The sequence below is a fragment of the Meles meles genome, chromosome 2 (genome assembly GCF_922984935.1).
Source record: "Meles meles chromosome 2, mMelMel3.1 paternal haplotype, whole genome shotgun sequence".
NCBI classification, from domain to species: Eukaryota; Metazoa; Chordata; class Mammalia; order Carnivora; family Mustelidae; genus Meles; species Meles meles.
Genome location: NC_060067.1, coordinates 125,098,426 through 125,170,514, shown reverse-complemented (window position 1 = coordinate 125,170,514; position 72,089 = coordinate 125,098,426). Strand labels below are relative to the sequence as shown.

General features: G+C 38.9%; 1 non-coding gene across 1 annotated transcript; it reads left to right on the top strand.

Annotated features, from left to right (window-relative positions):
• The first annotated feature begins 54,048 nt into the window (after positions 1–54,048).
• Positions 54,049–54,152, top strand: LOC123937779. Its single transcript, XR_006817574.1, has one exon. It is a non-coding gene; the product is annotated as a U6 spliceosomal RNA (small nuclear RNA).
• Positions 54,153–72,089: the final 17,937 nt, after the last annotated feature.

The window sequence follows — 72,089 nt, the reverse complement described above, 5'->3', positions numbered from 1 at the left end:
GCAACAGTATTGTATGGAGACAGATGAGCATAACATAACATATAGACTTCTCAGATTCCTATGTTGTACATCTGACATTAATGTAACATTGTGTGTCAACTGTACTTCAAAAGGACAAAATAAATCAACCAACCTAGTATGAAATCCTAGGTGAAGAGTCTTTTTGTTTTATTTTGTTTTAAGAGAGGGAGGCGTAAACGGGGCAGAGGGAGAGGGAGAGAGTGAATCTTCAATGCAGGGCTTGATCTCACAACCCTGAAATCATGACCTGAGCTGAAATCAAGAATCAGACACTCAACCGACTGATCCACGCAGGTGCCCCTCTCAGGTGAAGAGTTTTTAAACAGAGTAATTCGTACTGAAGTAAAAATGGAGTTTCTGGGTTCCAACCTGTCCCAGCCCCCTTCCAGTGTGTGTTTTCAAAGCACGTTCTTGTATTTATTACCCTTGCATTAACAGATCCACTTTGAGGAACTTACCATGACCAGGAAATGGATGCTGACTAAAATTGGAGGAGGGAGGACCAGCAGACATAAAAAGGATTTTATGTTCTTTTTTAGGAGTCATGAAAGTGGTGTAAAAGGAAAAAAAGACCTTAAAAGACCAAAGTAGTGTTTAGATAAGACTCAGAGGATGTTTTCTATAGACAGGTGGAAAATACACGGGCTATCCAGTCTTGCCTGAGGTAAAACCTGGGAACAGTTAAGGTCAGGAGATCTGTCAGTCAGGTCTCAGGTGGATATAAGAGAAACCACTCCAGCTATTAGAAGCAGAGGAGATGTAACATAGGGAATAAATGTGTTTATAGAATTGTTGCAAGGACTGCAGGAGCAGGTGCAGGCTGGCTCTCCAGGAGCCATTACCGAAAGGACAACCCAAACTGGCCTGGCTAAGGAACTACTGACTTCAGCAGTCAGGAATCTGGGGATTCAGGAAGCCTCTGGGCCCACTGTTGGATCCAGAGTCACATGACCGCAACTGTGAGACTGGGTCTGGAAACCACTGCCCGCACTGTTGGTTCAGAAACATACCACCTGGACCAGTGATTAGGGGTCAGGAGGCTGGCTTTGTTATTGTTGCCTCCAGAGCCAAGGTCTTCTGTTAAATGTGCACAGGCAGAATGATTATCTCCCTCCTTCTGTAGGTCAGGTTTGAACCCAGGTCTTGCCCCCAAAGCATGTTCAAACGAGTCAGGGAAACGAAGTTATCTTTCCAGCTTCTGCAGTGTAGGAAGGCATTCACCTTATCTTGATCCTATGACTAATTTCACCGAACCCTGACACAGAACCTGAAGTATTTGGAATCCAGCACTTTGCTAATACAGGAAAACACTTAGAGAGAGAAGGCAATTTAAATATCATTGGAAAAAGCAGCCCCTGTCCTTGGAAACTGTCTAAAAGACTCACACCCATTAAAATCCCATTAAGAAATAGATAACATCTCAAATTCTCACACACAGAAAGGCATATTTAATAATGATGAATTTTAAAGGAGCTGTTTATTTTGTAATACACTTGGGAAACCATTGCTTCTCCATGGCCATGGTCAAATAAGTGCCCACATCACTTCTCTTCAGACTCTTTGGTCATTCCTGGATACTTGGATCATAGTCAACTCTCTTCTTTAAGAAGAGCACCATGGGTATTCATCCTTTCAGATGACTGGGTAATATTCCATTGTATATATGGACCACATCTTCTTTATCCATTTGTCTGTTTTTGTATCAGCATTGATGGGACTGGAGGAGATTACGCTAAGTGAAATAAGTCAAGCAGAGAAAATCAATTATCATATGGTTTCACTTATTTTTGGAACATAAGGAATAGCATGGAGGACATTAGGAGAAGGAAGGGAAAAATGAATGGGGGGGAAATCAGAGGGGAAGATGAACCATGAGAGACTATGGACTCTGAGAAACAAACAGGGTTTTAGAGGGGAAGGGGGTAGAAGGATGGGTTAGTCCAGTGATGGGTATTCAAGAGGGCATGTATTGCATGGAGCATTGGGAGTTATATGTAAGCAATAAGTCATGGAATACTATGTGAAAAACGAATGATATACTGTATGGTGACTAATATGGCATAATAAAAAAAAAGAAAAAGAAGAGCACTGTGGAACAGTAGTGCTTAAAGCCTAATTGATGAATACAGTGTAATCTGTAATATCCATGTGATCTTTGAGATCAAGGACCATGTGTTTTAACCTTCTTGTCATTCCCCTCCTACTGCCATTAATGCTATTTCCCTAATACTACAGATGTAATAAGTATACAACAAATATTTTTTGACCATGTCTTAACTAAATAATAGAATGCATGAATAATTGCTAAATCACATCTTGATTTTTAATGGTGGCAAAGCACTTGAAAACATAATAAGAATTTCCTGATTTGTGAAAAGTGTTTTTGATTTCACTTTTGAGGCTCCCCCTTTTATTTTTTTTACAAGAATACTTATGAAAATAATCCATAGATGTCTTGGACAATTTCTTCTCCCTCAATCTTTTATTTTATTTTATTATGTTTTAAAGATTTTATTTATTTATTTGTCACAGAGAGAGAGAGAGAGTGAGCACAAACAGGAGGAGTGGGAGAAGCAGGCTCCCTGTTGAGCAAGAGCCCGATATGGGAATCAATTCCAGGGTTCTGGATTCAGGACCTGCGTCGAAGGCAGCCGCTTAACCATCTGAACCACCCAGCTGTTCCTCCCTCAAGCTTTTATTCAGAATAGACAATATTAAGTGAAATTCATAAGTGATTTCTAATTTAGGCTTTTCAAGTCACTTAGAAGATGTAGCTGTGTATACAAGACAAGGAACATATTCTCCCAGTAGCATCCTTACTCTAGCCTTCTTTTTCGGTACTTAACATGCTTCTCATGTTTTCCTAGATTTCATAATTCAATCCAGAATATCTGTTTCCTCAGGATATCTTACCTCTCCTGAACCCTGATCAATGCTGTCCTTTTTGACCTTTGCAAAGAGCAGTAGGCCAAGTAAACTTTTCTTCTGTAGATAAACTGCAAATTATTGTCCCCAGTAAGCTTGTGATGAATGACTCAGAGTAGTGTTCCACAACAGACATTTCCAAGCTGCATTATCACTATAAAGTCAAATACTTTTCTTCTGTATGGGACTTTTGATAGGAGCAAAGACATGAGTTCCAAGTCAAGTCATCTCTTCTCATCATGGTGCTTTATTTGTGCACCTGCAGGAAGGTGATCAATTAATTACTAGGTAAAAAGGTCAGAGATCATTTTATCATTTAACCTTTCTGAAAAATTTTTGGAGTACTCGCTTTATTCCAGGCATGGTTTCAGTTGCTGGAAATACAGCAGAGAATGAAACAGACACAATCCCTGCTTTCAAAGAACTTACATTTTAGTAAGGAGACCTACTAAGCAAATGTACACATGTATCATAAATATGATGTCATTTGGTGGTCTTTGGAATGAAGAAAAATAAAACGGCTAAGTTGAATGTAATCAGGGCTGACATTTAAGCCAATAAAGATGTAAAGGGAAAGAATGTTCCAGTCAGGAGACAATAAGTCCAAAGGCCCTACTGTGAAATGAGCAGGAAGGCAGGTGATCTGATGATGGAAAGTCTTGTAGGTCCTCATAAGGAGTTTGGATTTTATTTTGGGTACAAAGGGAAGCCATGAAGAGCAAAAGAGCAACATGATACAACTTATGTTTTGAGATCAGTCTTCTGCTATATGGAGAATGTTTTGTAGAGGGGTAACAGGGACAGTAGGCCAACAATTAGGATTTGCAGCTTTTTGGGTGGTTTGGATTAATGTATTGGCAGCAAGCGTGTTGGGAAGTGATTACAGAACTGTATTGAATAAAATCTGGGCTTTTAATAAGAATGATAGCAACCTAGGTTTCAGTCCTACTGTGCCAAGGACATTATAGCAGGAAATGTGCTCAGGTGCAAGTGGAGAATTTAAGAGAAGGAAAGAGTGGTGAGGACAAATTTTGAATTAGTTGGATGGAGATAATGTGGTATATATCTTTCTTGAAGATACTGTAGAAAAGGGGAGTATTTAGGATGTGAAGGAAGAAGATATTTCAAGGAAAAGTGACCATACATTCTTCAGGGTTGAATCAAATCTCAGCCACAATGAAGCATGTTCTGTTCAGACACTTTCTCCTCCCCTAGGCTCTTCTTTTCATCTCTTTTTCTTCTGATTACTTGAACATGAGATTAGATTTCTTAAAGTGCATGATCAAAACTTTGTCAAGGGCAAGAGGGAGGAGAGGTTTACATACATGTCTAAGAAAGTTGGAAAGATAGTCTAATTGACTTACTGAAGAATTACATAAGATTTTGAAATAGAAAAGATTTTAGAGAAAGCTGAACCTTTAAGGACAATACCTGTAGAAAGTTTCATAAAAGTAAGGTCAGAATTACTAAAGCAGGAAATGAGGTGTAACTTCCCAAAATGAAATAGAACATTTTTTTTTTTACCTTATAAGAAGCAAGAAGAGTAAAGCAGAGTGTTGTCCTTTAATTAGATAGGAAAGACAGAGACTCAGTGATGACATCAAAAGGCCACAGGGCATTTGATATCTTTTTTAAAAAACCTTTCTGCATGATCAAGTGAATGGGGCTCTGGGAATAGGTAATGCATGCTTTAGGAGAGTGAAAAGGTTTGAAAAGAAGGCTTGGAGGAAGATAATTTAAGTAAGTGAGATCTGTATCTCAATGTGTAGGCGTGGGTGATTTGCATCCAAGGGTATAAGATAATTGGCTGAATATGAGTGGACTATATTGAATATGAGTCAGCAATTTGTAATGCTATTATTTAAAAGGGGAACGTGATTGATAGCTGTATTAATAGAAGTATGACATGAAGAGGGCAAGGATACACTTGGCATTGATCAATCAGTATTTAGGATATAATTATCAATTTTGGTTGCTGTACATTAAGAGAGGAGTAGATTCAAGGAAAGCAGCACAAAATGATAAATGGAGTAAGAAATGTGGGAAAGACCAATGGTGGGAGTAAAAGGTTAAATTCTTCACTCCTACATCATCTTAGTTAAGGACTTGCAGATCACACCACTTGGGAAACCTAGGCTTTGCATCTTAAGTGATCTGTATCTCAGTAGCCGTATCTCTGGTTAAAGGAATTGGGTTGTTTGTTTAGAAAAGAGGCAGATAATGTGGAAGAAGGATTATTTTGAAAACCATTCTGGCTAATTGTTCTTCATATTTTCCAGAGGAGAGTAGGAGGGGGGTGGTAATTTTGCTATTAAGAGAGTTAGACCAACACAGAACTAAAATAACAGTGATTAAATACCAAAAGGCAGGGCTTGTTTTCCCACACATTGGCACAGTAATTCAGGGTCTTTAAGTATGTATACTATTTTCCTGTGTTGTCATAGAACCTTCTGTGCCTTGGTTCGGTGAAAGAGTAATGTTCTGAAAACGCTAAATGATAAACAGTACCCATCTCAATGGGAATTCTGGTTAATGATGCCAAAATTACTTAAGTGGCAAGACTGGTTTCTTATTTCTCCTAATTACTCTTTAATCATCTCTTTTTTCCATGGACACATCCCAGAACCTCTCTTCCCCGGATGCCCTTGCTTCTCTGGGGCAGTTCAGTGCCTCCTAGCCCACTTTGATATTTTCCTTTGAATTGCTTTCTCTGTAAGGGCTCTTCAAGTCTTAGGACACCCCTCCCACCAGACCCCTCCCCCACTTGTCAAAATGTACCTTTCCTCTGTCCCATTCTTAGATCTTTTCCTTGGCTTTCCAAATTGACAGTTAATTAATTCTGATAAACTCTTTCAAAGGAGTTAATGGCGGTTCCTCACTGTCTCTTAGTGAATGGCACCATGCTCCTGGTATGATGGGGAACATTGTAGAGGGAACGTGAACATGGCATTACATTACATTGAATCACAGAACATTGTAGAGGGCACGTGCACATGGCATTACATTACGTTGAATTACGTAATCATGTAACTGGAAATTATTCCCCTTTCAATTTCTTTTCAAATCTGATTCGGTAGAGGAGAAAGTTTCATTTTGATGCTGGTGTGTTTTCATCCTTTAACAGCGGTTAATCTCCCTTTTTAAAAAAGTAAGAAAGTAAATGTAGGCTCAAAGCCTTGGGAGCTAGAGTTATTTCCTGGACTTTTTGTACAGAAGTATAATACACACTCCTAAAAGGAGGCATAAATAAAAATGGACCCCTTGATTAATTATATTAGCAAAATTAATTTTAAAAAATATCATTGCATTTATTTTTGCAGTTCCCTTGCATATATGCCAATAATATTGGTTTTGAAAGCAGTGGGAAAAAAAAGTTGTTTTCTTAATTTATTAAGTAAAAAAAGTGAATTGACTTAAAGAAAAAACATACTACTCTATACCACAGACTCTAAATTCTAAATTCTAATTCTAAAGATTCACTTTTTGTCCTGATAGTTTAATAACTCTAAATTCATGGTGCATCATGCAATTGGTGCCATTTATAAAGCATAGTGATATGATCTTTGACTGTGGTCAAATCAAGAAAGATCAATCTCAGGGCATTTTGGATTCAATGGAATATGTTGAGTAAATTGTAATACTACAGGTAGTACTCTGATATGGAAAAAGTGATGATATGGTGCACAGAAGGCTGAAGTTTGGGAAACAGTTGTGTAGTGATGTATTCTTTCCATCCTATTCCTTTGTATTTTAATAAAATCTCTCTAGAGATGCAAAGACAGCCCCAAAGAGTGATAGCAGTAGTAGCAATTTCAGATTTGTGGCTGGGTTGTAGTGGGTGTCAGGGAATCCTGGGGAGTTTATGGGCTTTATTTTACACCCCCTTAGTGTTCTGTGCTTATCAACCCTGTGCCTGCCCCTGAGGGTTGCCTGGCTCTTCGTCACATAATGTTATCCTTGCTCAGAAATTTCTAGGCACTACATCAGGTACTACAGCTGGCTGCAGACTTACAGAGTTGTTGAGAAAAGTTGTTGAGCTAGCGTGGAAACTGTGGAAAGTGTATGTGGAAAAAAACCAGCTTTCAGATGCAGAATCTTGTTACACTAGAAATAGGTACCCCTGAACATCAGGTATTGCCCTTAGACTTGACCCCAACACCATGATGACCCAACATGGTGCCTTCTGCATAGGAGCCTTTTCGTACATATTAAAATAATGAAGAGGGAAGCTTAGCAGACTCTAGGTGTGGCAAGTACCATATGGCCTAAGCAGCTAGGGGCCAGCAGCAGCCCATAGTTGGCTCCCCAGTCCTCTCTGAGTCTCCTGAGGCAATGATTGAGCATTTGTATGGCACACCATTTGCATACTCTAACGAGATGGGCTATAATTGGCCTTCATTGATTTTGTTTTCATTGAGCTAAAATAGAGTCAGAGCTTCTTAGGCTAGAAGAACTGATTGATTTGTGGTAGAATTCAGGACTATTCAGTTGAAGAAATAATTAATTATGTTCTTATTTAGTAATCATCAGGGTTCAGCCTGTTTTTTATCAAGAGAATGTGGTCAGCAGAATTGGACTTTGCTAAGGCAGGGATGCTTTAATATAGATTCTTTAGCTGGGCAAATGGATATTACATATAATAATAACAATTATTATTATTATCATTATTTTTAAAGAAAGCTTTGTGCAGATTGGGGACAATAGTGTGTATACATATATGTAGGGAACAAGAGACATACATCATATCTTCCTGTTCCTCATTTTTTTCCTTTCATGAGCATATTATCTATTCATCTGTCTCTGTCTATCCATGCATTTATTTATCCTCTTACCTGTCACACATCCTTGAATCTATCCACTCATCTTTTGATGTTTTATAGGTTCTCCATGAGCCAATTTGGCCTAAATGAAGGATGTTTCCACTTCTCAGGCTTGGGAGTTGGTGCAGATTGGCACCCCAACCCTGAAGTAACAGACAATAATTTCAGTCTGATTTGATTACCCTGAATTTTGGGAACTAAGCAAGTAGAGGTGCTCGACAGGCCGTTCTGTGTAGATAGGATAGTTTAAAATTTTGAAATGATTATGATTAAAATTATTCTAAATGGTTTAGTCCCATGTTAAGCTCTCCCCTTCAAAAATTTCTTTTAAAAATATTGTGCATAATTTTGGGGGTATTAGCCCTTATTAAAATAAGTTTTAGTCTCTAAATTGAGACCTTAAGTCCTTTGAAGAATAAGGTATAGTTACAAATAAACACATCTTTTAGACATTTATTGAGAAGCTCAATATTTAAGATATTATAAGTGTTGTAAGAAGTGCAAGAATAAATAAAAGAGTATAGCTACTCTGAATCATCTTACTAATATAGAAATACTTGTCAGAAATTATTTTGTAAGTTCCAGTTATTTGAAACTATGTAGATAACATTATATATGGTCCACAGCTTAGACTATAAAAATCTATTAAAATATTGGGCTGAACTGTATAAAATCACCATTACTGTATAAACTTATAAAATCATCATTTTTACCTTACAAAAGCAGCAAATTCATATGGTTTAACATATATACACATAAAGCAGTGTACCTCACTTAAATATAAAACCAAGAGTAACTGATTACGATGAGTTGTAATGGTTGTGGGGGAAAATATGTCCAGAAACCTATCTCCTTCTGTTAAGGGCCTAGGAGTGAAACAAGGGACCCCTTCATGAATGTTCCCACAAATACTTTGGGGGGAGACAGTTGAAGTAGGGGTATGTCTTGTTGTTTGCCTTGAGCAAGAATCCTAACAAGGTTGGTGAAATCTTGGGAACATGGAAGGGTATAGGGAGGAGGCAAGGAAACTGGTTCAGTGAGAGAGGGTGGGAACTCCTCCAAGAACAGCTGGTGATGAAGCCCAGTGACTGAGTTGTCCTTTCTGCTATCTCTTATACCAGAACCATGTTTTTTCTGCTATGATTCACATGGCAAAATTGATACTCAGTCCCTTTCTCTTAAGTCCCACAAAGCTAGTGACAAGACCTCTGCTAATGCAGCTGTGGAAAAAAAATCAAATCTAATAACACCAGCCCATGATAATGCAAATATGAATATAATGTGATTGGCTGCTGTTTGAGAATGGGAGTAGGCTAAAGACCTCAATTCTCTCTTGGAACAAGGGAGAATGAGGGAAGGCGATGACCAGGTAGAGAAATCCAAGTAATCCTAGCTCGTGCTAGTGGGAGGGTCCCTGAATCTTTAGTATTCTTCCCAACTCAACCTCTGGATGGAGCTGACAAAGATGCATACAAATTAATTGGGAAATTTCTGGAATTGCTCTCACTGTCTTGGAATTATCATTGATATTAAAGATGGAGAAACAGTTGCCACTGTGACATCAAGCCTGAGCTGGGACACAATAAATTTTAGTTGTGTGGCTGGAACCTCAGAACTTCCCAGCTGGCTAGCTGTGTGGGCTTGATCTAGTCATAACATTAATCTCATAATAATACCAGCCTGAATTTTCTCTGATTAAAAATTTTCCACCCATTTTTCACATTATGGGGCATTTTGCTGAACCTCCCTGGTGTGCTAATCTGCAGAAAGAGTGGAAATGGCAGAAGAAAGCAATAGCATTGCCCCTACCACTTCCACTCTCCAGATACTGCACAAGTTCTTTGGATGGGTTAAACCAACATAGCATCTAGAACTCCAGTTGATTATGAGCTGTGATTTTGTGGCTTTTCAGGCTTTGGAGTCAGGAGGATATACCAGGAGGAGGGTAGATTGGATATTGAGTGCCTATCCATCATATTACTGTAGAGCTATTTCAGTTTTATAAAGATTTTTAATCCCAGCAACAAAGAGAAATAGAGGTTACCAACTCTTACCCATGACTCTGACCCTTATCAGTCCTTTCATTGTTCATTTCCAGTAAGAAAAGGCAGCAGATAAAGGAGCTGATGATGAGTTTCAGATCCATGAAACAACTGAAGATTAATTTATACCTCAGTGAAAAAATCCAGACTCAGTGAGTCTCCTAAGCACTTTGTCCCTCCACATAAAACAAGGTGGTGACTCTGGGAAGTGATATGGGAAATAGATAAGGACTTGGCTTGACTCCAGTGCTGGGCGGAGGTAGGAAGTCTTAGGTTAGGTTTTTCCTTTCTCTCTCCTTCCTCCGGCCACATCAGTCCCAAGTTGGCCCTGCCATGATGTGAGGAGGAGGATTCAGGCTGCAATGAGCCTGAGCTTGTTTCCTATTTGTTGTGCAGCACTGGAAAGTTTTGCATATCTCACTAGGATAAGAATTATAAACAGAATAACTATGTGGTTAGGATGACACTTCATCCATGCTGTTTTGGTTGTGCTGTTTCTCTGCTCCCCCCCCCTTTTTTTTTTAACCATGATTTGTTTGTTCTTTGCACAGCTTTGCATCACCTGTCAGACAAAAATTTTAATCTTCCTCAGTTTTTGACTGTGGTAACTGATGATTTTAGGAGAATGGGGGGAAAAAAAGTGCTCCTTTATTTTCCCATAGCAATTTCTTGGTAACTAGGCCTCATCTCTGCCTTTCACTATTTACTATGGATTATGGTGAAGAGCCCAGAACATAATTATAAACTATTGGTTAATCCTGAGTCCTTTCTTCAACTTGGAATCATACTGATTTGGAATCTTAACTGATTTTTAGATCAGAGTTTTTCTGTAGACCCTTCCAGATGAAATATAGCCTGTTCACAGAATTCATAAATTTATAAAAATTGGGAGAATGTAGACAGTAGGTTTTGTTCTATTGGGAAAGTTCACACATTCTATGAAACTTCTTTTACCCTCTTCTCTCAGACAGGTTGACCTCCTTCTTCTGCATCCTTTTTCCCACTGAGCCTGGTCATTTTGTTCTTAGGCATTAGTTGGATACATTATTACATTATTGATCTTATTGTCTTATAAGTCTGTCTCCTGGGACACCTGGTTGGCTCAGTTGGTTAAGCAGTTCCCTTCAGCTCAGGTCATGATCCCAGGGTCCTGGGATTGAGTCCCACAAAGGAGCCCTTGCTCGGTGGGGAGCCTGCTTCTCCCTCTGCCTACTGTGCCCCCTGCTTGTGCTCTCTCTCTCTCTAGCAAATAAGTAAATAAAATCTTTTTAAAAGAAGGTGCTGAAAAGATTAAAAAAAAATAAGCCTGTCTCTTTTTACTATCCTTTAGCTCAGAGATTTTATCTTACTCATTTTTGTTAGATACGGAATGTATAACAAAATTTCCTGCATATAGTAGATGCTTAAGAATGATTTTTTTTTGAATGATTGAGTATGTGATAGCCTTGTTAGGAAGGTATTAAAAAATCATTTCTTTTGTAAAAATGTTCATCATTAAATTCCAGAAAAATGAAATATGCACAATAAAATCAATAGATAATACAAATTCCATCATGCAGGAATGATTGTTGTTAAAATTGGTGATGTCTCCATTTCTAGAGGTCAGGAAAAAAGAATTACTGGCTTATATAATAACAATGTCAAGATTAGGTAGGAGTAAATAAAACTGTAGGCTTACTACAGACTCAGAAATAACTTAGGGACGGACACCAGGGTGGCTCAATTCATTAAGCATCTGCCTTTGGCTCAGGTCATGATCCAGGGTCCTGTGATTGAGTTCTGCAGTGGGCGCCCGACTCGGAGTAGGAGAGTCTACTTCTTCCTCTGTCTCACCTCCCTCCCCCTTCCTCATGCTTTCGTTCACTCTCTCAAATAATAAATAAAATCTTAAAAAAAAAAGAAAAATTCTTAGAATATTTAGGCAGAATACTATATAAAACTCTCATAATTTCTGTAATATGAACTTTTAATTTAAAAAAATCAGTGAATGAACCAAGAATAAGGATAATATATTTTTCTTAGATGTTGGAATTGTTCATATACTTATAGTAATTCTGCATTAACAACCATGTGTTTAAGCTCATCTAGATGCTAAATTTCTTTTTTCTTTTTTTTTTTTGAATTTATTTATTTGACAGACAGAGATCACAAGCAGGCAGAGAGGCAGGCAGAGAGAGAGGAAGGGGGACAGTCTGCCCGCTGAGCAGAAAGCCCAGTGCGGGGCTTGATCCCAGGATCCTGGGATCATGATCCAAACCGAAAGCAGAGGCCTCAACCCACTGAGCCACCCAGGCACCCCAATGCTAAATTTTTTAATATTGAAGAATTTTAAAGTTAAAAAACTCAATTTGCCCTTTAAAAATCCTGATCATTTTTCATTTTAGAAGGAATACTAGTAGGCTGTTATAAAGGATGGTATTTGTGTGATTCATTCATTCATTAATTCAACTCAACTCATAGTAAACATTGTTGTAGTTGATACACTTGCAAATAAATTTTAGACTGTTTAAATTTTTTTCTCTCATTCTAAGATCTATAGGAAGCTTACATGATTTTACTTTGAAGTATTTTATTGAGAAGGGAAATTATAAAGCTAATAATGCTAACCACCTCTTATCATAGAGGTGACAAAATATCCTGGATTGACAGGAACAAGACCAGGTTACTTCATTGTTACCACCAGAGGTTGAATCTCATTTGTTATATTTGTGAATATGACTAGATCACATAGAAATTTATACCTTACAGTTTTGACCAAGTTTGGCCCAAGATTTCATTGAAGGTCATTACACTCTAATTTAGTAATTTTCCCTGCCGCTATTTCTTGAAACCTTAGAATGCCATCTACCCGCTAAGATGAGATGTAGCATGATGTTGGAGAAAGAGTTTGGTCAGGAATCAGAAGATCTGGCCTCACAAAAGCAGATTCCAGTAACGTATCTTAATATCACATAGTAGGCAAGGGATTCAGAACATCTACTTTTACTACTTTTAAAAATCCTTACAGTAAGCCAGCAATGTAGGTTTCGCCTTATCATTTTACTGATGGATTTAGTGGTTCAGTGTGTAGTCTCTGAGTTTTGAATCCTTGTTCTATCATTTATTAACTTTGAGACTGTGAGGAAGTTTCCAATCTCTCTCTTTCTTAGTTCCTTAGTTTGACAACAGTATGACCTATCTTACGGGGTTTAGGGGAAGACCAGACAAATTTGTGTGTGAAAATACCTAGAGTGTTGTCTGACACAGGGTAAGCACTCAGTAAATATGAGCTATTTTTATCCATGATCAGCTATTTTCAGGTGGTACTCACTAGCTCTATGACCTTGGGCAAATTATTAGCATTTCTGGATCTATAGCATCATATTTAAAAAGGCTCCTAGCATTGTTGGAAGGCTGAAAGAGATTAATCTGTGAAATTGGACAGTGATTCATTATATAAATATATAGGATTCATTTTAAATTGTTTATTACACAGTATATCATTGTTATTAATCCCAGTTTTCTTGAAAGTGTTATCTAGACTTACTGGCCAAGGAGATAGGGTAGGGTCTGAAGAACTCACTCAGTTGTTTCTATTTTAAATCTTCCAAATTTCTATTTGCTATGGCCTCCAAAAAAGTACCATTTCATATTTTTGATCTTTCATACATGTTACAGATTTTGGTCAAGGAGTAGGAAATGCTTTATGAGTAGATAAGAAATGCAATTACCATTTTCTATAACAAACAAGTTCAGTAGTTTCTTGGGATGTATTACAATAACAACCCATGTCTGACTATTAGCATACTTTTAAAATAGTTTCCCTTTCTTTCACAACAACCTTTTAAGGCATGTGGGACGTGGGTTATCATCCTCATTTTAGAGATAAGAAAAATGGGGCTCTTAAAGTTTAGGAAACTGCCTAAGGTTTCATCTGGGAAATTAATGTCAGAATTGTTTTCTTATCTCATAATCCATAACACCATGTGTATCATTGTTTAGGATAAGAACGTCAATTTCTGGACCCATTGTATTGCTCAGATTTCCTTGTCATCATTGGAGAATACATTTAAGCAGCTGTACACAACTGATCTCATGCTAAAACTCTATGCATGATGTAGGCCTACAGGATTTTATTTTGCTGTGCTTGGAGCAGCCACTACCATGCTCCAAGAAGTTCTTCAGGGGTCAGTTAATTGGCTATATGTTGACCTTTAATATCTCCTGAGATGTAATATTCTGAGAGCATTTTTGTCTTTTCTACCTAGAAGAGGGTACTTGAAAGTTGAAAACCTCAATTCTGGAATTTCCTCTAGAATTCCAATACACCAGTTCTTCTGCAGGATCACACATGCACATCCTTCCACCCCCAAACACACTCAGAAGAATGCTGGAATTATAGCCTTCAGCCAAATCGTGGGTTGTTGGATGAACCTGTAGTGTCTTCCCAGTGTCCGTGTCCCTTTCTGTAGTGATGGTGCCATCAGGGAAAACCGTTCTTCTCCCAGAGAGAGCCTTCCTACTTTGTAACATAACTGATAACGAAGGGTATTTCTTTTTTTTTTTTTTAAGATTTTATTTATTTATTTGAGAGAAGAGAGAGAGAACATGAGTTGGGGGAGGAGCAGAGGGAAAGGGAGAAGCAGACTCGCTGCTGAGCAGGAAGCCATAAGGGGCTCTATCCCAGGACCCCAGATCACAACCTGAGTGGAAGGCAGATGCTTAACCCATGGAGTCCCAGAGACTATTTCTATCCTGGATTTTTCCTGGTGCAAAACGGAGAGTATCCTAAGTCCTTTAAGTCTGATTCTCAAAGTGTACCTTTGAGTGCTCTTTGGAAACTTCCCTTGGGGTCATAGCTAAAATAATACTTGTAATACTACAATGCAGTTCTAATGCCAACCACCCAGAGTTAGTGCAGACGCTAGAAGTTAAGGGCACGGTACCCAACAACACTGTACTTACTTCAGGTGGCAGCCAAGGTTTGGAGTCCCCAGGCCAATGTACTTCTGACCAGCTGGCTATAATTTGGGGTTTTCCATGACCCTTCATGTTTGATAGTTCACTATTTTTATAAAGGATACACATAGGGTGGTCTGGGAGGGTTCCAAAGAGAACTTTCATGTCCTTGACACACAGAATCAAGACACATCACTCTCTTAGCACATTAGCGTGTTCACTAACCAGGAAGTTCACCTAAGCTTAGTGATTAGATTTTTTTATTGGAGTGTCACTGATTGAATTATCCCTTATGTGGTTGAACTCAATCTCCAACCCTCTTTTTCTCTGTGGATGATGGGCTGATTATCACTTACCTCAAAGCCCCAACCCTCTAGTCACTTGCTTGGTCTTTCTAGCCTGGCCAGTCCATATCCTGAATCATTTCTTCAACATAAATGCAGGTGTGGTTTAAGGACCCACCATGAATAACAAAGACACTCCTATCACTCAGGAAATTCTGAGGGTTTAAGAGCTCTTGACAAATTATTATAACAACACTTCTTACGGGTCAAGAACTAGTAAATGGTGGATAAATGAAAGCATGGAGGAGTGAGTGAGGAATCAACCTGATGGGATTTCTGAGGTATTTGAGTCAGGCCATCCAAGATCTTTTCTAGGGTAATGAACTTGGGAACCCCTGAAGTACTCCATTCCTTAAAGTGTTCTGAATCTACCAGTTGAATTCCACATACGTATGAGGGACATACAATTTGGATTCAGGGTCTTAGTTGGCCCTTTAACTGGGTATGTTAGTGATGCAGGCTCACTGGGTCTTATGATCCAGAGGGGGTCCTACAAGGCTAACCAAGAGGGTCCTTGGCTTTGTGCAAGATAGAAAGCAAGCTGGGAGGAAGTGCAAGCAGAATTTATTGAAGACATCAGGAGAGTGGAAACAGAGAGAGCATCTGGGAGACTCAGAAAGGAAGAAAGAGTGAATGTTGTCTTTGGAGTCTGGGTTTTTTGTTTTGTTTTTTAAGGATGGTCTTAGGCATTTAAGAACTACTCCAAATAGGGGTGAGTGCTCACTTGTCCTCCATTTGTCACCTATGCCCTGAAGCCAGGGGTATTGGTGAGTCAGGGTCTTAGAAAATTTTCATGACAACTCTGTCAGGTCCCTCCTTAGATGTTAATATGTTGTGCTAGAATATTCTAAGAAATCGTCAACTCCTTGACCTTTACAAGGAGGACATACATTTTCTTTCTGTACAGCTTGGGTAAGGCAGGGGTGTAGGTCTTACTTAGCAAAAAAAGAAGCAGGAAAAGCAAAAACAACAACAACAAAAAGGAGTTTTTCATGGGGTTTCATTAGTTTCTTTGTCTCAGTGGTGGTATTAATTGATTTAACAAATATTTAATGAATTCCTACCATATTCTAAGCATTGTTCTAGGTCCTGGGGTTACTGTAGTGAACAAAATAGACAAAAATCCCTGCCTTTTTGGAGCTTTCGTTCTAGGGATAAGAGACAGACAATAAGCACATAAAGATATGCTAATCAGCTGGTGAGAAATGTTTTGGGAAAAAAAAAATAAATTGAATGCTCAGAACTGTCTCTGCTCCTCTGAAGGCTGGGCAGGTGAGGGCTGGACAGGCATCCAACTCTGGGGCAAAGTTTGTAATTTGTTGTTGCTGCTGCATGCCCTCTGGGTTAGAAAAAAATCTGTCCCTGAATGTTTAGCCAGTCTGCTTGGCCTTTTGATTCTGCAGTGATTAAATGCCAGGCTATTGGGAATTAGTTTTATTCTAATTCAAGGTTAAATGTAGAAAAGACCTTCTTCTTCTCCATCTATCAAAATTCAACTATGGATCTTTTAAGGGTGGCAGCCCCTCTTTGAAGCCTCCTCTGACCTCCCATTACCCAGCAGCATTTAATCCCTCCTTTTTCTTCTGTCCCAGCATTTAATTTATAGCTCCATTGTATCACATTTCATTCTGTCTTATTTGGAATTACATCTTATTTGGAATTGCATGCGTATGGGCTCTGTTTTTCTGGTAAAATTTGTAATTTTTCTGAAGGAAAGGAGGTTCTCTTTCCCCTCTGTTCTTTGCTGTATTCCTCTCTCTCCTCCATCTCAAGGAACTTTAGAATGCGTGGTAGCTGCTCAATTAACTATTGGTTGAAAAGAAGACGCCCTAAAGCATGCTTATCAATACTGATCTCTGATTTGCAAACCTGTGTTTCTTATCTAATTTCCATTGCCTTCCTGAATGAATAGAGTTTTTACTAGTTTCCTTAGGACACTAGTTGTCACTGTTTCTCAGGAAAGCTGTTGCATGCAAAGCAGTGGGACAATAACAATAAATAAGATAGGCCAAGTCTTGTTTTCAGAATTTGACAAGAAAGAGAATCAAACAGATTATTGTAACTTACACAGTTAATGAATTATAGTCTTTATAATTCTTATACCTGAAAACAGTTAATGCTTATTTTAGTGTATATTTTTGAATTTGTTTACAAAAACAATATATTCATAAAATTAAGAAATGTGATAATACTATAATAATGTCTCCTAATTTACCTCTTTTTTTTTTTTTTAAAGGCACACCCACTGTGTAACTACAGGGTGCTTTACTTTTTTTTTTTTTTTAACATTTTATTTATTTATTTGACACAGAGAGATCACAAGTAGGCAGAGAGGCAGGCAGAGAGAGAGGAGGAAGCAGGCTCCCCGCGGAGCAGAGAGCCTGATGCGGGGCTCGATCCCAGGACCCTGAGATCATGACCTGAGCCGAAGGCAGCGGCTTAATCCACTGAGCCACCCAGGTGCCCCTACCTCTTTTTAACCTAATGTATTTTGTGAACTTTTTAAAAGACTTTTAACAATTTACAATGTCATTTCAAATAGACCCTAGTTTTTGTGTTTTTTTTTTAAGATTTTATTTATTTGAAAATGATAGAGAAAGATAGAGAAATCACCAAGTGGGGGGCAGAGGGAGAGGGAGAAGCAAACTCCCCGCCGAGCAGGGAGCCCAACAGGAGTTGGGGAGGGGTTGGCAGGCGGAGGGTTAGGGGCTCCATCCCAAGACCCTGAGATCATCACCTGACTGAAGGCAGACGCTTAACCAACTGAGCCACCCAGGCTCCCCACCCCTAATTAAAAAAAAAAAAAGTTTCAAACATTTAAGCTCTGATACTTTGATTATTTATCTAGAAGAAATTACTGGAGTTGAAATTTTTCTTTCAAAGCATCAGCCGAAATCTAAAGCTTTTTTTAAAATTTTTTTTTTAATTTTTTTTTTTTTTAAAGATTTATTTTTTTGACAGATAGAGATTACAAGTAGGCAGAGAGGCAGGCAGAGAGAGAAAGAGGAGGAAGCAGGCTCCCAGCCAAGCAGAGAGCCCGATGCGGGGCTCGATCCCAGGACCCTGGGATCATGACCTGAGCCGAATGCAGAGGCTTTAACCCGCTGAGCCACCCAGGCACCCCTTAATTTTTTTTTTAAAGATTTTATTTATTTATTTGACAGAGAGAGAGATCACAAGTAGGCAGAGAGGCAGGCAGAGAGAGAGGAGGAAGCAGGCTCCCTGCAGAGCAGAGAGCCCGATGTGGGGCTCGATCCCAGGACCCTGAGATCATGACCCGAGCCAAAGGCAGCGGCTTAACACACTGAGCCACCCAGGTGCCCCAAATCTAAAGCTTTTAATGAGCTCCACAGCATTGCTTCCTCCCTCTGCCGGGCAACTGCCCATTTGTACTTTTAGTAGCAGTGTATGGGAGGATTGGTATCAGCACTTTTTTTCATTTAAAAAGGAATTAACCCTGTCTGTGTGTGTTTGTTTGTGAGTGTGATCATTTCTTGTGCATTGATTGCTGAGATTGGCTCCACAGCAGATAATGAATGAAATTTGTAATCTGTGTTAGGGCGGAGTAGCATTTTGCCAAGATGCATGTCAGGACTATTGGATGGTTTCAACCCTTAAACAGAGTGGAGGAATGACTAACAGGTCCTACTCTTTATATTTATGTTAATTGATTCTTTAGTTTGGCCATCATCTTGCCATCACATGGAAAAAAGAGCCGTTAAGAAATATCCTGGGCTAGAATGTCAGGAACACAGGAGAAAGCTAGGGCAAACGGTATCAGTGTCACTGATGAGATTGCAAAAGAGAAGCAGACCTCATACCCATGAGAAGAACTATAAAGAGCCGCTAGTCATTCAAGAGAAGTCAAAGTGCTCCGGTGGAGGCAACACTCCCATGTGAGACACAGAGAGCCATCTTCTGTGAGAGGACAAGAGAGATGCGGTGGATAGGCTTTGGCTGGTCTCTGATAGTATCATCCTGGCACTTGGCTTGTAAAGTGCTGTGAGATTGTGTCTTCATATTACTATTATGGCCTAGGCTTCAGAGAAGTTCTACTTTTTCTTCGAGTACATGCCACATTATTTTTCAGATAAAAAAGAAAGTCTCAAATAGGCAAAGACTTGTGAGTTTTCTGTGACATAGAGGGTCATGCAAGGTCATATGGGCTTCTGTTGCAGGCTTGATTCTATAGCCACCAAATTCCGTGAGCTTGGGCAAGGCCCTTGACCTCTGTGGCTTTGGTCTCCACATTTTAAAAGCATGAGATTCGAGGAAAATGGCTTTAATGTTTCTTCTGGCTTTAAATGTTCTTGGATGCTTTGTCCCCTAAACCAAAGCTTGTGCAGATGTGGAGGCTCAACTTATTCCCCCGGCTCAAATGTGTGGGAGGATATGTGATTGCAATAGTTCTTAGACTGTCATCTCTCCTATGAGTTTCTCTTTGGAATTATATTAGAAAGAGAGGATTTGGAGATTTGCAGCATCATTTACCACCCATGAATACCAATTTCTTTTCTATATTTCTGTCTTAGTCTTTGTAGTTACCATCTAGGTCTAACTTCAGGTTCATAACAATAACAGAAAAGGAATCTTTTCCATCCCTCATTACTTTTTTCCCCCACTGTGCAATTAATTTTCTTAACTTCCTATCTTACCTCATAAAACGATGAACACTTTCCAATTTACTGAAACAGTTGTTCTGTAGAAGACCAACACACTCCAGTGACTCCCAGTATTGTTACATCTTCATCAACCCTGAAAGAAGAGTGTGACTGGTATGTATGTGTGTGTGTGCGTGCGCGTGCATCCGTGCCGAGTGGAGAAACATGAGTTAGGCAGAAGAATGATTAGGTGGTTGGGCTTCAGAGAGAACATTTGTAGATTCTATCTGGAGCACATTTTATTAAAATTGCAACAAACTTTGTAAAATCAGATGTATGGTTCATTAAGGGAACATTACCTTACAATTATGATTAATTAGATTAAACTTATGAAAGTGTGTTATTTGTTCAAATCAAAAGGGTGGGGGAAGATGATGGATGATGAAAGAGTGTGATAAATGAAGAAAGCAGCTGAACTAAATTGAATGTGTATTCATCCGTTTTCACTTCATAACTAATGATAAATTGAGCATGTCACATTTAACAATACATGTCTGGGCTTAAGCACACTGCTTCAGCTCCTGTTCACTAATGCCTTATGATAGGTAGATGAGACCAAAGAATTGAAATTTAAACTCCCGGACTTTTGTAGGCTTGCATCTTTCCTTGGAAAACACAACAGATACTTGGTAACTGAATGAAAAGAGTTTATGGAATTTTAAAAAAGATTTTATTTATTTATTTGAGAGAGAGAGACAGTGAGAGAGAGCATGGGCAAGGAGAAGGTCAGAGGGAGAAGCAGACTCCCTGGGAGTCTGGAGCTGGGAGCCCGATGCGGGACTTGATTCCGGGACTCTGGGATCACGACCTGAGCTGAAGGCAGTTGCTTAACCAACTGAGTCACCCAAGCACCCTAGAATTTGTTTTTCATGTAATAAAAAGCTGTTCTTCCTTAGGTCATGTAGTCATGGTATTTTAAACTAAGAGATTTTATCTACTTTTCAAAAAATGGGTGTTTCCCCATTTGCAAGCCTAATCAGGTGGCAGAGGTAAAAAGCACCCTGAATTGGAGAAGTATCTTTCTTCTTGTTCCCTCCCTCAAATGTAAGCCTTGTTTACCTTGGCAATCAATTGGAAGAAACACCCTGAAAAGCTCATTAGACAACCTGGGAAGTTTGAAGATGAGAAGTAAATATTAAACAGTTTACATCAGTTTCCTGAAGTCTCAAGTTTTCCAATATTTTAAATCACATTGTAGTCTCTCACATACCATCTGAGATTTACAAAGCTGGTTGGAGTCCGAAAGAAAGTACGTGGAAAATATTTCCAGTCAGACTGAACTTAGACAAGTTTGTCACACAGAGTCAGGAATGGTTTTATAAAAAGAATGCGCTTTTGCTAAAAAAGTTAAAGAGGTTTATGCTATGGGGTCTGGCACACCAGCAGTATTTAATTCTCACTGAAATCGGATTAAGACAATATAAAGTGAGTGATGGTTTCTGAAAAGGTCACACAACTTTGTGTTTTGTTTTGTTTTCTAAAAAGGCTTTGCTAAGATTCATTTTGAGTTGTGGTGAAGGTTTGAGTTGGTTTTTATTTTCTCTATTCCTCATCTATAAATCCTACCTCAAAATCAACTTAAATATTCCTAGCTTAATATTTTTCAGAAACAATTGAGGTTTTTAAGGGACTGAGTCTTTTTTAGATGCTGTTCAGACTATCTCATGCTGGGGCCCTGTGCATAGATGAGGCTTTTGGACAAGAATTACCCTATTTCTTGGAACAGGGAAGGTGTTCCAAAAGACAGAACATGAGACAAACAGTGGCCAGTTGTAAGTTATGAAGGGAATCAATGGTTGTGTTGTCATAAGTGGTTATTCAGTGTTAGATACCAGAAACAGGGTCGGGTAAGACTGCAGTTATCAAGGGAAAAGGGTAGTCTTGGTGGCAATTTTGCCCCCGGGGGAACATTTGGTAATGTCAGGAGACACTTTTGGTTGTCACAAATGTAGAAGAGGGGTGCTCCTAGCATCTAGTAGGTGAAGACCAGTTTTGTTGTTAAACATCTAACAATGCACAGGACAGCCTGTCACAACAAAGAATGATTTCAATTATCTAGTTCAAAATGTTTCTAGAGATAAGGTTGAACAACTCTAATCTAGGGTGAGGCATGAATTTAAAAAATTGACAAATTAGTGAAATTGATGAGTCTGTGCAGTTGAAAATCAAGATGAATTACAAGGCTGGTATGTAAAAATAAGTCTAAATTGTAATCTTAAAGAAAGACAACAAACACATTTGTCGATGTTATGCTGAGTAAATCCTAAATTCAATAACTTGATTTTAACACTAATGACTGTAAGTAGTGTAAATTGGGTTAGTCTTGGATTCCAACAAAAGTGATTTAATTCATGAACTTCCAAAATCATTTCACTCTGTTTGAATCTTCTTCATAACATATTCCCTTGGGATTTGATTCATTAAATTACAGTGAGGTTTTTTAGAAGGTGTAATAATCTCTCCTTTCCCATGAAGAGGAATTGGAAGGTTAGGCTTTGGTCTTATGGTTAAATTGGGAACAGGAAGGTTAGGCTTTGGTCTTATGGTTAAATTGGGAACAGGACTGCAATCAGTATTAAGCTTTACAGAGTGTGTTGCTTGATTTTCCAAGTTAGACAGATCATCTACCTTCCTTTGGTGGGCCTGGATACCGCTCCCTCTCCTCTGAGGGGATGGTCTCTATTAATGGCAAATTGTATTGGAAAAGAATATCTTGGAGGTGAGGAAAGGTGGGAAAGCCTTGAGTCATGCTAAACTATTCAAAAGAGGAGCTTAGAGGAAGAAATTGTCACACTTGCCCGAGTTCTGATGTGAAAATATATTTTGGGGCCAACACAATTCATCTGTCAGGCTTTCTTTTGGAAGAATATTTACTCAGCTGTGAGAAGAGAGCTTCAGTGAACGTCCAAGATAATGAAAGTTTGATAATATTCAATATTCTGGAAATAACCCAAATCCAGTAGGTTCTTAGCGTCAGAACACAAGATGATAAGGAAGCTTGAGAAAATTTCCTGGGGAGCAGAAAGCAATGGGACCCACAACGGTGGGGGGGAAGGGAGGCTGGGAGGGAAGGATCCTGTGTTTGTCAGGAGGAAGAAGGTACATGTATTTCATGTGTTTGTTTGTTTCAACTCTTTTTTAAGAAAAAAATATGGTAAAATATATGTAACATGAAGTTTACCATGCTAGCTTTTTTTTTTTTTTTTTTTTTTAGAGAGTATGCATGTATGCAAGCTTGGGGAGGGGAGTTGGCTGGGGTTGGGTTGGGATGGGTGGGGGTGGGAAAAGGAAGGAGATAGAGAATCTTAAGCAGGCTCTACACCCAGCAACAGAGCCTGAAGAGGGTCTCTATCTCACCACCCTAAGATCATGACCTGAGCCAAAATCAAGAGTAGGATGCTTAACCAACTGAGTCATCCCAGTGCCCCACCATGTTAGCCCTTTTTAAGTGTACAATTAAGTAGCATTAAGTATATTTGCAATATGTATAAATAGAAACTATAAGTATTAAGGAGTAACTCCCCGTTTTCTCTCTCCTCAGCCCATGGTAATCTCTCTTACACTTGCAGTTGTTATGAATTGGCCTATTCTAGATGCCTTCTGTAAGTGGAATCACACAATACTTGTCCTTTTGTGTCTGGCTACAGTTCATGCTTGTATTCTTAGTGCCTAGTTAATGCCAGGCACAAGAAAGGCGCTTGAAAAATAAATATGGAATAAATGGAAATGTTATGGAGGATGGGAGTAGCATGCCTCTTTAGGATTTAACATGATTTAAAAAAAAATATTTTATTTGTTTATTTCAGAGAGAGTGAGTGCACACAAGCCAGGGAAGGGGCAGAGGCAGAGGGAGAGGGAGAAGCAGACTCTCTGCTGAGCAGGGAGCATTGCAGGGGCAGGGGGGTGGGGTGGTGGTGGTGGATCGATCTCAGGACCCTGGGATTATGACCTGAGCCGAAATAGACGCTTAACCAACTGAGCCACCCAAGCATCCCTCACACAATTTTTTCCTAGTAATAATAATGACATGGTCCTGTATTTGAATAGTGCTTATTGTTTCTTCAAAGAGCTTTGATATTTTATTTCATTTAACACTTGATGATTTTTGTAAAAAAAAATGCCACTCTTTTAAGTAAAACATATATTTACCATCATGTTAATATTTTGGTTTTGTTAGCCAATTTGTTCTTATAGACATTTTAATTTGCTACTCTTGGGAATAACCCATGTGACAGACTGTTGGGCTTGTGAATGAAATGCATGCTTCATAATCACTTATTGATAAGGTTCAACTCTCCAGGAAGGAAATTGAAGCTCTAAGATATCAAGTGCATCCTTTCAAGGTCCCATGGGAAGTCTGCGGCAAAGCCCAGAATTAGAATTCGCAGCCTTCAGGTCCCAAGGCTCCATGCACAGAGCTGCCCAGCAAACACAACTTGCCTTCTCCATACGTCTATTCCCAGTGATCTCTAATGATGCCTACAAAGCATGAAGCAAAAGTAACCATCCTTCCATGAATTCTCCCACCAGTGCAAACAGTGCAAATTGTTTTCTTTTGGGGTCAAAGCTTTGCCACCTGCCATTTCGGACTCGGTGGAAGGCTGAAATACATCATTTGAGGGGTTATACACTTTATCTCACCCGTTACTGACTAGTCCTGATGTCTCTGTGGCTGGTCAGCTCCCTCTCCTGTCTTCTTGGTGCCTCCGGGGGTCCTTGTTCTCCCGCTACGCACCAGGTGCCTTCAGGAGACTGGAGGGGACATTATGCTCCACTTACAGATGCAGTCAAAAGGAAAGGTTAAGCAATTAAACTAATGCCCTCTTCGTTGCCAACTTTATTTGTCCCTGTTTCTACAATCCCTTTTTTTTTGTGTGTGCAGTGTGTGGTTTGACATAGCCTCATTGCACTTCCCCTCTGATATTGTCTCATAAAACTCCTTGTCAGTAATATAATTGCCCGAACTAGCTTGCCAGGTTATGTGCCCCCCTCCCCTCAAAGCCCACCGGTAGAGAAAGCATTTAAGCTTGACACCGTGACTTTCCCCAGCTAAGTTCCGTCCTTTTATTGCAGAAAGGCTTTCAAGTATGCACTACAGTGCACTTATTTTTTTCTTAATATAACTTCCATCCCACCTTCCTCATCTGCTTGCCAAAAGAGGAAAATAGACTTGTCTGCTTGGAATAATCAAATGAGACTGTAATAGGAAAAATAGGTCAGGGAATAGTAAGTAGCTAATTTCCTGGGGACAATACTTTCATTCCAACTTGGATTTTTTTAATCAACAGCCTTGAAAGGAAAAGTTTTAAGAGTCATGGTGATATTTCAGTGACAAAATTTGGGTCTTACTGGGGACACTGATTTGGAGTTAGAGCAGAGGGCAGCAGAAAGGATGGAAGTGTGAGTGAAGTACTGTTAGGTAGGGCAAGGCAAGGTTTCTTCTAATATATAGATGTAACTCTTCAGTATATGCTATTAGAGTCTGCGTAATAGCTTAGGGATATCATGTTGACTGGCTCCCCATATCTTACTTTAGGTCCCAAGAGGCAGCTCCTCTATATCTCTTGGGACTCATGTAAGAGGATCCTGCATCAACGACACTCACACAAAAATCCTGAACATTCTAATATAGAATTATATCTTTAATCCAGACTCTCTTTATCCTCCCTGATACTATTTTGTTTGGACTCTTACTAGGTCTCTTTATTTTTTATTTTTTTATTTTATTTGTGTATTTGTTAGAGAGGGAGAGAGAGAGAGCGCGAGCACAAGCAAGGTGAGCAGAAGGCAGAGGGAAAGGGAGAAGCAGGCTCTTCACTGAGTAGGGAGCCCAACGTAGGACTCTGGGATCATGGCCTAAGTTGAAGGCAAACATTTAACCAGCCGAGCCACCCAGGTGACCCATTATTGGATCTCTTTAAAGATCAGTGTTTCCCAAATCTGGCTTACCTTCAGAATCAGTTGTAGAATAAAACACACGCACACACACACACTTTCCCTTCTTCCCCACCCCCAATACCTACACAGAGTCCCCAAGTTTACCTTTGTTGATTTTGTCTCATTTGGGTGGAGCTTAAGAATCCATATTTTAGGGGCACCTGGGTGGCTCAGTGGGTTAAAGCCTCTGCCTTCGGCTCAGGTCCTGATCCCAGGGTCCTGGGATCGAACCCCACATCGGGCTCTCTGCTCAGCAGGGAGCCTGCTTCCTCCTCTCTCTCTCTGCCTGCCTCTCTGCCTACTTGTGATCTCTGTCTGTCAAATAAATAAAATCTTAAAAAAAAAAAAGAATCCATATTTTAAAAAACACTTTTCTGGGTCATTCTAATGGTTGACCGTATTTGGAAATGTCTTTCCTATATCATTTCAACCATTTATTAATTAGACATCCGCCAAAGTGGCCCTAGTCCAGCCAATCATCTTCCAGAATTATTTTTAAAATGATCGAATCACAGTATTCCACACAGCTGTTTAAAAACCTATTTTCCCCCCTCTCCTCTTCCAAGAATAAAATTCAAACTTCTTAGTTAAGTACGTTAGGGCCTGTGCAGTGCAATTTCTTTCCATCTTTGCAGCTGTCTCTCCTTCATACACTTGTAATCTGTTCACAGTGAACTTCTCACTGACCCCAGTACATATGCACATTTGAATAAGCCTTTGTCTGGAATGCCCTGTCTTGATCCTTCTTCACCCTTCTCTCAAAAGGCACCTCCTGTATGAAGTCTTCCTCGACTGGGCCAAACAGCTCGATTGTTGTTCTGTGATTCTGAAGTATATTATGCATTCCACTAAAACAATATTTATCAGATTGTATGGTAATTTGTCTTTACTAGATTTCAGGCCACTGTATGTCAGGGACTATTTTATACAACCTGTAGCTTCCAAACCTTGCACAGGTTTGGAACTGTGTATGGAATGAATGAAAGAAATCGTGCCTCTCTGATAGTGTGGTAATTAAGAACCTGGATTCTGGTCCCAGATTAATTGGGTTTGGTTCTTGACTCTGCCACTTATTAGCTAGTGCCGTTGATGCTCTGTGCCTCATTTTCCTCATATAGCACAGTATTAGCTATCGTTATTATTACTATTACTATTATTTTAAATGATGGAGGAAGATTAAAGGATACTGTTAGAGGGCTCTGGTGAAAAAAAAGGATACAGACTTTCCTTTGTGACCTTGGGCAAGCAAGTCACATGACTGCTCCATAAAATGGTAATTAAAAACCGGGTTTGCATCACAGGTATGTAGTAAGAATCAGAAATAACAATAGTTACCACTTACTGAGGCTTCTCATGTGCCTGGCTCTTGTCTCAGCACTTATGCATATTACTTCATTTAATTCTCATAACACCCATATGAAGCAGATAAACACACACACACACACACACACACACACTTTTTGGGGAAGGTCACTTTTATTACATTTTAGGAAGAAATTGAGGAGGATTGTTTTAAACAAAAATTCATTGCAGAGGAACAAGAGTTTGAGGAAGTAGTAGTTTTCCACTGGCTGCGAGCAGCGGTTAGTGCATTGTTGCTGGGGCTGTGAGGAGTCTTCTTTCTTTTTTTCTTAAAGCAAGAGATAAAATTCCTATGTGAAAATTTCTTCCACTGCCACAATAATTCTTATTTTCCTTCTCTCTGTTAGTTGTGCAGACTGTGACGAGATGAGGCAGATATCCTTGTCTCCATCTCCCTTTTATCAATGAGGAAATGGAGTTGCTTGCCCGTCGTTGCAAAACAAGCAGGTGATAGGGCCAGGACTTGGACCCAGGACTGCCTAGCTCCAAAATTGTACACAGAGCTATTATCCAAAACTGAAAGTAAGATAAAATAGAAAACAGTGCATGTGAAGTAATGTATTAATTACATACTGCTCTTGCTTAATGTTTGGCTTGGACATCATACATGCAGAGATGGAGAGCTGTGATTTGGATGTGTTTTGGGAGAGGAAGGAAAAGAGAGCATTTCAGGGGAGCATTAGAGGGTGGAGGTCCGGAGTGGGGTGGCTGGTGGGGAAATGGAAATATGTGTGAAGGGCTAGACCTAAATCTTGTGGCCGTATTTTTTTTTGAGGGTGGGTGCCAGTGCTAACCTTTTGCTTAGAAACTAGATAGGAAATAGAAGCTTTCATGTCAAGGTGCCTTGTCTTTAGGATGTATGATTGGAGGAGCACCTCTTGGCCCTGTCTTCCTGTTGATCTGTCCTGGAAAGTCTGAAAAAAGGGGGAAGATGAAGGGGCATGGGCTGGCTGCAGTGACTTAGAAGATGGGCCTCTCAGTGTTGAGGTGTTGCTTCTCCAGGCTTGGGAAGTCGGCCCTGTCTGTGGATCTGAGAACAACTTTTCACCCTTTCACTTTCCAGAAATTCTTGCTTGATCCGACTTGAGAATTCCCTTCCCCCTTCTCACTCCTTCTTTATCCAGTGATGCCAGTAGCTAGGATTTGGAGAGACAAATGATGTCTGTGCTTTAATCTTTAGGGATTGTGTAGGAGCCCCTGATGGCCAACACTTAGGCTGGTTCTGCATGGCACCAAAACCACCCATCAGTTCAGCGCATTCCTTAGGCTGGGGTGGCCAACTGGTTGACTAAATTGAAACCTTTTATAATGTTGCTTTGGTGTTGGTAGTAGAACAGAACACTATCTAATGGAAAAAATAAAAAAATTATGGAAGCATCCCAGACTGGAATTCAGGAGACGACAGGATATGTGTTCAGACTCTGCCCCTGATGTGTTGTGTGGCAGAGGGAACCTCTCTCTGGATCTCAACCCAGAAGTGAGACCCCTTGTATGCATTGCATTTATAGTTCTGTTTAGTGATTTTTAAGTCAGATGATTTATTAGTGCTTGCTTTCTTTAAAAAAAAGCATCAGGATGTATTGAGGTTTTTTTTTTTATTGAAGATTTTATTTATTTGTTTGATAGACGGAGAGAGACAGTGAGAGAGGGAACACAGGCAGGGGGAGTGGCAGAGGGAGAAGCAGACTTCCTGCAGAGCATGGAGCCCAGCAGGGGACTGGATCTGAGGACTCTGGGATCATGACCTGAGCTGAAGGCAGATGCTTAATAACTGAGCCACCCAGGAGCTCCTATTGAGTTTTTTTCCCCTGAATTTCTCATAATTTATACATTAGTACAGAGCCCTGAAAGTATTTTTTAATATTGTATTTATTTTTATTTTATTTATTTAAAAAAGATTTTATTTATTTATTGAGAGAGAATGAGAGGGAGAGAGAGAACATGAGAGTGGGGAGGGTCAGAGGGAGAAGCAGACTCCCCACCAAGCAGGGAGCTTGATGCAGACTCAATCCCAGGACTCCAGGATCATGAGCTGAGTCGAAGGCAGTTGCTTAACCAACTGAGCCACCCAGGTTCCCTTCTTTTTTATTTTTATTTTATTTTTTTAACACATTTTTAAAAAGATTTTATTTATTTATTTATTTGAGAGAGAGAGAGAGAGAATGTGAAAACATGAGCCAGGGAAGGGGCAGAGGGAGAGAGAGAATCTCAAGCAGGTTCCCTGCTGAGTATGGAGCTGATTTGGCACTCAATCCCTGAGATTATGACTTGAGCCAAAACCTAGAGTCAGACCCTTAACTGACAGAGCCACCCAGGTGCCCCCACCCCAAATATTCTTGTTTTAGAGTAGTTTTAGGCTTATAACAAAATGGGAAGGGAGGCATAGAGGTTTCTCACATCCTCCCACCTCCACATATATACAACCTCTCTCATTATCAACATCCCTCACCAGAGTGGTACATTTGTGACAATTGATGAACCTAATTAATGCATCCTAATTACCCAAAGTTCGTCCTTTACCTTAAGGGTTTGCTCTTGGTATTGCATATTCTGTGAGTCTGGACAAATGTGTAATCCATCATTACAATACCACACTGAGTAATTTTATTGCCTTGAAAATCCTCAGTATGCCACCTACTCATCCCTCCCCCCCAACCCCTGCCAACCACTGATCTTTTCACTATCTGCATATCGCCATTCACTGTCTCCATGGCTTTGCCTCTTCCAGAACTCATACAACTGGGAATCGTACATGTAGCCTTTTCAAATTGGCTTCCTGAATGTGTTTTCAGTTAACACCTTACTCCAGATGCAGATAGCATCTAAATTCCCCTTGCTTCTCACAGGGGCACTGGAAAGGAGAAGCCTTCTCATTTCGATTCTTCATGGTCTCCAACCCCAATTGTGTTCCCTGCTGCCAAAAAATTCTTGTGCTTCCTCCAGGCTGCTCTCAACCACCCCTCACCCAGATCCTTTAAAGTCTCCCACCTCTCCCTTCTGGGGCAAATCTCTGATGTTCTCTACATCTTACCTCTCCCTTTGGTTTGGGGGTACTGATTCTATTGATTTTCTCCTTTTTCTTTGAGGTTTTAGCCCTTCTCCATTGGCTCCTTTCTATGAGTGTTTCAGCATGTTCTGATTTTTAAAAAGTAGGAGTCTCCCTAATTAAAAAATGCTCTAACTGGGCATATGCCTTCTACCCTCAGTTTTAGCATAGATACCACTGCTGTCAGAAGGCATGCTCTGAGCCTAAAGACCTAGGTAAGGGGCTTCTCCTATATGCTTCTTTCTCATCCTGCTATTCCTGTTTATGGATGGCATCGTACAGCAGTGTAATTTTATGTTGTCTGCTTTCCCCACTAGGCTGTGTGCTGTATGAGCACAGGGAGCGTCTCTTCACTTACTCTTTGTTGTATTCTCAGCATCCGGAAGAGTGCCTGCAATGTAGAGGAACTTTTAAAAGACTTTGAGTGAATTAATAGATGGATTAAAGGAAGAGGAAGCGATGCAGACTTTTCTTCTAATAATGCTAGCATGTTCTACCTGGTCATACTCTGCTATTTTACTCCCACCTCCACTCCCAAAGGAATTACAGTTGCATGCTTACTGATTGCTCTGACTGGGAAAGGACATGGTGAGTACTTTAGTCAGGTGACATCAAGTGGAAGAGGAAGGTACTGTTAAGTTTTTTTCAGAAGGAAAATATCTATTCCAGATTACAATTGTCCTTTTCTAAAAATCAGTCATTTCTTTAAATACAAAATCCAAAGAGATGAGATTTAGATCCAGTAACTGTCTGGAAGTCTGGGCCTTATCCAAAATCTGCAGAAGCAGGAGTGAGGCCAATTCCATAAGCAATATTCTTTGCTAGAGTTTTTCCAGTGTTTCCTACTTACGGTTCCGTTGGGAATTTTAACAGTAATTGTTTATCCCAAGCCATTTTATGCTGCTCAGTAGAACTATGTAGAGAAACACTATACAGAAAGTGAGGGATTTCAGTGTGAAAATCATATGAGAGATTTTATGGATGCCTCCAAATTTATGGTGACCCATTATTTTGCACTTGTCATGGGATAAAGGATATTGAGAGAGAGCAAATTCTCATTGTGGCAATGTTAATAAAGACATAAGTAATAGAGTTCACTTTCATTTAATACTTAGAGTGGGCCAGGCACTGTTCAAAGCTTTTTACATACTTAAACCCATCTAATCCTGCCGCATTCCGAGGTTGAAGCTATCATTATACTGACTTTACAGATGGAGAATTGAGGCAGAAAAGGGCTGAAACAATTCTCTCCATATTGCACAGGGAGTAAGGGGAACAGTCCAAATCTGGACTGTGGTTGTATAGGTCTAGAACTCTGCTTAAACCCACTATATTCTACCTAATTTTCAGTGTGGACAGTGGCCAGTGACACATTACAAATCTATTATTAAGATGCCTCTCTCCCACAGAGAGTTTTAAAAAAGAATGAGCCTGGAGTTAAATAAACTATAAGGAAAACAGTATATTTAAGTGATAAATAGGAAGCATAGCTTTCTTTTTTTTTTTAAATTTTATTTATTTATGACAGAGAGAGATAGCGAGAGAGGGAACACAAGCAGCGACAGACCTGGAGAGGGAGAAGCAGGCTTCCCGCTGACTAGGGAGGCAGATGTGGGGCTCCATCCCAGGATGCTGGGGTCATGACCTGAGCTAACGGCAGACACTTAACAACTGAGCCACCCAGGTGTGCACAAGCATAGCTTTCTAATAAGATCTGTCATATTAGGTTTCTGTTTTACCAGATTGGATGCATTTTGAGTTTTTGCTGTATCATTTTATTTTAGACAACTGACCACATCTTTGGGCAGTTTATTTATTTAATTATTTTTTGCTAAGTTTTATATTTTAATTCCAATATGGTTAACATACAATGTTATATTAGTTTCAGGTGTACAATAAAGTGACCAACATTTCTTTACATTTCTCAGTGTTCATCATGGAAGTCTATTCTTAATCTACTTCACCTATTTCACCAATGCCCCCACCCATCTCCTCTCTGGTAACCGTGTGTTCTCAATAGTCCACTGCTTGGTTTGTTTCTCTCTCTTTTTTCCCCCTTTGCTTGTTTATTTTGTTTCTTAAATTCCACATATGAATGAAATCATATGGTATTTGCCTTTCTGTGACTGACTTATTTCACTTAGCATTATACTCTCTAGCTACATCCATGTTATTGCAAATGGGTGGATTTCATTCCTTTTTATGGCTGAATGATATTCCATTATATATACCACATCTTTATCCATTCATCTATTGATGGACACTTGCCCTTCTTCCATAATCTGGCTATTGTAAATAATGCTACCATAAACATATGGGTGCACATATCCCTTTGAATTAGTGTTTTTGTATTTTGGGGGTCAATACCTAGTAGTGTGATGACTGATTCATAGGGTTGTTCTGTTTTTAGCTTTTTTTTTAAAGTTTATTTATTTATTTAGTAGTGATCTCTTCACCCAACGTGGGGCTTGAACTCATGAGTCTGGGATCAAGAATTGCATGCTCTTCCAACTGAATCAGCCAGGCACCTCAACTATTTTCTAACTTTTTGAGGAAACTGTACTGTTTCCACAGTGGCTACACCAGTTTGCATTTCCACAATAATGTGTGAGAGTTCCTTTTTCTCCACACCTTTGTGAACACTGTTTCTTCTTGTGTGTTTTGATTTTAACCATTCCAACAGGTGTGAGCTGATATTTCATTGTAGTTTTGAGTTGCATTTTTTTGGTGATGAGTCATGTTGAGCATCTTTTCATGCGTCTGTTGGCCATCTGTATGTCTGTTTTGGAGAAACGTCTATTCATATCTTCTGGGCAGTGTATTTTTTTAATATTTATTTCAAAATGTTGTAGGTCCACAAGAAATTGCAAAGAAACGTACAAGGAAGTCTTTTGCACCCTTCATCAAGCCTCCCTGAATATTAACATCTTACATAAGACAGTATAGTACGATATCAAAACTAGGAAATTGACATTGACAATCACAGAACTTACTCCAGTTGTACCTCTAATTTTTATGAGCACTTGTGTGTGTCTGTGTGTGTTATTCTGTGCGATGTTATCACAGGTAACAACTTCATGTAATCACCACCATAATCAAGTAGTTTGCCATCACCATAGGGTCCCTTCTGCTATTTATTTGTAGCTATCCCCCATCCTTAACTCCTGGAAACTAGTAATTTTTTCTTCATTTTGTAATTATAATAATGGGATCATACAGTATGTTACACATGCCTTTATTCCTTCTGCACAGTTTCATAGAGATTGGTCCAAGTTATTGTGTGTATGGTAGTCTATTCCTTTTTATTGCTCTGTGTATTCTCTAGCATGTATATTCCTCAGTTTGTTTAACCAGTTACCTGCTGAAGGAAATCTGGGTGGTTTCCAGTTTTTGGTTATAATAACTAAAGCTGCTATGAACATTTGTGTATAGGATTTTGTGTGGACAAAAGTTTTCTTTTGGGGGGGATAAATGGCAACAAGTACAATTGCTGGATTGTATGGTAATTGCATGTTTAGATTTTTGAGAACTTGCCAAACTGTCTTCCAGAGTGGCTGTACCATTTTATATTCCCTTAGTAGCATATGAATGATTGAGTTTCTCTACATTCTTGCCAGCAATTTGTTGTCATCACTATTTCTAGTTTTAGATTTTCTGATAGTTGTGTGGTGGGTTTTTTCATGTTTTAATTAATTAATTACTTAATTAATTATTTTTAGTGTAACAGAATTCATTGTTTATGCACCACAACCAGTGCTCCATGCAATACGTAACCTCCATAATACCCACCACCTAGCTTCCCCGACGTCCTACCGCCTGCCCCTTCAAAACCCTCAGATTGTTTTTCATAGTCAATAGTCTCTCATGGTTCATCTCAACTCCCTTCTCCGCTCCATCGCCCCATGTCCTCCATGTTATTTGCTATGCTCCAAATAAGTGAAACCATATGATAATTGACTCTTTCTGCTTGACTTATTTCACTCAGCATAATCTCTTCCAGTCCCAACCATGTTGATACAAAAGTTGGGTATTCATCCTTCTGATGGAGGCATAATACTCCATCGTGTATATGGACCACGTCTTCCTTATCCATTCGTCCGTTGAAGGGCATCTTGGTTCTTTCCACAGTTTGGCGACCGTGGCCATTGCTGCTATAAACATTGGGGTACAGATGGCCATTCTTTTCACTACATCTGTATCTTCGGTGTAAATACCCAGTAATGCAATTTCAGGATCATAGGGAAGCTCTATTTTTAATTTCTTAAGGAATCTCCACACTGTTCTCCAAAGTGGCTGCACCAGCTTGCATTCCCACCAACAGTGTAAGAGGGTTCCCCTTTCTCCACATCCTCTCCAACACACATTGTTTCCTGTCTTGCTAATTTTGGCCATTCTAACTGGTGTAAGGTGGTATCTCAATGTGGTTTTAATTTGAATTTCCCTGATGACTAGTGATGATGAACATTTTTTCATGAGTCTGATAGCCATTTGTATGTCTTCATTGGAGAAGTGTCTATTCATGTCTTCTGCCCATTTTTTGACATGATTATCTGTTTTCTGTGTGCTGAGTTTAAGAAGTTCTTTGTAGATCCTGGATATCAACCTTTTGTCTGTACTGTCATTTACAAATATCTTCTACCATTCTGTGGGTTGCCTCTTTGTTTTGTTGACTGTTTCCTTTGCTGTCCAGAAGCAAAGGAAACAGTCAACAAAACAAAGAGGCAACCCACAGAACGGGTTCCTTTGCTGTGCAGTTTCCTTTGCTGTGCAGAAGCTTTTGAACTTGATGAAGTCCTTAAAGTTTATTTTTGCTTTTGTTTCCTTTGCCTTTGGAGACATATCTTGAAAGAAGTTGTTGTGGTTGATATCGAAGAGGTTTCTCCTCCAGGATTCTGATGGATTCCTGTCTTATGTTGAGGTCTTTTATCCATTTCGAGTATATCTTTGTGTATGGTGTAAGAGAATGGTCAAGTTTCATTCGTCTACATATACCTGTCCAATTTTCCCAGCACCATCTATTAGGAGACTGTCTTTTTTCCACTGTATATTTTTTCCTATTTTGTCAAAGATTTTTTGACCATAGAGTTGAGAGTCCATATCTGGGCTCTCTACTCTGTTCCACTGGTCTATGTGTCTGTTTTTATGCCAGTACCACGCTGTCTTGGTGATCACAGCTTTGTAGTAAAGCTTGAATCAGGTAACATGATGCTGCCAGTTTTATTTTTGCTTTTCAACATTTCCTTAGCAATTTGGGGTCTCTTCTGATTCCATACAAATTTTAGGATTATTTGCTAATTTTGATCGGAATGGCATTAAAAGTATAGATTGCTCTGGGCAGTATAGACATTTTAACAATGTTTATTCTTCCAATCCAAGAGCATGGAATGGTCTTTCATCTTTTTGTGTCTTCTTCAATTTCTTTCATCAGTGTTCTGTAGTTCCTCAAGTACAGATCCTCTACTTCTTTGGTTAGGTTTATTCCCAGGTATCTTATGGTTCTTGGTGCTATAGTAAATGGAATCGATTCTCTAATTTCCCTTTCTGTATTTTCATTGTTAGTGTATAAGAAAGCCACTGATTTCTGTACATTGACTTTGTATCTTGCCATGTTACTGAATTTCTGTATGAGTTCTAGTAGTTTGGGGGTGGAATTCTTGGGGTTTTCCATATAAAGAATCATGTCATCTGCGAAGAGAGAGAGTTTGACTTCTTCATTGCCAATTTGGATACCTTTTATTTCTCCTTGTTGTCTGATTGCCATTGCTAGGACTTCTAATACCATGTTGATTGAACAAGAGTGATGAGAGTGGGCATCCTTGTCGTGTTCCTGATCTCAACGGGAAGGCTGCAAGCTTTTTCCCATTGAGGATGATATTTGCTGTGGGTCTTCCATAGATAGATTTTATGAAGGTCAGGAATGTTCCCTCTATCCCTATACTTTGAAGTGTTTTAATCAGGAACGGATGCTGGATTTTGTCAAATGCTTTTTCTGCATCAATTGAGAGGACCATGTGGTTCATCTTCTCTTATTGATTTGTTCTATCACATTGATTGATTTGCGAATGTTGAACCATCCTTGTGACCCAGGGATGAATCCCACCTGGTCATGTTGGATAATCTTTTTAATGTGCTGCTGGATCCTGTTTGCTAGGATAGTGTTGGGAATCTTAGCATCCATATTCATCAGTGATATTGGTCTGAAATTCTCCTTTTTTGTAGGGTCTTTGCCTGGTTTGGGGATCAGGGTAATGCTGGCTTCATAAAAAGAGTCTGGAAGTTTTCCTTCTGCTTCAGTTTTTTTTTTTGAAACAGCTTCAGGAGAATAGATGTTGTGTCTTCTTTGAAAGTCTGGGGGAATTCCCCAGGGAATCCATCAGGTCCTGGGCTCTTGTTTTTTGGGAGGTTTTTGATCACTGCTACAATCTCGTTACTAGATATCGGTCTATTCAGGTTGTCAATTTCTTCCTGGTTCAATTTTGGGAGTTTATAGTTTTCCAGGAATGCATCCATTTCATCTAGGTTGCTTAGCTTATTGGCATATAACTGTTGGTAATAATTTCTGATGATTGTTTTTATTTCCTTGGTGTTAGTTGTGATCTCTCCCTTTTCATTCATAATTTTATTAATTTGGGCTTTCTCTCTTTTCTTTTGGATTAGTGTGGCCAATGGTTTATCGATCTTATTGATTCTTTCAAAAAAACCAGCTTCTAGTTTCATTGATATGTTCTACTGTATCTCTGGTTTCTGCTTCATTGATCTCTGCTCTAATCTTGATTATTTCCCTTCTTGTGTGTGGAGCTGGTTTGATTTGTTGGTGATGCTCCAGTTCTTTAAGGTTCAGAGATAGCTGGTGTATTCTGGATTTTTCAATTTTTTTGAGGGAGGCTTGAATGGCTATGTATTTTCCCCTTAGAACCGCCTTTGCTGTATCCCTTAGGTTTTGGACCAAAGTGTCTTCATTCTCACTGGTTTCCATGAATTGTTTATGTTCTTCTTTGATCTCCTGGTTTTTGATCTCCAAGCATTCTTAAGCAAGGTAGTCTTTAGCTTCCAGGTGTTTGAATTCCTTCCAAACTTTTTCTTGAGGTTGAGCTCCAGTTTCAAAGCATTGTGATCAGAGAATATGCAGGGAATAATGTCAGTCTTTTGGTATCGGTTGAGTCCTGCTTTGTGACCCAGTATGTGGTCTATTCTGGAGAAGGTCCATGTGCACTTGAGAAGAATGTGTATCCTGTTGTTTTAGGGTGGAATGTTCTGTATATATCTATGAAGTCCATCTGGTCCAATGTGTCATTCAATGCTCTTGTTTCTTTACTGATTTTCTGCTTGGATAATCTGTCTATTACTGAGAGAGGTATGTTAAGATCTCCTACTATTAATGTATTCATATCAATATGACTCTTTATCTTGATTAATAGTTTTCTTATGTAATTGGCTGCTCCCATATTGGGGGCATAGATATTTACAATTGTTAAATCATCTTGGTGGATAGTCCCTTTAAGAATTATGTAGTGTCCTTCTGTATCTCTGACTACAGTCTTTAGTTTAAAATCTAATTCATCTGATATGAGAATCGCTACTCCGGCCTTCTTTTGAGGCCCATTGGCATGAAAGATGCTTCTCCATCCCTTCACTTTCAGTCTGGGTGTATCCTTAGGTTCAAAATGGGTCTCTTGTAGACATCATATGGATGGGTCCTGTGGTTTTATCCAATCTGCAACCCTGTGTCATTTTATGGGTGCATTTAGGCCATTCACATTGAGAGTGATTATTGATAGACACATTTTTATTGACATCGTGTTACCTTTGAAGTCTTTCTTTCTGTAGATTGTCTCTATATTTCTGTTAAATGATATTCTTAGGAGTTTTTCTTTTATAGAACACCCCTTAATATTTCCTGCAGTGTTGGCTTGGTGGTCACATACTCTTTTAAGCCTTGCCGGTCTTGGAAACTCTTTATCTCTCCATCCATTTTGAATGTCAGTCTTGCTGGATAAAGTATTCTTGGCTGCATGTTCTTCTCATTTAGTGCCCTGAATATATCTTTCCAGCCCTTCCTGGCTTGCCAGTTTTCTGTGGACAGGTCTGACGTTATTCTGATGGGCTTTCCTCTATATGTAAGGAGCCTCTTTGTCCTAGCAGCTTTCAAGAGATTGTATCTGTAATTATGATTTCTCAATTTTACTACTAGGTGCCTTGATGTTTTTTTTTTTAGTATCTATAATCTTGGGAGGAGACAGTTCTGCCTCTAGTACATGAATTCTGGTTCCAGTCACGAGACTGGGAAAATTTTCATGGAGAATTTGTTCCACTATATCTTCTAGACTTCTTTCTTTCTCCTCCCCATCAGGGGTTCCAATAATTCTGATGTTGGAATGTTTCATGGCATCATTTATTTCCCTAATTCTGTTTTTGTGGTTTCTAAGCTTATTGTTCCAGGCTTCCTCCTGGTCCTTTCTCTCTGTTTGTCCTCCATATCACTAATTCTATCTTCTGTCTCAGTTACCCTAGGTTTTAGAGAATTTAGATTAGATTGGAACTCATTGAGAGCATTGTGAACATCATCCCTGGTGGCTTTCAGTTCTGCCCTAACATTCTGAACATCGTCCCTGGTGGCTTTCAGTTCTATCCTAATCAATTCCATTCTGTCATCCATGGCTTTCTCGAACCTAGCTATTGCCTGGATAATTGTTAGCCTGAATTTCCTTTCCAACATATTGTCTATGTCGATAGCCATTAACTCTGTTGCAGAAGGCCCAGCCTCTGAATTTTTCTTGTGTTGGGCATTCCTCGTCCTGGTCATTTTGGTGAGAGATAGCTGAATGGATGTAGCTGGATGTATTGACCATGGTGCAGTCGAGGTGCACCCTGGAATGCTTCTGAGCAATCAGAAGTCCACACCCAAACGAAAGAAAAAAGAAGGAGAGAAACAAAGAAAAAAAAAAGAGAGCGGGAGAGGGAGAGAGAGACAGGACAAAATAGAAAGGTAAAATAAAAGAGAAGGCCCAGCCCAAATGGGCCCCAAGGTAAGATTTATGAGGTAAACAAACAAAAACAGACAAATAAAAAAGCTGACAAAAGTAATGACAAAAGAAAATATATTATATATACATACATGTACACATGTATGTATATATGTATATACATATATACATGTATGTGTATATATACATACATACATACATACATATATATACATACATACATATATATATATATATATGCAAGACAAAAAAAAAGAACCCCAAGTATAAGATTTATATACTACCAGGTCAAACACAAATACATAGAAACACTGGCGGAAGAAAAAGATGGGAGAGTGGTTATAAATTCTCAGTGTAGGGGAGAAAGGTTATTTTGATTCTTCCTGGATGTATCTTGATATCTTTCTTTTTTTTTTTTTTAGATTTTATTTATTTATTCGACAGAGAGAGAGATCACAAGTAGGCAGAGAGGCAGGCAGAGAGAGAGGAGGAAGCAGTCTCCCCGCAGAGCAGAGAGCCCGATGCGGGGCTCGATCCCAGGACCCTGAGACCATGACCTGAGCCGAAGGCAGCGGCCTAATCCACTGAGCCACCCAGGCGCCCCTCTTGATATCTTTCTTAAGGGACTCAACTTTCTGAAAATAAAGGGGGATTAAAAATTGGTTTGCCTATAGGGGTAGCATTGACTGGGGAAAGAGGACTACCTTGAAGTATGAATATATGGTGAATATTAGAAAATAAAAATTAAAAAAGAATAAACTAGACTAAAATGAAATTTAAAAAAATTAAAAATAGAAAAGCAAAAAAATAGAAAAGCAATAGAAAAATGTGGGTATATGTATCAAAAAGTTCAGGTTAAAAGGTTATTATGGAATTTGATGTACTGGACATCTCACCGTGATGGTAAATAGGTTAAAAAATTATTTATAAAAAATGAACCAGAATGGTGGGAACGAATTAAAAATTAAAGTTGTATCTATGAAGTAGTGGTGGTTGTTCTCTTGTATTTTTTTTTTTTTTTCTGGATGGCTTTCTGGGGGAGGGGCCTGCCACTTGGGTTTTCAGGCAGTGTTTCCTGAGTTAAGTCCTCCTGCCCCCCCTCAAGGTGGTGGGCTCTGAGGAAACTGGTTTTTCAGGCTTTTGTTCTCTGGAGGTTTTTTGTTTGTTTGTTTTCTATCGCCTTGACAGCTTTTGATGGTTTTGGAGGTTTAGAGGAAAGCAAACTGCACCCAGACCTCCCTCAGAGAGAAGCCTCAGTCTGTTCCCCTCTGGGTGCTGCAGAGCACTTAAGTTCCCCCTCGCCGCTGGCAGAGCACGTTCCCTGTCACGGTCCCTGGGGACCCAGGAACTCCTGATTGTACCCAAAACCACAACAGCGGCAGCTGTCTGGGCGGCTCCAGACTGCCAGAGAGGTTCCAGGCAGCGATCACACACTGAGATTTTCCTGCTGGCCTGGGCTGAGAGTAGTCAGCCTTTCTGGGACCGAGAGTGCCAGTCTGGTGCCTGTGCGCACCTCTCAGGGGAAGGTGTGGGTGAGACTCAGATTCTGGTAGTGTGGTGAGGCGTGTGCGTGGGGAATGCAAAAAGGCTGTGTTTCTGCGAGCTGGTGAGCTCCCAGCCCCTCACGGGAGCCGCACCCCAGGCGCTCTCAGGTGTTCTCGCAGCTCAGGGACCAAGATCTGGTTTCTTCGCCACCGCACTCTTTCTGGCTCTGCACCAGGGGTGGCTGTCCTGGGTCCGGGGACTTAAGCCCCATCCCTAACTGCCTCGATTCCCACAATTTCCCCCCACGATCCTTTGCTCTTTTTGAGTGCTTTCAACCAGACTCCAAGTTAATGCTGGTCCCCAGTCGCAGAGCACTCTCCTATTGGGGTATTACTTTGCAATAGGTGGCTTCTGGTGGCTCCCTCTCCCTTTTGTTTATCTTCCGATATCAGTCCGATGTTCCCACTCCGGTTTACCTGCCCACTGGTGTCTTCGGCCCCTATAGAGATCCAGACGTGTATAATTCTAATCTCAGTTTGATTTCATGGGTGATCAGAGTTCTTTGGTAGGTAATCAGCTCACTTTAGGGTACAGGTTGAAACGGCCCCTCCTCCTACTTCCCCGCCATCTTGTCCCTGTGTGGTGGTTTTAATTTGCACTTCTCTGATTGCTAAAGATGTTGAATACCTTTTCGCATGCTTATTTGCCATCTGTATATCTTGTTTATCAAAATGTATCTTCATGTCTTTTACATGTTATGTTATGCCCTAATAATGGGTCCGTGATTAAAGGAGCGAGACTGATATAAAGCGAAGCTTTATTTCACAACAAGCATCAAGAATCAAACTGACCGGCCAGGGCCGTGCCTCTTACAGAGAGGGGCGAACTTTCTCTGTTTCACAGACTAGCTTTTAAGGGCAAAGGCCATGCGGTTGGGCCTGGCCATGCACAGGTGGCCAATGAAACTGTAACACACAGAGAAAGCTGAACAGTCATGCTAGGTGACCAATTGAATTATAATTTACCCTAGTAGACATTTGAAGCAGCCTATCACCTTGGTCAGAATTGGCGCCCAAAAGGTGCCCAAAGGGTGGGGCACGTATTCCTTGGTAACTAGGGAGACAGTGTGCATCCCCCCACTGAACGGATGTCTCCACCTGGACTGACCCACCCTTGTATCTGGGCTTTGTTACCTGGAGCTGGTTTCCAGGACTTGTTTTTAAGTAAGTCCCCCGGGGGAAGGGAGCAGGGATAGTTTAAGGGTTAAACAACATTATTGTTTTAACCTTGATGGAAGCCTCTAGCTAAATAAGTTCTTACATTTACACATTTTCTAATTAGACTGTTTGAATTTTTTGCTGTTCAGTACTGTTCTTTATATATTTTAGATAACTGTCCTTCAGCAAATACGTGGTTTGCAAACATTTTCTCCTAGTCTGAAGCTTGGCTTTTTGTACTCTTCACATAGGCTTGATATAGCAAAATTTTACATTTTGATGATGTCAAATTCATCCATGTTTCCTTTTATGGATCATGATTTTGGTTGTAAATTGTTGGATTTAGTGCACTAATAGTTTGTTAGGATTTCAATGTCCAAATTCGTGACAAATACTGGTTTATATATATTTTTTTCTACTATGTTTATCTAGCTTCGGTATCAGGGTATACTGGCCTCATAAAATGAGTTGGGAAGTATTCTCACTTTTTTACTCCCTAAAAGAGATTGTATTAAATTGGTGCTAATTCTTTATTCATCTTTATTTTTTTAATATTTTATTTATTTATTTGACAGAGAGAGAAAGAGCACAAACAGGGGGAGCAGGAGGCAGAGGGAAAGGCAGGAAAATGCTCCCTATTGAGTATGGAGCCCGATGCTGTGCTCCATCCCAGGACCCTGGGATCATGACCTGAGCCCAAGGCAGATGCTTAACCTACTGAGCCACCCAGGCATCCAGTGTTAATTCTTTAAACATTTGTCTAGTCCTAGGTTCCACAATTTTCTATGTTTTTTTTTTTCTGGGGGTTTTATAGTTTTATGTTTTACATTTCAGTCTATGAATTATTTAATTTTTGTATAAGGTATGATATTTAGGTCAAGTTTTCCTTCCTTCCTTCCTTCCTTCCTTCCTCTCTTTCTCTCTCCCTCCCTCTCTCTCTTCCTCCCTCTCTCTTTTCTTCTTTCTTTCTCTTCCTTCCTTCCCTCCCTCCCATGCTCCCTCTCTTTCTTTTCCTTCCTCTCCTTTCCTCTCCACTCCTCTTTTCTTTTCTTAAGGGATATTCACCTGGTCCAGCACTATTTGTTGAAAAGATCATCTCTCCTTCATTGAACTGCTTTGGTCCTTTGTTTAAAAAAAGGGGGGGACATATTTGCATGTTTTTTGGTCTGGGTTCATGATTCTGTTTCATTGATCTCTGTTTATTCCTCCATCAATACTCTACAGTCTTCATTATTGTAGTCATATAGTAAACCTTAATATTGGGAAAAATTATCGCTCCCAATTTATTTTCCTTTTTAAAAATTGTTTTGTCTATTCTGGAAGATTTCTCTTTCCATATAAATTTTAGCATAAGCTTCTTGATGGCAACAAAATGCTTGTTGAGATTTTTATAGGAATTACATTACATTTATAGGTCAATTAAAAGAGGATTGACATCTTTAGTACATTGAGTCTTCCAGCCCATGAACACAGTTCATCTTTTCAAGTATTTAGATTTATTTGATTTCTTTCATCAGCACTTTATGATTTTCATTTTATGGATTCTGTACATGTTTTGTTAAATTTATATGCAAATATTTCATTTTCTTTGGAGCAATTGCAAATGGTGTTGATTTTCCACTTATTTGTTGTCAGTATATAGAAATGGAATTAATTTCTCTATATTGATCTTGTATCCTGTGACCTTACCAAATACATTTATTAGTTCTAGGAGTTATTTCTGTAGATTCTTTGGGATTTTCTACATAGGCAATTATGTCATTTGCAAATAGAGACAGTTTTATTTATTTTTTCCTAATCTGTATATCTTTTCTTTCTTTTTCTTGCTTTATTGCAGTGACTGGAAGATCTAGTGCTACTTTAAATATGAATATTTTAAATTGAATATTCTGGTGAGAGTGGATATCCTTGCTTTGTTCCCAGTCTTAGAGGAAAAGCATTTAGCTTTTTGTTGTTAAGTTCTGATGTTGGCTGTGGGCTTTTTGGAGATAGTCTTTCAGAGCAAAGGTCCTGGGGTAAGAGCTGGTTCCCTGAGACCAGTATCGGGTATAGCTTATGTTGGAGGCAAGACACATGATTTAATCTGTGTTTAGAAAATGTTTCTCTCTATTCCTTGTGTACCTATTTTTTTTAAAAAATCATATATGAGTGTTGAATTTTGTTAAATCTTTTTTCTGCCTATAGTTATGGTCATATGATTTTTCCTGTTTAGCCTGTTGATATGGTAGATTACATGGATTGATTTTTGGTTATTGAATCAGACTGTATACCTGGAATAAATGCCACCTGGTTATAGTGTATTACTTCTTTGACATATTATTAAATTTAGTTTACTAATATTTTGTTGGATTTTGGTATTCAAGTTCATGACAAATACTGGTTTATATATTTCTTTTTGGCCTTTTTTTAAATTTTAATCTGGTTTTGGTGTCAGAGTAATACTGGTTTCATAAAAGGAGTTGGGAGGTATTCTCTTCTTTATGTTCCTAAAAGGGATTGTGTTAAATTGGTGTTAATTTTTCAAACATTTGTCAAAATTCTAAAAGAAAACATTGTGACTTAGGGATTTCTCTTTTAGGAGTTTTTAAAATTTTGAATCCAAGTTCTTTTTTGTGATTATAGGACTATTCTGGTTGCCTGTTTCATATTGGCTGATTTTTGATAGTTTGTTGTGTATTTTGAGGAATTGGCCTATTTTTTTCAAGTTGTCAAATTTGTGAGAATAAAGTTGTTCATAGGACTTTAATAATGCTTAGAGTATTTTAATGGCATCCTTTTAATGGCTATAGGGTCTGCTGTAATATCTTATTTCATTTCTGTTTGTTTTCTTTTCATTGAATATTCTTGACAGCTGAACATCATCTTTGGGCACTTTTTTTTTTTAATTTTTTTTTTTCTCTCCACATAGGCCTTAGTTTGAAGTGGAACTTGTTATTTTAAGTTGGTAAAAGGCAGATGCTGGGATCAAAATAAGAGAGGTAGATGGAAACATTTTGTTGCTGACATCTCTCTCCTGCTTCCACCTTCCCTTACAGAGTGCAGTTTGACAATCATCGCCACAGGTTGTCATTATATAGTGTTTGTACCATAAGAGTCAGGCTAAGAGAACACTTTGTTGCCTGAACTATGCTCAGCAAGATTAGAGAACTTTTTATTAAATACTGCCAGACTTCAGAATTGTGTTATATCCCAGGATTATTGCTATGAACAGTTAACTCACTGTGTTTTATAAGAGAAGAGAAAGTATAGACAATCTATACTGACTCCGTTAGTTAGCTTTATTACCTATCTGCAGCAATCTTGCCCCTTGCAAGTATAATTGGATTATGGCTCCAGTCAATTCCATTGTCTATGAAAGTTCAAAGCTCTTCCCTGATTTTTACTGATTTCTAGGCCTCATATTTTATGTTCTGAAACTAGTACCATAAAGTTATGCTTTATCCACCCCCACATTTTTTAGTTAAGTTGTTCAAAATTTGGAAGCAAAGCAGATTGGGCAGCATGTCCTTTCAATGTCCTATTGAATTAATTTTTTACTGTTCATCTCAGTAATCTATTTAGTCATCTAACAGACTTTTCCTTAAAGGGTCAGATAGTAATTATTTTAGACATTAGGGCCATTACAGTTTCTATCACAACTATTCAAGTTGGCTGTTGTAGCTTGAAAGCAGCCATAGGAAATATTTAAACAGATCAGTGCGTAGCTGTGTTCCAAACACCAGGTGGCTAGCCTCCAGGCCACAGTTTTGTCATCCCCCCTGAAAGGGAATATATCTTTTTTTTTGGCTTACTATTTTGTTATGATTCAGAGCCCAGACTGTGAAATTAATGTTAGCTTCTGAATTTTTTTTTTCTAGTAGAAATAAAAATGATTCCTATCCTAGGGCTATGCTTTTATCACCCTGTAGGACACTAACTAGTTTTGAATCAAGCTTACCAATCTTATTCTGACATTCTCTTTCACTGGCTATAGATACCCAGTTCCTCCAATGCTCCCTGAACCAGCTTTCCATCCTGCTGGTCCTCTCATTGATAAACTGAGTAAGTCATTATATGTATTTTATGCAAATTGAAAAAAAAGAAACTTCTTGAAAATAATACTTCTATAACCTGAGCACAAAGTTCATTCTGTTTCAGTGGTTTTCCCTGTCTTAATAAAATGACATTCAACAGAGATCTAGTAAGTTTCATCAGCATTAACTAAGTATTTGAGGAGATGTTACAGTTTGGGGAATCACTGCAGAATACATAGCCTCTTACCATCTGCCTTGTTTTCCTCCCTCCCTCTGTCTTCCTTCTCTCTTTCTCATTTCCTTCTTCCTAGAATACTGACTTTTTCTCTCCACTCCTGATATAAATTCTGTCTTTTCTACAGAGTAGCTCAGTTGAACGAGGGCCTTTAAACTAATTAGATCTTTCCTCTCTCTCTCTTTTTTAAAGATTTTATTTATTTATTTGACAGACAGAGATCACAAGTAGGCAGAGAGGCAGGCAGGGAGAGAGGAAGGGAAGCAGGCTCTCTGCTGAGTAGAGAGCCCCATGTGGGGCTTCATCTCAGGACCCTGGGACCATGACCCTAGCCTAAGGCAGAGGCTTTAACCCACTGAGCCATCCAGGTGCCCGGATCTTTCCTCTTTATAGAGCTGTGAGCTCATATTTTATTTTCTCCTGCTATATAAGCAAATTGCTTTTTGAAATAAACTCTCGATTAGTTTGTGTATTTCCCATTCAACTTTTTCGTAATAGAGGTGTTTCAATGAACAGGTATTTGGGAGCAGAACAAGGATTTTTTTCCCCTGCAAATTCTATTATTCTAGAAGTGGTTGAAACAGATTTTCTGTTATTTTTTTCTCTTCTAAAATTTTATTTAGTATTTTTATTTATTTCTAAATTATTATACAGTGACTCACCCAGTCTCTTTCCTTCCCTGTCATCTCACCTATATGATCTGCATTCAGTATGTCATCTAATAAAAGGAGTAGTTACCATTTCTGGAATTCTGCTCACTGTGCCCATGCTTAAATGTGCACAAACATTCAAACATTGTGCCAGTGAGGATGTTTCTTCAGATACCAGGTGTGTTTTCCCCCCAAACTTCCAATGACAGTTCTTTAAAAAAAAAACAGATGTTATTCCAGTTGAAACAAGTCATTTATAAAATGATTTTTTTTTATGCCCTATGATGCTTGAAAGTCCTTAGTCGTGCCTCTTTGCTTGAATACCCACTGTCTAATGAGAACTTTTAATGTGGTTATGCTCTGTATTAAGGGGAAGATCTTAATAAGAACACGCTCTTAGTCCATACATTTAGTTTAGTTCAGCAGTTTTAGGGTCCCTACTATGTGTGAAACATAGTGTTAGAGATTGGAGTCAAAGCTGAAGCAAGGAGGTAAGGCTGGTAGCCAGAAGATATTTATTAAAAGTTTCTCAATGTTGATTTGCTTCATGAGAACACTCTATTTTGGTCATTTCAGGGTAGCTTTGTTATCTTTAATTAAGTTTGTGTTTCTCAGATATTCTTTTCAATGCTTTGGTAAAAGGGTAGAAAAAAAAAAAAGACATGGGATCCAGATGTCAACTGTAGTTACCTCGTCTATGAGATTATGAGAAATAAAGACTTCCCAGTACTCTGTGAGAAGCTCAGCACTTGGTCACAATTTCAACAAATTCCTGTAAGTTTACATTTCCAAATTCATTTTTTACTATCTTCCTGGCCTCTCTGAACATTCAAGATGAACATTACATCTTCTTCAGTTTTTTTCTGCCAATGACAAATACAGAACCTGGCCTCTTTTCATGGATTTTTCTTCAAATAACTCTCATGGGGAATTTGTGTTTATAGCAGAATGTATTAGAGGTTTTAGAATGTTGGAGGGCATTTATAGCTCAGAGGCACAAACAGCATAAATCTAAGTAGTAAATTCCTATTTTTTAAAGTCCTTAAATGTCCTTGTTAATCAACTTCTTACGTGGGCTCCAGCCACCGGCCAGTTTGCCCAGCTTCCTTATCTCTCTCCCCTTCTCCTCCCTTCTCCACTCCTCTTGCTTGATGGTCAGATATGCCCAATTTTCTCTGACTGAAAGAATTCACTTTCTCTAACCAATCTTTAATCTTGGGTACTTACTTTTCACATATGTACAGACTTTCAAAGTATTCCCTTATATAAAGACAATTTTTTTTCCCCTGAGAAGCACCCTGGTGACAAATATTAAAATAATAGTCTTTTTCCTCGCTTTACATAAATCTTGGTAAATTGTAACCTCACTCTCATCTTTTCCTTTTTCTTTTACCCCTATTTCCTTTTCCTTGATATTTCCAGTATTGCACCCTCTGGTACTTAGAATGCCAAATGTAAGCCAATAATGTATGGTAGAAGCCATGAATGAGCATAAGCAGAGTCTATGAGTATTTTTAGTACTTCATTGGAAAAACATACAGTGCTCTGTATGATTTTTGATATAGGTTACCATGTAGATCATTGGCAAGCAAAATGGTAATTCCTGACCAAAACTTTATTCTAAGAAGGATGACTATTTGAATACTTATGTGTTATTACCGCTCTGAACAAAAGATTCCAAGGTTGTGAATCAAAACATAACAAGACAAACTACCTCACCTCATCTTTCCCCTTCCAAAAAAGGATTAACTTAACCTCTTGCCACCCTATTTGAAACCCTGCTTCCTTATCTGTAAGACTAAGAACATGATGATATTAATGGATTTCCACAATAGGTTAAATTATAGGAAACTAAAGTTTTAACACATGTAGGAATATTTATACAGTTATTAATTTATTAAAAGTGATACTAAGAGTGATACAATTTACCAACTAGATTTTAATTTAACCATTATTTCCCCTCTTCAGCAGATTTACATAAAAATTTGAGAAAAACGGGTAGTGACAATGGTTAGAATTTAATTTAGGGTGAGTCTGCTGGTGATATATTCCCTCAGTTTTATTTGTCTGGAATTTTTTTTAATTAATTAATTTTAAAAAATGGCTTTATTGAGATATAGCTGACATACCATAAACAGGGAGTATTTGAAGTGTACACTTTTGTCATTTCTATACAGATGTGAAACTGTCACAATAAAAATAGCGGACACACCTAGCCTCAGCAATCAGACAATAAAAAGAAATTAAAAGCATCCAAATCAGCAAAGAAGAAGTCAAACTATCACTCTTTGCAGATGATATAATACTTTATGTGGAAAACCCAAAAGACTCCACTCCAAATCTGCTAGAACTTGGACAGGAATTCAGTAAAGTGTCAGGATATAGAATCAGTGCACAGAAGTCAGTTGCATTTCTATACACCAACAACAAGACAGAAGAAAGAGAAATTAAGGAGTCAAATCCATTTACAGTTCCACCCAAAACCATAAGATACCTAGGAATAAACCTAACCAAAGAGGCAAAGAATCTGTACTGAGAAGACTATAAGGTACTCATGAAAGAAATTGAGGAAGACACAAAGAAATGGAAAAATTTTCCATGCTCATGGATTGGAAGAACAAATATTGTGAAAATGTCTATGCTACCTAAAACAATCTACACAATTAATGCAATCCCTATCAAAATACCATCCATTTTTTTCAAAGAAATGGAAAAATAATCCTTAGATTTATATGGAACCAGAAAAGACCTTGAATAGCCAGAGGAATGTTGAAAAAGAAAGCCAAAGTTGGTGGCATCTCAATTCCAGACTTCATGCTCTATTACAAAGCTGTCATCATCAAGACAGTATGGTACTGGCACAAAAACGGACATACAGATCATTGAAACAGAATAGAGAGCCCAGAAATAGACCCTCAACTCTATGGTCAACTGAACTTTGATAAAGCAGGAAAGAATGTCCAATGGAAAAAAGACAGCCTCTTCAACAAATGGTGTTGGGAAAATTGGACAGCCACATGCAGAAAAATGAAACTGGACCATTTCCTTACACCACATATGAAAATAGACTCAAAATGGATGAAATATCTCAGTGTGAGAAAGGAATGCATCAAAGTCCTTGAGGAGAACAGAGACAGCAACCTCTTTGACCTCAGCTGCAGCAACTTCTTCCTAGGAACAACGGCAAAGGCAAGGGAAGCAAGGGTAAAAATGAACTATTGGGACTTCATCAAGATCAAAAGCTTTTGCACAGCAAAGGAAACAGTCAAGAAAACCAAAAGACAACTGTCAGAATGGGAGAAAATATTTGCAAACAACATATCAGATAAAGGGCTAGTACCCAAAATCTATAAAGAACTTATCAAACTCAACACCCAAAGAAGAAATAATCCAGTCAAGAAATGGGCAGAGGACATGAACAGACATTTCTGCAAAGAAGACATCCAGATGGCCAACAGATACATGAAAGTGTGCTCCAGATCACTTGGCATCAGGAAAATCCAAATCAAAACCACAATGAGATACCACCTCACACCAGTCAGAATGGCTAAAATTAACAAATCAGGGAATGACAGATGCTGGCAAGGATGCAGAGAAAGGGAAAACCTCCTACACTGTTGGTGGGAATGCAAGCTGGTGCAGCCACTCTGGAAAACAGCATGGAGATTCAAAAAGTTGAAAATAGTGCTACGCTATGACCAAGCAATCGCACTACTCGGTATTTACCCTAAAGATACAAATGAAGTGATCCGAAGGGGCACGTGTACCCAAATGTTTATAGTAGCAATGTCCACAATAGCCAAGCTATGGAAAGAAACTAGATGTCCATCAACAGATGAATGGATAAAGAAGATGTGATTATATATATATATATATATATATATATATATATATAGTATTCCATTATATATATAATGCTCCCTGCTGAGCAGAGAGCCTGATGCGGGCCTCAATCCCAGCACCCTGAGATCACGACCTGAGCTGAAGGCAGAGGCTTTAACCCACTGAGCCACCCAGGCGCCCCAAACTTTAAGAGACTCTTAATCTCACAAAACAAACTGAGTGTTGCCGGGGGTGGGTAGGGAGAGGGTGGCTGGGTTATGGACATTGGGGAAGGTATGTGCTATGGTGTTTGCTGTGAAGTGTGTAAACCTGGTGATTTACAGACCTGCACCCCTGGGGCTAATAATACATTATATATTAATTTAAAAAAAGTTAAAAATAGTGGACACATTCATAGATTCCTGCCCCTTTCTCTCTTTATTGTCAAAACCACTGATCATCTTTTTGTTACTATAATTTGAAATGTCTTCTTCATTTTTAAAGGTAATTTTTGCAGTGTGTAGAATGCTAGATTTCTGAGTTCTTTCTTTTCAGCAGTTTGAAAGTACTCTCCATGGCCTCCAAGTTTCCACTCTGAGGTCATCTCTCAGTCTAACTATGGCTCTGTGATCATTTTCCCTTTTTCTTTTCAGCTTTATTAAAGTGTAATTGACAAACATTCCTCATTTATTTAAGGTGTATTACTTGGTGTTTTGGGATATATGTTATATTTTAAATATTTTATTTATTTATTTGACACAAGCTGGAAAGAGGGGCAGAAGAAGAAGGAGAAGTAGACTCCCTGCTGACAAGGGAGCCCAAAGTAGGGCTTGATCCCAGGAGCCAGGAACATGACCTGAGCTAAAGGCAGACACTTAAACCACTGAGCCACCCAGGTGCCCCAATATGCCCCAAAATGTATATTTTAAAATACACATTTTTAATGATTACCACAAACAGATTAATCAGTTTATGTTGTTGACAATTTTTTGTCTGTCATGAGAACACTTAAGATGTACTACTCTTGGGGCGCCTGTCTGGCTCAGTGGGTTAAGGCCTCTGCCTTCAGCTCAGGTCATGATCCCAGGGTCCTGGGATTGAGCCCCTTGTCTGGTCCTTTGCTCAGCAGGGGACTTGCTTCCCCTTTTCTCTCTCTCTGCCTGCCTCTCCCCTACTTATGATCTCTGTCTGTCAAATAAATAAAATCTTAAAAAAAAAAAAGATGTACTTACTCTCACCAAATTTCAAGTATATAACATAGTGTTGTTAAATATAATCACCATGCTATATATTAGGTTTCTAGAATTTATTCATCCTGCATAACTGAAACTTTATACCCTTTCATCAGCATCTTCCCACTTCGCCCCACTCCCCCCTACCCAAACCCTGGAAACCACCACTTTTCTGTATGCTTCCATGAATTTGACTCTTTTAGATTCTGTATATAAGTGAGATCGCGCAGTGTTTATCTTTCTTTGTCTGGCTTATTTTACTTAGCATAGTACCCTCAAGGTCCATCCATATAGTTACAATGAAAGCATTTCTTTCTTTTTATAAGGCTGAATAATAGCCCATTTTATACATATATATAGTTACAGTAAACATGAGAGTGCAGATATCTCTGCGTAATACTGATTTCTTTCTTTCTTTTCTTTTTAAATATAACCCAGGAGTGGAATTGTTGGATCACAGGGAATTCTATTTTTAATTTTTTGAGGAACCTCCATACTGTTTTCCATAATGACTATATGAATTTATGTTCCCAACAATAGTGTACAAGTATTCTTTTTTCTCCATAACCTCATCAACATTTATTATGTTATATTTATTTATTTATTTATCTTATTGTATTTATAACAATAGCAATTCTAACAGGTATGAAGTGATGTCTCAGTTTTGATTTGCACTTCTTCAGTGATTAATGATGTTTAGCATCTTTTTATTTATCTGTTGGCCTGCTATATATCTTCTTTTGAGAAATGTCTCTTTAGATATTTTGCCCATGTTTGAGGAAAATTTTATTGATTTATTTTAGAGAGAGTGTGAGCACAAGAGGGAGCAGGGACAGAGGGAGAGGGAGAAGCAGACTCCCTGCTGAAGAGGGAGCCCAACTCAGGGCTCAGTCCCAGGACCTTGAGATCATGAACTGAGCTGAAGGCAGACACAACTGCCTGAGCCACCTAGGTGTGCTGATCTTTTGCCCATTTTAAAATTGGATTATTTGCTATCAAATTGGTTGAGTTCCTTATATTCTTGAATATTACCCCCTTATTAGATGTATGATTTGTAAATATTTTCTTTCATTTTGTAAGTTGCCTTTTCACTGTTGATTACTGCCTTTGCTGTGAAGAAGCTTTTTAGTTTGACATAATCTCATTTGTCTATTTTTGATTTTGTGGCTTGAACTTTTGGGTTCATATCCAAAAAAAAAGCATTGCCTAGGCTAATCTCAAAAAGCTCTTTCCTATTGTTATCTCTTACTAATTTTACTGTCTTAAGTCTTAGATTTGTCTTTAGTGTATTTTAAGTTGATTGTTGTATATATTCTGGGTTCAGTTTTATACTTCTATTGTGTGGATATTTAGATTTCTCAATACCATTTATTAAAGAGTCTATCATTTCCTCATTGTGTGTTTTTGGCACTCTTATTGAAGATCAAATATTTATTTCCGGGCATGGGTTTATTTTTGGATTTTCCATTCTGCTCTGTTGGCTTATGCGTGGTCTGAATGTTTGTATCCCTCCCCCCAACCCCACTCTCCCAATTTATATGTTGAAATATTAACCCCCAAAGACAATATTAGGAAGTAGCTGTCTTGGAAGGTCCTAAAGTCATGATTGTGGAGCCCTCTTGAACAAATCAGTGCTTTATGGAAGAGGCTCCAGAGATTTCTATCTCATCAACCACGTGGGGACACAGTGAGAATGCTCTGGCTATGAACAAAGTAGAGGCCCTCCAAAAGTGCCCATGTTAGTGACTTGATCGTGGACTTCCCAACCTTCAGAATTGTGGGCAATAAATTTCTGTTGTTTATAAGCTATGCAGTCTGTGGTATTTTGTTATAGTAACTTGCATGAATTAAGATAGTTCTATGTCTCTTCTTATGCTGATACCATACTGTTTGGATTACTGTAGTTTTATAATATTTTGAAATCAGGAAGTATGATGCCTCTGGTTTTGTTCTTCTTGCTCAAGATTGCTTTGGCTACTTGGAATCATTTGAATTTAGGATTTAGAAAAAATTTGTAAAGAATGTCATTGGGTTTTCATAGGGATTGCTTTTAATCCGTAGAACACTTTGGGTAATATGGACATCTTAACAACATTAATTCTTCCAATTCAAGCACATGGGATGTCTTTCTGCTTATCTGTCTCTTTAATTTCCTTCAGCAATGTTTTACAAATTTCAGTGCATAAGTTTTTCTACTTTTTATAAAATATTTATATTTTAAAAATATCTTAGTGAACAAAGCAAATACTCCTGTAGCTAGGAATCAGTTCAAGAAATAGAACTTTATCAGCCACCTCAGAGACAAGGCTGATGCGTGCTCACTTCAGCAGCACATATACTAAAATTGGAACCACACAGAGATTAGCACGACCCCTGAGCAAGGATGACATGCAAATTTGTGAAGTGTTCCATAAAAAAAAATTATAATATTAAAGAAAAGAAAAGAAAAAACAAGCTGACATATTCATTAGGTCTAGTAGACAAGGTACCTGGATACACAATTTTTGTAGGGGCCAAGAAAATATTTTAATTTCTTATAAAATATTTTGATTTATTTTAGGGACTCATGAAAATGCATTAAATTTTTAAAGAAAAAAATGTTTTAATACATAATATTAATATGTGAAAGTATTCACCTTTATACCAACAGAGTTATAAATCATAACTTATAAAAGTTTTTATGGTGATAGGAAACCAAGAAGGCAAAAGTACCTCAGCCCCACTAACGTCATTTTGTGGTCCTGCTCACAAACACCCTAATCACAACTACCTCCTTATCCTCAAAAGTATCAGTATCCTAATTTTTATTATCATCACTCATTTTATTTATTTATTTACTTGTGTATTTATGTATTTATTTGAAGAGAGAGGCAGAGGGAGAATCCCAAGCAGGCTCCACGTCCCCAGCACAGAGCCTGACATGGGGCTTGATCTCATGATTCTGACATCAAGACCTGAGCCAAACTCAAGAGTTCAGACGTTCAACTGACTGAGCCACCCAGTGCCCCTCACTGCATTTCTTTATAGTTTTATCACCCCAAATACTAGGTTTTTTTTTTTTTTTAAGATTTTATTTATTTATTTATTTGACGAGAGAGAGAGACAGAGAGGCAACACAAGCAGGGGAGCAGGAGAGGGAGAAGCATGCTTCCTGCCTGGCAGGGAGCCGGATGTGGAGCTGGATCCCAGGACCCTGGGATCATGACTTGAGCTGAAGACAGCTGCTTAATGACTGAGCCACCCAGTCGCCCCCTAAATACTAGTTTTATGTTGCATATAAAGATCTGCTATTGGAGGGGAGAGTCAAGATGGCGGGGAAGTAGGAGGAGGTGCCGTATCAACCTGTACCCTAAAGTGAGCTGATTACCTACCAAAGAACTCCGATCACCCATGAAATCAGCCTGAGATCAGAATTATACATGTCTGGATCTCTACAGGAGCAGAAGACGCCAGGGGGAGGTAAAGCGGAGTGGGAACATCGGACTGATATTGGAAGATAAAAGGGGGAGAGAGCCACCAGAGGTGACTGATTGGAAAGTAATACCCCAAAACGAGAGTGCCCTGCATCTGGGGACCAGCATTAACTTGGAGTTTGGTTGAAAGCACTCAAAAAAAAAAAAAAAAAACAAAACAAAACAAAAAAAAAAAAACAAAGGATCGCGGGGGGAAATTGTGGGAATTGGGGCGGTTAGGGACAGGGGCTTAAGTCCCGGGACCCAGCACAGCCTCCCCTGGCGCTGAGCCAGAGAGAGTGCAGCGGAGAAACCAGGTCTTGGTTCCTGAGCCACCAGTGTGCCTGAGAATGCTTGGGGTCTGGCTCCTGTGAGGGGCTGGGAGTCTCGCCAGACGGTGTTCAGAGACGTGCGCACCCCCCCCCCACCCTCCCTGAGAGAGGTGAGGGCAGGCATTAGCCTGACGCACTTAGACCCCCACCGAGGAATCAGAGCCTGAGATTCGAGCACCTCACACCCTCCCCTGGGAGAGGTGCTCACAGGCACTAGCCAGGAGCTCTGGGACCCGGAAAAACCAGGCACTCCCAGCCCAGGCCGGCGGGAAAATCTCCAAGCGATCACTGCTTGGAACCTCTCTGGTACTCTGGAGATGCCCAGACAGCCACTGCTGCCGTGGTTTGGGGAACAAGGAGGAGATCCTGCATCCCCAGGGACCGTGACTCGGAACCTACTCTGCCAGCAGCTCTGCAGAGCATTCTGAGGCTTCTCTCTGATAGGGAGGTTGGGGTGCAGTTTGCTCTCCTCTAAACCTCCAAAAACCATCAAAAGCTGTCAATGTGAGAGAAAACAGATGAACAAACATAAAAACCTCCAGAGAACAAAAGCCTGAAAAAAAACGGTTTCCTCGGAGCCCACCCCATTGAGGGGGGCAGGAGGACTTAACTCAGGGAACATCATTGACTGAAAACCCACGTGGCAGGCCCCTCCCCCAGAAACCAACCAGGAAGGAAGAAAAAAAAAAAAAAAAAGACAACAAGAGAACAACCACCGCTACTTCATAAATACAACTTTTATGGGGCACCTGGGTAGCTCAGTGGGTTAAAGCCTCTGCCTTTGGCTCAGGTCATGATCCCAGGGTCCTGGGATCAAGCCCCACATCTCTGCTGGGCAGAGAGCCAGCTTCCTTTCCTCTCTCTCTGTCTGCCTCTCTGCCTACTTGTGATCTCTCTGTCAAATAAAAAATAAAATCTTTAAAAAAAATAATACTTTTATTTTTAACTCATTACCACTATTCTGGTTTATAGATAATTTTTTAACCTATTTACCATCACAGTGAGATGTCCAGTACATCAAATTCCTTAATAACCTTCTAACCTGAACTTTTTGATACATACACTCATGTTTTTCTTTTGCTTTTCTATTTTCTTAATTTTTTTAAAATTTTAGTTCAGTCTAGTTTATTCTTTTTTAATTTTTATTTTCTAATATACATATAGAGTTAAACTTCAAGGTAATCCCCTTCCCCAATCAATGCTACCCCTATAGGTAAACCAATTGTTAATCCCCTTTTATCTTAGGAAAGTTGAGTCCTTTAACAAAGACATCAAGATACATCCAGGAAGAATCAAAAGAACATTCCTCGCCCACACTGAGAATTTATAACCACTCTCCCATCTTTTCCTTCCACCAGTGTTTCTGTGTATTTGTGTTTGTCCTGACAGTATATAAATCTTATACTTGGGGTTCTTTTTGACGAGGTTCTTCTTTTTTTTGCTTATATATATATATATTTTTTTTTCTCTTGTCATATACTTTTATCAGTATTTTGTTTGTCTGTTTTTTTTTTAATATTTTTTTTTTATTTGACAGAGAGAGAGAGGTCACAAGTAGGCAGAGAGGCAGGCAGAGAGAGAGAGAGGGAGAAACAGGCTCTCCACCGAGCAGAGAGCCCGATGCAGGGCTCGATCCTAGGACCCTGAGATCATGACCTGAGCCGAAGGCAGAGACTTAAACCACTGAGCCACCCAGGCACCCCTGTTTGTCTGTTTTTGTTTGTATACTTCATAAATCTTACCTTGGAGCCCATTTGGGCTGAGCCTTCTCTTTTATCTTCCCTTTTTTTCCTGTCACTCTCTCTCTCTTTTTTCTTTTCTTTTTTCTCTCATTTGGGTGGGGAATCCTGATTGCACAGAAGCGTTCCAGGGTGCACCTTGACTGCACCACAGTCTATACATCCAGCTACATCCATTCAGTCATCTCTCACCAAAATGACTAGGAAGAGGAATGCCCAACAGAAGAAAAATACAGAGGATGGACCTTCTGCAACAGAGCTAATGGCTATTGACATAGACAATATGTCGGAAAAGGAAGTCAGGCTAACAATTATCCAGGCAATAGCTAGGTTCAAGAAAGCCATGGATTACCAAATGGAATTGATTAGGGCAGAACTGAAAGCCACCAGGGATGATGTTCACAATGTTAGGGCAGAACTGAAAGCCACCAGGGATAATGTTTAAAATGCTCTCAATGAGTTCCAATCTAATCTAAATTCTCTAAAAGCTAGGGTAACTGAGACAGAAGATAGAATTAATGATCTGGAGGGCAAATAGATGGAAAGGATCAGGAGGAAGCCTGGAACAAACAGCTCAGAAGCCACGAAAACAGAATCAGGGAAATAAATGATGCCATGAAACATTCCAATGTCAGAATTATTGGAACCCCTGATGGGGAGGAGAAAGAAAGAAATTTAGAAGATATAGTGGAACAAGTTGTCTATGAAAATTTTCCCAACCTCAAGAATGGAAACAGTGTTCATGTACTAGAGGCAGAAATGTTCCCCCCCAAGATCTTAGATTCTCAAAAGTCCTCATGACACCTGATAGTTAGAATGAAGAATTGCGATTGTAGGCAGACCCTCTTGAAAGCAGCTAGGACAAAGAAGCTCCTTACATACAGAGGAAAGCCCATAATGTCAGACCTGTCCACAGAGACCTGGCAAGCCAGGAAGGGCTGGCAAAATATATTCAGGGCACTAAATGAGAAGAACATGCAACCAAGAATACTTTATCCAGCAAGACTGACATTCAAAATGGAGAGATACAGTTTCCAAGACCCGCAAGGCTTAAAAGAGTATGCAACCACCAAGCCGACACTGCAGGAAATATTAAGGCAGGTTCTATAAAAGAGAAAAAATCCTAAGAATATCATTGAACAGAAATATAGAGACAATCTACAGACAGAAAGACATCAAAGGTAACACGATGTCAATAAAAATGTATCTATCAATATTCACTCTCAGTGTGAATGCCCTAAATGCGCCCATAAAATGACACAGGGTTGCAGATTGGATAAAACAACAGGACACATCCATATGTTGTCTACAAGAGACCCATTTTGAACCTAAAGATACTGAAAGTGAAGGGATGGAGAAGCATCTTTCATGCCAATGGGCCTCAAAAGAAGGCCGGGGGTAGCGATTCTCATATCAGATAAATTAGATTTTAAACTAAAGACTGTAGTCAGAGATACGGAAGAATTCTTAAAGGGACTATCCACCAAGATGATTTAACAATTATAAATATCTACGCACCCAACATGGGAGCAGCCAATTACATAAGAAAACTATTAATCAAGATAAAGAGTTATATTGATATGAATACATTAATAGTAGGAGATCTTAACATGCCTCTCTCAGTAATAGACAGATCATCGAAGCAGAAAATCAATAAAGAAATAAAAGCGTTGAATGAAACATTGGACCAGATGGACCTCATAGACATATACAGAACTTTCCACCCTAAAACAACAGAATACTCATTCTTCTCAAGTGCACATGGAACCTTCTCCAGAATAGACCACATATTCGGTCACAAAGCAGGACTCAACTGATACCAAAAGACTGATATTATTCCCTGCATATTCTCAGACCACAATGCTTTGAAACTGGAGCTCAATCACAAGGAAAAGTTCAGAAGGAACTCAAACACCTGGAAGCTAAAGACCACCTTGCTTAAGAATGCTTGGAGATCAAAAACCAGGAGATCAAAGAAGAACTTAAACAATTCATGGAAACCAATGAGAATGAAGACACTTTGGTCCAAAACCTAAGGGATACAGCAAAGGCGGTTCTAAGGGGAAAACACTTAGCCATTCAAGCCTCCCTCAAAAGAATTGAAAAATCCAGAATACACCAACTATCTCTACACCTTAAAAAACTGGAGCATCAACAACAAATCAAACCAACTCCACACACAAGAAGGGAAATAATCAAGATTAGAGCAGAGATCAATGAGGTAGAAACCAGAGATACAGTAGTACGTATCAATGAAACTAGAAGCTGTTTTTTTGAAAGAATCAATAAGATCGATAAACCATTGGCCACACTAATCCAAAAGAAAAGAGAGAAAGCCCAAATTAATAAAATTATGAATGAAAAGGGAGAGAACACAACTAACACCAAGGAAATAAAAACAATCATCAGAAATTATTACCAACAGTTATATGCCAATAAGCTAAGCAACCTAGATGAAATGGATGCATTCCTGGAAAACTATAAACCCCCAAAATTGAACCAGGAAGAAATTGACAATCTGAATAGACCGATATCTAGTAACGAGATTGAAGCGTGATCAAAAACCTCCCCAAAAACAAGAGCCCAGGACCTGATGGATTCCCTGGGGAATTCCCCCAGACTTTCAAAGAAGACACATCTATTCTCCTGAAGCTGTTTCAAAAAAAAACTGAAGCAGAAGGAAAACTTCCAGACTCTTTTTATGAAGCCAGCATTACCCTGATCCCCAAACCAGGCAAAGACCCTACAAAAAAGGAGAATTTCAGACCAATATCACTGATGAATATGGATGCTAAGATTCTCAACACTATCCTAGCAAACAGGATCCAGCAGCACATTAAAAAGATTATCCAACATGACCAGGTGGGATTCATCCCTGGGTCACAAGGATGGTTCAACATTCGCAAATCAATCAATGTGATAGAACAAATCAATAAGAGAAGATGAACCACATGGTCCTCTCAATTGATGCAGAAAAAGCATTTGACAAAATCCAGCATCCGTTCCTGATTAAAACACTTCAAAGTATAGGGATAGAGGGAACATTCCTGACCTTCATAAAATCTATCTATGGAAGACCCACAGCAAATATCATCCTCAATGGGAAAAAGCTTGCAGCCTTCCCGTTGAGATCAGGAACACGACAAGGATGCCCACTCTCATCACTCTTGTTCAATCAACATGGTATTAGAAGTCCTAGCAATGGCAATCAGACAACAAGGAGAAATAAAAGGTATCCAAATTGGCAATGAAGAAGTCAAACTCTCTCTCTTCGCAGATGACATGATTCTTTATATGGAAAACCCCAAGAATTCCACCCCCAAACTACTAGAACTCATACAGAAATTCAGTAACATGGCAAGATACAAAGTCAATGTACAGAAATCAGTGGCTTTCTTATACACTAACAATGAAAATACAGAAAGGGAAATTAGAGAATCGATTCCATTTACTATAGCACCAAGAACCATAAGATACCTGGGAATAAACCTAACCAAAGAAGTAGAGGATCTGTACTTGAGGAACTACAGAACACTGATGAAAGAAATTGAAGAAGACACAAAAAGATGAAAGACCATTCCATGCTCTTGGATTGGAAGAATAAACATTGTTAAAATGTCTATACTGCCCAGAGCAATCTATACTTTTAATGCCATTCCGATCAAAATTAGCAAATAATCCTAAAATTTGTATGGAATCAGAAGAGACCCCAAATTGCTAAGGAAATGTTGAAAAGCAAAAATAAAACTGGCGGCATTACGTTACCTGATTCAAGCTTTACTACAAAGCTGTGATCACCAAGACAGTATGGTACTGGCATAAAAACAGACACATAGACCAGTGGAACAGAGTAGAGAGCCCAGATATGGACCCTCAACTCTATGGTCAAAAAATCTTTGACAAAATAGGAAAAAATATACAGTGGAAAAAAGACAGTCTCTACAATAAATGGTGCTGGGAAAACTGGACAGCTATAGGTAGAAGAATGAAACTCGACCATTCTCTTACACCGTACACAAAGATAAACTCGAAATGGATAAAAGACCTCGACGTGAGACAGGAATCCATCAGAATCCTAGAGGAGAACATAGGCAGTAACCTCTTCGATATCAGCCACAGCAGCTTCTTTCAAGATATGTCTCCAAAGGCAAAGGAAACAAAAGCAAAAATGAACTTTTGGGACTTCATCAAGATCAAAATCTTCTGCACAGCAAAGGAAACAGTCAACAAACAGGCATCCCACGGAATGGGAGAAGATATTTGCAAATGACAGTACAGACAAAAGGTTGATATCCAGGATCTATAAAGAACTCCTCAAACTCAACACACACAAAACAGATAATCACATCAAAAAATGGGCAGAAGATATGAACGGATATTTCTCCAATGAAGACATACAAATGGCTATCAGACACATGAAAAAATGCTCATCATCACTAACCATCAGGGAGATTCAAATTAAAATCACATTGAGATATCACCTTATACCAGTTAGAATGGCCAAAATTAGCAAGACAGGAAACAACGTGTGTTGGAGAGGATGTGGAGAAAGGGGAACCCTCTTACACTGTTGGTGGGAATGCAAGTTGGTGCAGCCACTTTGGAGAACAGTGTGGAGATTCCTCAAGAAATTAAAATTGAGCTTCCCTATGACCCTGCAATAGCATTACTGGGTATTTACCCCAAAGATTCAGATGTAGTGAAAAGAAGAGCCTCTGTACCCAATGTTTATAGCAGCAATGGCCACGGTCACCAAACTGTGGAAAGAACCAAGATGCCCTTCAACGGACAAATGGATAAGGAAGATGTGGTCCATATACACGATGGAGTATTATGCCTCCATCAGAAAGGATGAATACCCAACTTTTGTAGCAACATGGACGGGACTGGAAGAGATTATGCTGAGTGAAATAAGTCAAGCAGAGAGAGTCAAGTATCATATGGTTTCACTTATTTGTGGAGCATAACAAATAACATGGAGGACATGGGGAGATGGAGAGGAGAAGGGACTTGAGCGAAATTGGAGGGGGTGATGAACCATGAGAGACTATGGACTCTGAAAAACAACCTGAGGGTTTTGAAGGGGTGGGGGGTGGGAGGTTTGGGAACCAGGTGGTGGGTAATAGGGAGGGCACGTATTGCATGGAACACTGGGTGTGGTGCAAAAACAATGAATACTGTTATGCTGAAAAGAAATTTAACAAAAGTGAAAAAAAAAGAATTGAAAGGTACTTTGCAGTAATAAGAGGATATGCACGTGATTGGGCATTAATATTGGCCAACTGTCTGAAATAATTATTTTCTATTAAACTTTTAAAAGTGAAAAAAAAATCTGCTATTGGGGCGCCTGGATGGTTTATCCTGGGGTCCTGGGATTGAGACCCACATCTGGCTCTCTGCTCAGCTGGGAGCCTGCTTCCTCCTCTCTCTACCTGTCTCTCTGCCTGCTTGTGATCTCTGTCAAATAAATAAAATATTTTAAAAAATCTTAAAAAATAAAATCTGCTATAAATTTAATTTCTTATATGTTACTCTTTCATCTCTTCTTTTACCTTAAAGTTGATCTGTTGATAAATTGAATCTTACAACCTGTATTCTTCTACTTTCTGGCTCTTGCTAATTGCATACTCAAGTTTAGGGGTTTTTCCTGTGCTCTATATTTTTCTGGAAATGGTCAGCTGGATCCAGAGGTTTGATCGTATTCAAGTTTAATCCCTTTGGCAATATTATATAGGTGGTGTGGTGTTCCTTCAAGGAAGCATCTCATGGCAGGTTGTCTTTCCTTTTCTAATGTTAGAAGCCATTAGTGCTTCTACCAATTCTTACATTGATATTTTTCTGGGTATTTTGGTTTTCTGAAGCTCACTATATATAGATACCTCAGGAAGGATTCATGGCCATACTGTTGCCTGTATTCCTAATGTTGTTAACATTTTGTCTGTGCCATTTGTACTAGAAAATCAATTTGGGGGGGTGTATATAAATTCTTAGTTCACATTTTCTTTCCTTAGGTGTTGTGATGGTTAATTTTGTGTGTGAACATGGCTGGGCCATGATGCCCAGATATATTGTCAAACATTATTCTGGATGTTTCTGTGTGCTGTGTTTTTGGATTAGATTAACATTCGTATCAGTGGACTTTGAGTAAAACAGATTGCTCTCCATAATGTAGATGGACCTCACCCAATCAGCTGAAGACCTGAATAAGACAGAAGACTGACCTTTTTCAAGCAAGAGGGAATTCTACAGCACTTGAATTGCAGTGTTGCTTCTTCTCTAATCTCTACCTTGCTGGTCTACCCTGCAAAGAGTTTGGACTTTCAGCCTCCACAGTTGCATGAACCAATTCCTTAAAAGAAACTTCCTCTCTCTATATACACATCTAGAGAACTCTGACTAATACAAGTGTCTTAAATATGTTATTCAAATTTATTTTTGAGGTTTGATGTTGAAATGTCTGATGAAATCTTGTTCTTTCCTTTGGGTGTCATTTTTTCCTTTTTTCAGATCCCTAAAAGAATTTCTTTTCTTTAAGTTTAGGGCTCAAGTTTGTACGTGTTTTGATAGATTTATACCAAGTGTTTAATATTTTGGAGCTATTGTAAATAGTATTCAGTTTTAATTTTATTTTCCATTTGTAAATTGCTAATGTATAGAAATATGATTAATCTTTTTTGACCTTGTAATCTATAACCTTACTAAACTTTTTAGTTGCAGGAGGTATTCTGGGGGCATATTCTACACAGACAATCATGGTGTTTGTGAAAGTGGTATTGTGAATGGTTTTATTTCTTCTTTTTAAATCTAAAGGACTTATTTATTTTTCCCTTTTTTCAGTAGCTAAAACTTCTAATATAATGTTGAATAGAACTGCTGAGATTGGACATCATTTTCTTGCTCCTAATCTTAGGGGAAAGCATTAAGTCTTTCAGTGTTAAATTTGATATTAACTGTAGTTTTTTGTTGTTTTGTTATTTTTTTGGTAAGATGTCCCTTTTCAGGTTGAGGAACAGGTTCTTTTCTATATCCTAATTTGCTGCAATTTTTATCAACCTGGATGTTGAGATTTGTCAAGTGCTTTTTCTGCATTAATTGATATGAACATACATTTTTCTTTACAGTGTTAATATGGTGAATTACAAGGATTGATTTTCAAATATTGAACCATCTGTGCATCCTTTTGATAAACTCCAAATGGTTTGGGTATGATTTTTTTAAATATTGCTGGGTTCAATTTATTCATTTTTAAATAATTTTTATATCTGTGTTCATGAGGAATCTTGTTCTTTGGTTTTCTTTTGTACTCTCTATGCCTAATTTTGGTATCAAGGGTTTTAATGTACGTGTATTAGAAAATATAGCATAGTAATCATGTTTGTAATCATTACAAAATCTACAATGGATTTCTATTGCCTAGTAGAATAAATCTGTAATAACTTTGAAACTATTCTATTTTACATGAAATTTTTTAATGTATATGCCTTACTCTGTAAACTTTCCTATACTTATCTCTCACTGTACTCTTTCTCCTGCTCCAATTTCCAGGCCTATGGTGTCACTGATATCCTGCTTGCCCTTCCCTAAGCATGCCAGACTGTGATAGTCTTTTAGTTTCTCCACTAACCATTCTCTTAATACCAGGAATATCCTATCAAGTCTATATGTCTAATAACTTCTAATTTTTTCTGGGCAGAGTTTTCCTAAAACTGCAAACGTTTTTGACTATTTCTCCCTGGGGTCTCTATTCTACTCGATTTAAATGACTATTGTAGCATTTATTTATTTATAGCTCCCTCCCCAACTGGTTAATGAGTAGTTTGAAGGCAAAGATTTGTCTTTAATTCCAAGTACTTAACAAAGTGTGGTGTACCAGTGGTGCCCACTATTTATTTGCTAATTGGATGAATGAATAAATGTCTTATAATTCCCTGTGTCCTTCAGGCTCACTGAGAGAATATATTATGCTTTTATATTCCTCACTTACTAAGAAACTTTGCAAATTATATATATATATATATATATATATATATAGTTACTAACAGTTTTTATCTTTATGATTCCAGTATTACATTATGGTCTCTATCTCGAACATTTTCAACATATAATTTTTCACCATATATATGTATATATTGTAGTATATACTTACGAATGTAAGATTTGTAAGGGCCTATTTAGCCAGAGTGATTCCATCTGGTTAAATAGTGATTTTGTTGTTTATGCAGTAAAACTGACCCTGTTCCCCCCCCCACCCCCCACCCCAGGGGAACTTACTTAAAAGCAAGTCCGGGAAACCAGTCCCAGGTAACAAAGCCCAAATACAAGAGTGGGTCAGGTCAGGTGGAGATAACAGCCTGAATACAGGGATGAGTTGGGCCAGGTGGAGACATCCAATCAGTGGGGCACACATACTGTCTCCCTAGCTACCAAGGAGTGTGGGCCCTGCCTTTTAGGTGCCTCTTGGGCGTCAATTCTGACCAGGGTGATAGGCTAGTTCAAATAGCTACTGTGGGGTGAATTGTAATTCAATTGGTCACCTGTGTGTGGCCAGGCTGAACCACACGGCCTTTGCTCTATAAAAGTTAGTCTGTGAGGCTGGGAGGGGTCGCATCTTTGTATGAGACGGCCCTGTCCGGTCAGTTTGATTCTCAATGCTTGGCATGAAATAAAGCTTTGCTTGACCTTTGCTTTGTATCAGTCTTGTTCCTTTGATCATGGACCCAGCAGTTTAAGGGAATAAATTTAGTTTATGATGATTTTAGAACTCTGGTTTCTAGACTGAGATCCTTAAACTATAATGGGTTCACATGTAACAATGGGTATCAGTGAATTATTTTCCCTGTTAAAAAAAAATGTAATAAAACTTTTTATTAACATCAATGAGGTTGTCGTCCAAATTAACTGAAATATTAGATTCTTTGTTTTTGACCATAATTTTGTTATATGGTAAATCAGAAACTCAGAATAACAGCTTTGATCCCTGACTAAATAAATAATATTTAATAATTACAACTTGGAACACAGAATTTTTCAAAACATAGTATGCTTGGGAAGGCCATAAAGAGGTTATTTTATTATTGATGTGGGAAACAGAGGCAGAAGAAAAATTACTAAATTTCCTTACCCACTGACAACCCCTTAAAACAGGCAGAGTGACATTCCTTTAGGGACACAACTGCCTCCTCCATAACACTTTGCTAAGGGCAAAGGGCAATCTTAGCCTGACCAATCCCTACCCCCACCAGGATCCTGTAAGTCTACTTTAACAATTCCTTTGGAAACTTCCTTTATCTCTAAATCCTTCAAGATACTGTTGACAATCATTCCCAAGTATATGACCCACTGATACACTTTTTTCCCAACAACAGCTAGCCTCTCAAGGTCCTGGAAACCTTGCTTCCAAAATTCCTTAGACACATACACCATCTCTGATCCCCTCCCAACTTGCAAGCACATAATGGACCACTCCTCACAACCCCAGGGCAGCGCTCTTTCTGCCCACGGGTCCTGTTCCCATGCTTTAATAAATATTTTGCACCAAAGATGTCTCAAGAATTCTTTCTTGGTCATCAGCTCTGGACCTCACCCCACCAAACCTCACTTATATTCTAAGACTTCATCATTATCACTGAAAAAGTTATTTTTAATGGAGAAATTTTTCTTACATTTTATATTCCTGTGATTATTTTTTCTTTGTTTTTAAAGTTTAGTATTGGGAAATGTCTTAATAATTGAGGGTTATGCTGAGTTGGGTTTCCAGTGAATTGCTTGAGATTATATGCTTAAATTGCCCAGGTGGATAGACCAAGTTTAGCAGTTAAGTTTTTTGAAAATATACAAACTTTTCCTGTAAATTTATGGTGAGTTGATACGTTTTCTGTGAATTGCTTTGACTTTCTGGTGAGCTGTAATGCATGCACTTCATCCTCTGGGAGCTCAAATTACAAAGATGAGTCAATGGTATTTCCTCCCAAGAAACCTCTGTTTTTGAAAAAGACCAAAGGGATACATATTCTGGTTGTTTCTCAGAAGCTCATTTAAATTAGTATTCTATTTTTTTTTTTTTAGGCTGATCTGAAAAAAAATCATATGTGCCATTTTATGTAAATCTATATTAGCAAATAATTTTCAAATGATCAAAATGATCATTTTGATACAGCTAACTAGAGTATGCAGATCATGAACAACTAGAAATTTTGAAAATATACTTTTTTAAAAAGAAGTAATGATTTTTATGCGAAAAGCTTACGGCTAAAGACCAAGCAATCGCCTCCACAAAAAGCCAATTTCCTTCCCTGAACATTTCATTGACTGGCGCTGTCACATAGGGTCATCATGAATAGTGCATCCTGGAAGTTGAATATTGTACAACCTGCGAAATTATATGTGACAACCTGCTCTACCATCTTTGAACATCTAGTCTCCTGAAAACTTCTTTCCCATTTTCTAGGTTATTTTTCATTGCTTTAATATTCTTTGTGAAAACTTTGAGTTATTTAAACTTTGTAATTGTTTATAAATAAATAAAATTCTATTTTATATGAACATGTTGAGCACAAATAAAGGAAGGACTCTTTTCTTTTAGGAAATACTTTCTCCCATCTGCCTTCAGGGTTAGAGCCATTGCTGCATCATTATTACGATATAATTCTACCCCTTGACTCAGGTGATTAGTCTAGTTGGAATCTGGAAGAGAACAATCTCTTTGGATGGCTGATGATTCTAGTAGCTTGTTTTCTGCTATATTAATCAGAAAAGCAGAAAAAAATGAGTCTAGAGAAAGGGCAAGTGATACATATAGAAAATGCAAATCAAATCACAGGTTAAAGATGGAGAGACACAGGTGAGAGTGTTCTGAATCTCTGGCTCGAGGTGCTTCTTGACACTTGGTGCATTTCTTTTCTTTGGAATTCTGTGGGACATCTCAGAAACCTTATAATAAACCACAATTTCTACTTATTTGAGAGGATTTCTGTAGTACTATGCTTTGACTCAGGCATGAGGGGCCACTTCTAAAGGCCTCATGCTTTAGAGGGCTTTCCTCCAGACACACTACCATTAATGGGGAGAAGAGTCTGCAGAGTCAGTGGCATACGCCCATGAAGAGCCATGCTTTGTCTTCTAGACCAGGCACAAGGCACATGGGATCAAGGGACTTCTGCCCCAAAGTCCCAAACCTACTGTCAGGGTCTCTGTTGACTTTTTCCTGGTCCAGTGTACCTTTCCTAGTTCCCAGGGGTAGCTACAACATAGCTCTTTATATTGGGATGTGAACTGAGTTTGGCACATTTCACTTGTATGTGTAACAAGTTCCTTAAGGTGTAGAATAGAGTCTGAGGCAAGAAAAAAGGGGGACATCCACTAACCTGTGTCCAGGGTCTGGGCCTACTGTATTCATGTGATGATTTCCTAAAAATCTGGGAACCTGGTCTTCCAGGAGCTTATAAAGGTATTGTTAGGTCCCCCCTAAAATGGGTACCCCAGTAATGGGTCCATGATTAAAGGAGCGAGACTGATACAAAGCGAAGGCCAAGCAGAAGTTTATTTCATGCCAAGCATCAGGAACCAAACTGGCCGGCCAGGGCCACACCTCTTACAGAGAGGGCAACCCCTCCCTGCTTTCCAGACTAGCTTTTATAGAGCAAAGGCCATGTGGTTGGGCCTGGCCACACACAGGTGGCCAATGAAATTGTAACACACAGAGAAAACTGCACAGTCATGCTAGGTGACCAACTGAATTACAATTTACCCTAGTAGACATTTGATTTGGCCTATCATACCTTGGTTAGGATTGGCGCCAAAAGGCTCCCAAAGGGTGGGGGCCCATACTCCTTGGTAGCTAGGAGACAGTATGTGCCCCCACTGATTGAATACCTCCACCTGGCCTGACCCACCCTTGTACTTGGACTTTGTTACCTGGGACTGGTTTCCAGGAATTGTTTTTAAGTTCCCCAGGGTGGGTGGGCAAAGTCAATTTAAGTTTTACAACAAAATGGCAGTTCAACCCGGGTGGGGCTGCTCTGGCTGAATAAGCCCTTACAGTATGTTTGTCAATATAGAAGGATAGGACACATTTTATTTAGCAATTAGTTAATTTGGTCAGAAATTTTAAATACTTAAATGTGTTATACGTGGGCTTTCATTTGTACTCTTAATCCCAGGCTTTGTAGTTGTTAGAAGTGGGCTCACCAGACAAGCCAATATAATGAAAATCTAGTATTATAGTAGTTAAATTAAGGTTAATGATTTACAGGACAAAAGAATTTCTTTTTTTTTTTTTTTAAAGATTTTTTATTTACTTATTTGACAGAGAGAGATCACAAGTAGGCAGAGAGGCAGGCAGAGAGAGAGGGAAGCAGGCTTGCTGCTGAGCAGAGAGCCCGATGCGGGACTCGATCCCAGGACCCTGAGATCATGACCTGAGCCGAAGGCAGCGGCTTTAACCACTGAGCCACCCAGGCGCCCCGAGGACAAAAGAATTTCTATTCAGATTCTTTTAATAGCACAAGTTAGTGAAAAGATCATTGATTTAGAACTCTTATTAGTTACCTATTGCTGCATAACAAATTACCCTAAATTGGCAGCTAAAAAATTGATTATTTCATAGTTTCTGTGAGTCAGAAACCTGGGAGCAGCTTAACTTAATAGTCTTAGTTGGAAGAATTTTTTTGTTTATTTATTTATTTATTTATTTGAGGGGGTGGGGAGAGGCAAAGGAAGAGGGAGAGAAATCTGAAACGGACTCACCACTGAGCCTGTAGCCCTTCAACCAGCTGGATCCCAGGTACCTGAGATCATGACCTGAGCTGAAATCAAGAATCAGACATTTAAACCCTGAGCCACCTAGAGGCCTCTAGTTGAAAGACTTTTGAGATTGCAGTTAAGATGTTGGCTGAGACTGCAGTTGTATTGGGTTCCATTGGGGTTGAAAGATCCACTTCCAACTTACTTATGTGTTGTCAATAGGTCTGGTTCCTCACCACATAGGCTTCTTCATAGGTTGTCGGGTGACCTCATCAGATGACACCTGATTTCCCCCAGAGTGGACGATGGGGGGGGGGGGACAATTTTTCATAAACTAATCTTGGAAGTGGTATACCATCATGTTTGCTGTATTCTATTGGTAATGCGGACCAACTCTGGTGGTCTGCAGATGTGGGAGAGGACTAGACAAGGGTATGAATGCCAGAGAATGCTAGAGGTGGAGATCCCTGGGGATCATCCTGGTTTTATCAGTCCTCCTTGCTCAATCTCTCCAGCCCACTAGGCTTTTGGTTCTTGAACCTAACCAATTCTGCCTCACCTTTGTATTCCTGGCCTCTCCATGGTAAGCTTTTCCTATTGATCTTCTTTGGCTGAACCTCTGTCTTAGTTTTCAGCTTAAAAGCCATTACTCTAGAGAGGACTTCACTTGATCACTCAGTATTTAATAGTTGCCTAGTTGTTCTCTGTTTATCACATTGTTTGAATTCTAGGTGCCTGACACACACACACACACACACACACACACACACACACACACACACACACATATATATATATATGTTGAATGAAGGAGTCTCGGTAATTATATGACTTTAGGGAAAAGATATGCTCTCTAAACCCCAGTAGCTTTGTCTGTGGTTGATGATCTACCCCAACCTACTACACAGGGTTTTTTTGAGAATCAAATAAGCTAGAATTTTCTCTAACAATTGATGAAGTTATTATTGTTGGTTAACTCCTCCTCCCTTGAACAGAGGGATTGCCCAGGAATGTATTTTCCCATTTTAGTTTTCAGATTCTCTTTATCTACCTGCATTATAGAACTGCGTTGTTCATTTTTTCATTTATCCATTCACTAGCCTCATTTACTGTCCTGCAAATGTCTCAGAGGACTTATTTTGAATTAAAGTTACGATTTCATGTGTGAAATATTCAGTTGGGAGCAAGTTTAGTAAGGTTTATTCAAATGTAAAATGGCATTGTGCTTTTGGATCATAACTAATCGTAGCATCCCATTGAACATGGGAGGTAGTATGTGCTTTTTAGAAGCTAGTTATGCACAAAAGGACAAATACCCAAGAATCAAAGCAAACTTTTAATAATGCCCAATTGGAGTTCTGGTCATGTTTGAGCCATTCAGAGTCTAATCAGTAAAACCCCCTTGAGTCAATAATTGCCTTCTCCTCAAATCATTGCAGGTACCTATTATGCTGCACATTATCCACATAGAAATGAACATATGGTTATTGAACACATAACAAAACAGGCTCTGTTGGAGAATGTTTCCTTTAGGATGCCTTAAAACATTCTTGAGCAGAATATTATAGAGGCTGCTTACTATCCCTTCTGTTCTTGGGGTTATAGGAGGGAAGTTGCAAGTCCTTTGTATAAAGAACAGTGAATAAGCTCACTATAAGAAGTTGAAAAACTCAGAATGTATTGATTTATTTAGAGAACACCATTAACTATCTTCCATGATGAAAACAGAACCAGTGGATGGAGTTTCTTAAAAGTTGGAAAAATATTTTTTCTCTCTCATGTTGCATTTCAGGGAACATTGTGGAGAGGCTTTCTTTAGAGTGGACCAAACCATGACCTGCAGTTTGTTGCTATCTTTATGTAACAACAACAACAAAAAGACATTTGATATATTTAGAAAAAGGAAGAGGAAAAAAGAGTTTGAAAAAGAGAATTAGAACAAAACCTATATTAACTTGAACCTGGCTAAATTTCTGCTCAGAATTAACTGGATTTTAGATTCAACTTAAGAAGAAACAGAGAAATCAAAAGCGTATATAAGAAATCACCTAATTTGAATCAAATAATTTAAATGATTATAACATTTTATAT